Consider the following 68,474-nt stretch of genomic DNA (forward strand, 5'->3'; position numbering starts at 1 on the left):
TACCTTGTCTGTCCCTGGGGGGGCCCTGGCTGTCTTCCTAGGTGTCCCTGGGGGGCCCTGGCTGGCCCCTAGGGGTCCCTGGGGGTACCCTGGCTGTCCCCTAGGTGTCCCTGGGGGTACCCTGGCTGTCCCCTATGTGTCCCTGGAGGTGCCCTGGCTGTCCCCTTGGTGTCCCTGGGGGTGCCCTTGCTGTCCCATAGGTGTCCCTGGAGGTGCCCTGGCTGTCCCCTTGGTGTCCCTGGGGGTGCCCTGGGTGTCCCTGGGGTGCTCTGGCTGTCCCCTAGGTGTCCCTGGGGGTGCCCTAGCTGTCCCTTAGATGTCCCTGGGGGTGACCTGGCTCTCCTTGGGGTGCCCTGGCTGTCCCTTTTGTGTCCCTGGGGGTGCCCAGGGTGTCCCTGGGGTGCCTTGCTGTCCCCTAGGTGTCCCTGGGGGTGCCCTGCCTGTCCCCTGGGTGTCCCTTGGGGTGTCCTGGCTGTCCCCTAGGTGTGCCTGGGGGTGCCCTGGCTGTCCCTGGGGTACCCAGGCTTTCCTTTAGGTGTCCGTAGGGGTGCCCTGGCTTTCCCGTAGTTGTCCCTGGGGTGCCCTGGCTGTCCCTTTGGTGTCCCTGGAGGTGCCCTTGCTGTCCCTTGGGGGGCCCTGGCTGTCCCTGAGGGGGCCCTGGCTGTCCCCTAGGTGTCCCTGGGGTTCCCTGGCTGTCCCTGGGGTGCCCAGGCTTTCCTATAGGTGTCCCTGGGGGTGCCCTGGCTGTTCCTTAGGCGTCCCTGGGGGTGCCCTGGCTGTCCCTTAGGTGTCCCCGGGGGTACCCTGGCTGTCCCCTAGGTGTCCCTGCCTCGCTCGTATCCTCGACTCCGCCTCCGGCGCCATGGTGACACCCCTCCCAGTCTGGACCAGTGTGGCCACACCCCCTCCCCTGGGGCCATTAGACCCATCCCAGTATAGACCAGTAAGGCACCGTGTGCCCACCACGGACCCCCACACGCCTGCCAGTTCGTCCCAGTCCACTCCCCGTCCATCCCAGTTCTCTCTGATCACCCTCCCAGTGCTCCCAGTCCATCCCAGTCCCGCAGGTGCTGGTGCTTGTGGCTTGATCATCTGGTGCCTGTCCGCAACGTGGAGCGGGTCAAATGAGGCCTCAGGGGGAGGGGGGGGGCGGATTTTGGGGGGTCCTGGGGGTCCCGAGTTGTCCTGGAGGGGTTTGGGGGGTCTGCGGGGAGTCTCAAGGGGCTGCTGTGGGTGTTTTTGGGGGGGCTTCGGGAGGTTTGGGCGGCCCATTTGCGGCATCAAAGGAACCTGAGGAGGGTTTTGCGGGCTCCTGGAGGTCGGGGGGGGCCCTGGGGGTGGTTTGGGGGGCACTGGGGGGTTCCAGCCCGTGACCCCCCCCCCGTTTTTGACCCCCCCCCCCCGAGCTGTTTCGGTCTCATCGACGCCCTCCTGAAGCCCAAGGGGGGGTGGGCGCTGGGCCCCCCCTGCTGCCCCCTCCCCCTGCCACCCCCACGACGCCCTGCAGGTGAGGGACCCCCAAAAACCCCTCCCCATGAACCCCAAATCCACCCCTGGGACCCCCCAAAACCTCCCCAGGACCCCAGATCCACCCCGGGACCCCCAAATCCATCCCTTGGACCCCCAAAAAACCCCCAAATCCATCCCTGGGACCCCCCAAAACCTCCCTCCAAACCCCAAATTCACCCCTCGGACCTCCAGAATCCCTCCACAGAACCCCTCAGGGGTGGTTCCCCACGAAAAAGGGCGGGAAACGTGAGGGGAGAAAAAGGGCGGGATCAAGTGGAGGGGATCAATGGAATTTTGGGGGGGGTCAGCGACGCTGAGGAAGGATCAATGGAATATTGGGGGGGCATCAATGACATTGGGGGGGTCAGTGACACTCGGGTGGGGATCAATGATGCTGTGGGGGGGGTCGATATCAGCTCGGGGGGCGGCCATGGGTTTTTGGGGGGCCGCAACGCAGGCGGCCGTGCTGGGTTTGGAGCGGGGGGGCCCCAACAACCCCTGGGGGTGCCCTGGCTGTCCCCTAGGTGTCCCTGGGGTGCCCTGGCTTTCCCTGGGGTGCCCTGGCTGTCCCCTAGGTGTCCCTGGGGTGCCCTGGCTGTCCCTGGGGGTCCCTGGCTGTCCCCTAGGTGTCCTTGGGGTACCTTGCTGTCCCCAAGGCGTCCCTGGGGTGCCCTGGCTGTCCCCTAGGTGTCCCTGGGGGTGCCCTGGCTGTCCCTGGGGGTCCCTGGCTGTCCCAGAGGTGTCCCTAGGGGTGCCTTGTCTGTCCCTGAGGGGGCCCTGGGGGGGCCCTGGCTGTCCCCTAAGTGTCCCTGGGGGTGCTCTGGTGTCCCTGGGGATGCCCTGGCTGTCCCTTAGGTCTCCCTGGGGGTGCCCTGGCTGTCCCTTGGGGTGCCCTGGCTGTCCCCTAGGCGTCCCTGGGGTGCCGTGGCTGTCCCCTTGGTGTCCCTGGAGGTGACCTGCCTGTCCCCTAGGTGTCCCTGGAGGTGCCCTGGCTGTCCCCTTGGTGTCCCTGGGGGTGCCCTGGCTGTCCCATAGGTGTCCCTGGACGTGCCCTGGCTGTCCTCTTGGTGTCCCTGGGGGTGCCCTGGGTGTCCCTGGGGTGCCCTTGCTGTCCCCTAGGTGTCCCCGGGGATGCCCTGGCTATCCCTGGGGGGGCCCTGGCTGTCCCTGGGGTGCCCTAGCTGTCCCTTAGATGTCCCTGGGGGTGCCCTGGCTCTCCTTGAGGTGCCCTGGCTGTCCCTTATGTGTCCCTGGGGGTGCCCTGCCTGTCCCCTAGGTGTCCCTGGGGTTGCCTTGGCTGTCCCCTAGGTGTCCCTGGGTGTGCCCTGGTGTCCCTGGGGTGCCCTGCCTGTCCCCGAGGTGTCCCTGGGGGTGCCCTGGCTGTCCCCTAGGTGTCCCTGGGGGTTCCCTGGCTGTCCTCTAGTTGTCCCTGGGGGAGCCCTGGCTGTCCCTAGGGTGCCCTGCCTGTCCCCTAGGTGTCCCTGGGAGTGCCCTGGCTGTCCCCTAGGTGTCCCTGGGGGTCCCTGGCTGTCCCCTAGTTGTCCCTGGGGGAGCCCTGGCTGTCCCAAGGTTGCCCTGCCTGTCCCCTAGGTGTCCCTGGGAGTGCCCTGGCTGTCCCCTAGGTGTCCCTGGGGTCCCCTGGGTGTCCCCGGGGGTGCCCTGGCTGTTCCTGGGGTGCCCTGGCTGTCCTTTAGGTGTCCCTGGGGTGCCCTGGCTGTCCCCTAGGTGTCCCTGGTGGTGCCCTGGCTGTCCCTGGGGATCCCTGGCTGTCCCCTAGGCGTGCCTGCGGGTGACCTGGCTGTCCCCTAGGTGTCCCTGGGGTGCCCTGCCTTTCCCTGGGGTGCCCTGGCTGTCCCCTAGGTGTCCTTGGGGATGCCCTGGTGTCCCTGAGGGTGCCCTGGGTGTCCCTGTCAGGGCCCTGGCTGTCCCTTATGTGTCCCTAGGGGTACCTTGTCTGTCCCTGTGGGGGCCCTGGCTGTCCCGTAGTTGTCCCTGGGGTGCCCTGGCTGTCCCTTAGGTGTCCCTGGAGGTGCCCTTGCTGTCCATTGGGGGGCCCTGGCTGTCCCTGTGGGGCCCTGGCTGTCCCTTAGGTGTCCCTGGGGGTGCCCTGGCTATCTGTGGGGTGCCGTGGCTGCCTCTGGGGTGCCCTTGATGTCCCCTAGGTGTCCCTGGGGTGCCCTGGGTGTCCCTGTGGGTGCCCTGGCTGTCCCCTAGGTGTCCCTGGGGTGCCCTGGCTGTCCCTTAAGTGTCCCTGGAGGTGCCCTTGCTGTCCATTGGGGGGCCCTGGCTGTCCCTGTGGGGCCCTGGCTGTCCCTTAGGTGTCCCTGGGGGTGCCCTGGCTATCTGTGGGGTGCCGTGGCTGCCTCTGGGGTGCCCTTGATGTCCCCTAGGTGTCCCTGGGGTGCCCTGGGTGTCCCTGTGGGTGCCCTGGTTGTCCCCTAGGTGTCCCTGGGGTGCCCTGGCTGTCCCTGGGGTGCCCTGGCTGTTCCTTAGGTGTCCCTGGGGGTGCCCTGGCTATCTGTGGGGTGCCGTGGCTGCCTCTGGGGTGCCCTTGATGTCCCCTAGGTGTCCCTGGGGTGCCCTGGCTGTCCATTAGGTGTCCCCGGGGGTACCCTGGCTGTCCCCTAGGTGTCCCTGCCTCGCTCGTATCCTCGACTCCGCCTCCGGCGCCATGGTGACACCCCTCCCAGTCTGGACCAGTGTGGCCACACCCCCTCCCCTGGGGCCATTAGACCCATCCCAGTACAGACCAGTTAGGCACCGTGTGCCCACCACGGACCCCCACACGCCTGCCAGTTCGTCCCAGTCCACTCCCCGTCCATCCCAGTTCCCTCTGATCACCCTCCCAGTGCTCCCAGTCCATCCCAGTCCCGCAGGTGCTGGTGCTTGTGGCTTGATCAGCTGGTGCCTGTCCGCAACATGGAGCGGGTCAAATGAGGCCTCAGGGGGAGGGGGGGGCGGATTTTGGGGGGTCCTGGGGGTCCCGAGTTGTCCTGGAGGGGTTTGGGGGGTTTTGGGGGGTCTGCGGGGAGTCTCAAGGGGCTGCTGTGGGTGTTTTTGGGGGGGCTTCGGGAGGTTTGGGCGGCCCATTTGAGGCATCAAAGGAACCTGAGGAGGGTTTTGCGGGCTCCTGGAGGTCGGGGGGGCCCTGGGGGTGGTTTGGGGGGCACTGGGGGGTTCCAGCCCGTGACCCCCCCCGTTTTTGACCCCCCCCCCCCCCCCCGAGCTGTTTCGGTCTCATCGACGCCCTCCTGAAGCCCAAGGGGGGGTGGGCGCTGGGCCCCCCCCGCTGCCCCCTCCCCCTGCCACCCCCGCGACGCCCTGCAGGTGAGGGACCCCCAAAAACCCCTCCCCGGTCCCCAAATTCACCCCTGGGACCCCAAAAAAACCCCCAAAACCTCTCCCCGGACCCCAAATTCACCCCTGAGGCGCCATAAAACCCCCAAACCCCTCCCCATGAACCCCAAATCCATCCCTGGGACCCCCCAAAACCTCCCTAGGACCCCAGATCTACCCCGGGACCCTCGAATCCATCCCTTGGACCCCCAAAAACCCCCAAATCCATCCCTGGGACCCCCCAAAACCTCCCTCCAAACCCCAAATTCACCCCTCGGACCTCCAGAATCCTTCCACAGGACCCCTCAGGGGTCGTTCCCCACGAAAAAGGGCGGGAAACGTGAGGGGAGAAAAAGGGCGGGATCAAGTGGAGGGGATCAATGGAATTTTGGGGGGGGTCAGCGACGCTGAGGAAGGATCAATGGAATATTGGGGGGGCATCAATGACATTGGGGGGGTCAGTGACACTCGGGTGGGGATCAATGATGCTGTGGGGGGGTCGATATCAGCTCGGGGGGAGGCCATGGGTTTTTGGGGGGCCGCAACGCAGGCGGCCGTGCTGGGTTTGGAGCGGGGGGGCCCCTTCAACCTCTGGAGGGGCCCTGGCTGTCCCTGGGGGTCCCTGGCTGTCCCCTAGGTGTCCTTGGGGTGCCTTGCTGTCCCCAAGGCGTCCCTGGGGTGCCCTGGCTGTCCCCTAGGTGTCCCTGGGGGTGCCCTGGCTGTCCCTGGGGGTCCCTGGCTGTCCCATAGGTGTCCCTAGGGGTGCCTTGTCTGTCCCTGGGAGGGCCCTGGGGGTGCTCTGGTGTCCCTGGGGATGCCCTGGCTGTCCCTTAGGTCTCCCTGGGGGTGCCCTGCCTTTCCCTTGGGGGGCCCTGGCTGTCCCAGGGACACCCTGGCTGTCCCCTAGGTGTCCCTGGGTGTGCCTTGTCTGTCCTTGGGGGTGCCTTGTCTGTCCCTGGGGGGGCCGTGGCTGTCCCCTAGGTGACCCTGGGGGTTCCCTGGGTGTCCCTGTGGGGGCCCTGACTGTCCCTGGGGTGCCTTGCTGTCCCCTAGGTATCCCTAGGGTGCCCTGGCTGTCCCCTAGGTGTCCCTGGGGGTACTCTGGCTGTCCCCTAGGTGTCCCTGGGGGTGCCCTGGCTGTCCCTGAGGGGGCCGAGGCTGTCCCCTAGTTGTCCCTGGGGGTTCCCTGGGTGTCCCTGTGGGGGCTCTGGCTGTCCCTGGGGTACCCTGGCTGTTCCATAGGTGTCACTGGGGGTGCTCTGGAGTCACTGGGGTGCCCTGGCTGTCCCTTAGGTCTCCCTGGGGGTGCCCTGGCTGTCCCTTGGGGGGCCCTGGCTGTCCCTGGGGGGCCCTGGCTATACCCTAGGTGTCCCTGGGGGTGCCCTGGCTGTCCCTTAGGTGTCCGTAGGGGTGCCTTGTCTGTCCCTGGGGGTGCCCTGGCTGTACCCTACGTGTCTCTGGGGGTGCCTTGTCTGTCCCTGGGGGTGCCCTGGCTGTACCCTACGTGTCTCTGGGGGTGCCTTGTCTGTCCCTTGGGGGGCCCTGGCTGTCCCTGGGGGTGCTCTGGCTGTCCTTTAGGTGTCCCTGGGGGTACCCTGGCTGTCCCCTAGGTGTCCCTGGGGGTGCCCTGGGTGTCCCTGTCGGGGCCCTGGCTGTCCCCTAGGTGTCCCTGGGGGTGCCCTGGCTGTCCCTGGGGGGGCCGTGGCTGTCCCCTCGGTGTCCCTGGGGGTTCCCTGGGTGTCCCATCGGGGGCCCTGGCTGTCCCCTAGGTGTCCCTGTGGGGGCCCTGGCTGACCCTGGGGTGCCCTGGCTGTCCCTTAGGTCTCCCTGGGGGTGCCCTGGCTGTCCCTTGGGGGGCCCTGGCTGTCCCCTAGGTGTCCCAGGGCTGCCCTGGCTGTCCCTTAGGTGTCCCTGGGGGTGCCCTGGCTGTCCCCTAGGTGTCCCTGGGGGTGTGCTGGCTGTCCCTTGGGGCGCCGTAGCTGTCCACTTGGTGTCCCTGGGGGTGCCCTGGCTGTACCCTACGTGTCCCTGGGGGTGCCTTGTTTGTCCCTTGGGGGGCCCTGGCTGTCCCTGGGGGTGCCCTGGCTGTCCTTTAGGTGTCCCTGGGGGTGCCCTGGCTGTCCCCTAGGTGTCCCTGGGGGTGCCCTGGGTGTCCCCTAGGTGTCCCTGGGGGTGCCCTGGGTGTCCCTGTTGGGGCCCTGGCTGTCCCCTCGGTGTCCCTGGGGGTTCCCTGGCTGTCCCTGGGGGGGCCGTGGCTGTCCCCTCGGTGTCCCTGGGGGTTCCCTGGGTGTCCCATCGGGGGCCCTGGCTGTCCCCTAGGTGTCCCTGTGGGGGCCCTGGCTGACCCTGGGGTGCCCTGGCTGTCCCTTAGGTCTCCCTGGGGGTGCCCTGGCTGTCCCTTGGGGGGCCCTGGCTGTCCCCTAGGTGTCCCAGGGCTGCCCTGACTGTCCCCTAGGTGTTCCTCGGGGTGCCCTGGCTGTCCCTGGGGTGCCCTTGCTGTCCCCTAAGTGTCTTTGGGGCTGCCCTGGCTGTCCCCTACGTGTCCCTGGGGGTCCCCTGGCTGTCCCATAGGTGTCCCTGGGGATGCCCTGGCTGACCCCTAGGTGTCACTGGGGGTGCCATGGCTGTCCCTTAGGTGTCCCTGGGGGTGCCCTGGCTGTCCCTTAGGTGTCTCTGGGGTCCCCTGGCTGTCCCATAGGTGTCCCTGGGGGTGCTCTGGTGTCACTGGGATGCCCTGGCTGTCCTCTGGGGGGCCCTGGCTGTATCTGGGGGTGCCCTGGCTGTCCCCTAGGTGTCCGTGGGGGTGCCCTGGGTGTTTCTGGGGGTCCCCTGGCTGTCCCATAGGTGTCCCTGGGGATGCCCTGGCTGACCCCTAGGTGTCACTGGGGGTGCCATGGCTGTCCCTTAGGTGTCCCTGGGGGTGCCCTGGCTGTCCCTTAGGTGTCTCTGGGGTCCCCTGGCTGTCCCATAGGTGTCCCTGGGGATGCCCTGGCTGACCCCTAGGTGTCACTGGGGGTGCCATGGCTGTCCCTTAGGTGTCCCTGGGGGTGCCCTGGCTGTCCCTTAGGTGTCTCTGGGGTGCCCTGGCTGTCCCCTAGGTGTCCCTGCCTCGCCCGGATCCTCGACTCCGCCTCTGGCGCCATGGTGACACCCCTCCCAGTCTGGACCAGTGTGGCCACACCCCCTCCCCTGGGGCCAATAGACCCATCCCAGTATAGACCAGTAAGGCACCTTGTGCCCACCATCGACCCCCACACACCTGCCAGTTCATCCCAGTCCACTCCCCGTCCATCCCAGTTCTCTCTGATCACCCTCCCAGTGCTCCCAGTCCATCCCAGTCCCGCAGGTGCTGGTGCTTGTGGCTTGATCAGCTGGTGCCTGTCTGCAACGTGGAGCGGGTCAAATGAGGCCTCAGGGGGAGGGGGGGGGCGGATTTTGGGGGGATCCTGGGGGTCCCGAGTTGTCCTGGAGGGGTTTGGGGGGTTTTGGGGGGCCTGGGGGGAGTCCTGGGGGCTGCTTTGGGTGTTTTTGGGGGATCTTCGGGAGGTTTGGGCGGCCCATTTGAGGCATCAAAGGAACCTGAGGAGGGTTTTGCGGGCTCCTGGAGGTCGGGGGGGGCCCTGGGGGTGGTTTGGGGGGCACTGGGGGGTTCCAGCCCGTGACCCCCCCCGGTTTTTGACCCCCCCCCCCGAGCTGTTTCGGTCTCATCGACGCCCTCCTGAAGCCCAAGGGGGGGTGGGCGCTGGGCCCCCCCCGCTGCCCCCTCCCCCTGCCACCCCTGCGACGCCCTGCAGGTGAGGGACCCCCAAAAATCCCTCCCCAGACCCCAAATTCACCCCTGGGTCCCCAAAAAACCCCCAAAACCTCTCCCCGGACCCCAAATTCACCCCTGAGGCCCCAAAAAACCCCCAAACCCCTCCCCATGAACCCCAAATCCACCCCTGGGACCCCCCAAAACCTCCCCAGGACCCCAGATCCACCCCGGGACCCCCAAATCCATCCCTTGGACCCCCAAAAACCCCCAAATCCATCCCTGGGACCCCCCAAAACCTCCCTCCAAACCCCAAATTCACCCCTCGGACCTCCAGAATCCTTCCACAGGACCCCTCAGGGGTGGTTCCCCACGAAAAAGGGCGGGAAAGGTGAGGGGAGAAAAAGGGCGGGATCAAGTGGGGGGGATCACTGGAATTTTGGGGGGGTCAGCGACGCTGAGGGAAGATCAGTGGAATATTGGGGGGGCATCAATGACATTGGGGGGGGTCAGTGACACTCGGGTGGGGATCAATGATGCTGTGGGGGGTCGATATCAGAGGTTATCAGAGGAAATCGCCGCCGCCGTCCTCCCGTGCCCAGAGCCCCGCCAGGACTCCAGCGCAGCTCCGGCTGCAGGCGGAGCAGGAGCGGCTCCTGCCGCCCGCAGCGATCCCGGTCCCGATCCCGACCGCAACGCCAGCCCGGTCCTCAGGCCCCGAGACCCAGAGCCCGCCCGCCGAGGGGGGCCGCACCGCTCGGGAGCCGCAGCCGACACTGACAGGACCCGAACCAGAACGGCCGGTCCCATTCCCGGCCCCGCCTGGCTCCGCGCAGGGCCGCGAGCAACCTCGGCTCGGCTCAGCTGTGAGGGGCGGGGCGGGGCCGCGGGCGATGGTCCCGCCCTCATCCCGGGCAGCGCGGGGCGCCGGGGCGGGCTCGGGGCGGAGGCGGGGTGGGCTCGGGGCGGAGCCGGGGTGGAGCCGGGGCGGGCTCGGGGCGGAGCCGGGGCGGGCTCGGGACAGAGCCGGGGCGGGCTTTGGGCGGAGCCGGGGCGGAGCCGGGGCGGGCTTTGGGCGGAGCCGGGGCGGGCTCGGGGCGGAGCCGGGGCGGGCTCGGGGCGGAGCCGGGGCGGGCTCGGGGCGGAGCAGGGGCGGAGCCGGGGCGGGCTCTGGGCGGAGCCGGGGCGGGCTCGGGGCGGAGCCGGGGCGGGCTCGGGGTGGAGCAGGGGCGGGGTCGGGGCGGAGCCGGGGCGGAGCCGGGGCTCTGTGAGGGGGGGCCCGGAGGCAGCCGGGGCCGGGCAGTACCGGGGGCGCGGCTTCAGGGGCGCGGGGCGGGTCCCAAGTGCACGGCGCCGGGACCCCACCGGGGCGTTCCACACCGAGCCCATAGAGCAGCAGCTACTTCCGCCACCCTTTTGAATCCCCGCGATTGGCGGGCTCGCTGAGGCATCGGCAGTGCTGATTGGACAGCGGGCCGTGGGAACCGCCCCCGCCCCCCGGCCCGCGCTGAGGGCCCGGGGCCTCCGCCCTCAGACCGGCTCCGGCTCCAACCCGGCCCGGGCTCTGCTCCGGTCCCCCCGGCCCGCCCTGAGGGCCCGGGGGCTCTGCCCCGAGACCGGCCTCGCCCCTCCCCGCCTCGCCTCGTAGTAGATTTCTGTTTGGTTTGTGGGAAGAAACAGTTGTGAGAAGTGAGATTTGTGCTGGAGAGCTGCTGCTGGGAAGAAAGGATGGAGTAAATCTGCTCCGAGGATGTGTGATGAAGAATTCAGGGTAAGGGTTGGGCAATATTTATAAACTGTCTCCATATTTCCCTGTATCTCTGGGTGTTTGGATTTAGCCTGGGATTGTCAGCTAAGTTATAAACAAACCAACCCGGCTACTGAACTCCCAATGAACGTTTGGAACCCTTGCACAGAAAGACAAGTTAGCAACGATTCCAAAGGAAAAATTGTAAATGGAGGGTAACGATTGCGGGGGGATTTCCTTGGGGATTATGACCCTCACACATACGGAATTTAGGAGGTGGAATCCCAGTTTCAGCCTTGGGCACGTGCAGGAGAAGAGGGGTCGTTATCCCTATCAAGGAAAGCCCGGTGCCCCAGCGCGTCAGGTGCGGACAACGAATTCTCCGGGGATGAGCACAAGTCCCCTCTTCCCCTGCCCCGACACTCGGACTGGCAGCAGCTGCAGGTGAGAGCTGTCACAGGATGGTGAGGGGACAGAGCAGCCCCAGGTGTGACCGTCAGGATGAGGAGGGCAGCAGAGCCGCCACAAGTGTGAGCTGTAAAGGATAATGAGGGGCCGGTTCTAGCCGGGGGCGGTTTAATAGAGGAGCCCGAGTTCACTTTGGCATCGGGCCGTGAGGAGCTCAGCGTGGTTTCTGCGGTGGTGGGAAAGCTTCTTACAGCGCCTGCAGGAGCACGTGGGTGTGGGGGGTTTCTTTGTGCCGGACAGCAGTAGCAGGTAAGCCAGCATGGGTTTGTAGGGGAGATTTTTTTTTTCTTTGCAGCTTTGTCTTACTAATTTCTCTGTGGTGCTCCCAGGAAATAAAAGGAGTTATGGAGAGAAAAGGAGTTCAAATTCAGTGAAGAAACTCTTCTTCTGTGGTTGTCAGTATTCAAACTGAAGAAAACTTTCCACCTGGATTTTTAATGAGTTGTGGTATTTCTATGTGGTTTTTATTAAGTATTATGCTCTTGGGTGGCGTGTAGTGTTTTGTCTGATTTTTGATGTTATGTGTAATTTGGTTTTTGAGTGAGGATAACTTTGTTGGAGGGGTTGTTTGTATTTGAGGTAGAATTAATTTAAGTAGCTTTTTTTGCTAGACTTCTGATACGTGGTATTGGGGTTTTGTGTGTGATATGTAGGGATTCAAGTTGGGTAGGGCTATTTTTTCTGTTTAGTGGCTTTGAATGATTTATTGTGTAGCTTTATCTTGTTTGTAGATGGTGTATGGTGAGAGATATGGTTTCTTTTTCGTGTTAGGTTTTGTAGTTTACATGTCGGTCAGAGTATTTTTGAACTGAGTTTTGTTGAATTGTTTTTGGTGAGATATAGTGTTTTTTGAGGGTGTGTTTTCTAAGGTTTACAATGGTGTAATTGGCTGTAGTGTGAGATGTAAAGGAGGTTTTTATTTATTTGGTGGTGGTTTTTATTATGGTGAGTGTGTAGTATTTGTTTTGATGGGTTTGGGGTAGTGTGATGTAGCTAATTTATTAGGGTTTTCTAATATTTATAATTCAATTATTGTTTATTGTATTACAGGGATTTATTTATTTAGCTTGTTTGGTTTTAGTGTGTGTTCTATAATTATGGAAAATTTGGGAGATGCTGTTTATAGTTGAATGGATCTTTTAGTTTTAGGATTGAGGGGGTTGCAGGTATATATTTTGAAGGTTTTTTGAGGGGATTGGACATGGGGGTTATTTTTATTATATTTGGTAGTTGGACTTATAGTAATAAGAGTTGGCTTTTTTTGCTGCATTATTTTTTGTTTTTTCTTTTCTAGTATTCATGTATTTGTGTGGTCAGGGTAGTGGTGTTTCTGGTGCAGCTGTAAGCCTCCATTACTGATTGTGTGTTTTAGGTGGTCCACTGGTATTACAGGGAGACCCCCTCACTGACCGGCCAACAGATCTGCTGAGATTGTACATCAGCATTTGGTTTTCTCTATGGTACCTGACTAAGAGACAGCAGTCTGGTGACAGCAAGGAATTCCCAGAGGTGGAGCTGGATCTCAGCAGTCAAGCTGACGTGGGCAAGGTGAGCAGTGACTGGTGGACAGAAGCAGTTGCTATTGTTCAAGTCTCACTTGCTGGTGCAACTCTAAGCATTCACTGTTCTTTTTTTTTTTTACTTTAGGTTGTCCCCTTGCCAGATGTGCTGGCCCCAGAGGCCAGATGGGTGCAGCATTAAGGTATACTTGTGGCATGCTTCAGTCAGACTGGGGAGGTTGCTGTTTGACAGTAACTCAGCATGATTTTTTGCTTCTTTTGTTTCTTTGCAGGTGCCACTGCTGTCCCAGGCGTGCTAAGGAATAGAGAGAGCCGGTGAGTTGCCCTTTAGGCAGGGTGACCCATAGGTGAGCGATGTGCTCAGCATTTACTTTTTCCTTTTGCTGGGTCCACTCCTGTCAGCCTCTGGAGCGGAGTGAAGATCTGAGGGGGAGCTGGGGCAGCGGTGCAGAGGAGCCCTGGGGATTACTCTTCTGGAGGGGGATAGTCACATTTCCTGTTTTGTGATCCTAGGTAGCGTGAGGAGGTGCGGAGACAAAGTCTGGATATGGCAGCCCCAAAGCGGATGCTGAGAACACGTCGACGTCTGCGGTGCCGACATGTTCATTTCTGTCGAGGACGGACGTTCCACTCGTGTTCCAAAAGCTAAGTGTTGGGGCTGGTGGTCAGGAGAAGGGAAAAAACCTTTTCAGTCCCGGGAGGTGATTTAAAGTTACCTTAGAAGAGAAGGCCCTAGTGGGGTGGTCCCTTCAAAAGTAAAGGGTGAGGGTTTCTCCTCAGCATCACCAGAGCCTTTGCTGGGCGGGGCAGTTCTGACCCATCTCCATGTTCTAGGGAGCTTCACATTATTGGCCTTCTTTTAGAGTCCACAGGGTTAGGCTGCAGCAGGGGATTCCTGGCCCAGGAGTGTCCTGATTAGGAGCAATGCCAGTTGCAAGGCGTAGGGTTAGTAGGGTTCAGCAGGGGGAGTTTACAGTGGCACACAGAGGCTGAAGGAGGGCTTGAGAAGTAAAGGACTCGAGGTCTAGAGAACACACAGTGAAAATCGGGGGTACAGCCTAGGATACAAGTCAGAGTACAGGTATACCAGCCCTCACAGCGCTGCTGCCAACACTGTTTCCCTGAGAGCAGGTGCCGGCAGCAATCCTAACGCAAGACAAGGCCAGAAGTCCTGAGAGGTGCAGGCAGTAACCCTAAGCTAGGGCCAGGCAGGAAGTGACAGTGGTGGGGCAGAGTCCACAGGGTTGAGGTTCACCGGGGATGTCCACCCTGCGTTCCTGTCCTGCTCTAACCGGGGATGCTCACAGCCCTAATGGAGGCCACGGTGGGTGGGCTCGGTGCCAGTAACGCCTCTAAGGCTTTGGCGCTGCGAGCGTCGGCCTCCGAGCTCAGCTGAAGCACGCACGGGGCCCGAGGACCCGGTGCTGCTTAAGAGACGGTGAGTAGCAGAGCTGCTGGGTTTTGGCTGATGTGCAGCTAAGATTATGCTTTGATATTTGGTTTTCTTTATTGTAGCTGACTAGGAGACAGCAGCCCAGTGACAGGAGGAATTTCCCTGAAGGAGAGGCAGCCTTCTTTGGCACCCGGCGTGGATTCACCTCCCCAGACATTTGAGAGATAAGTGGAGGGCTTGGAGCCACAGAGGGGATGAAAGCGGGGTACCAGGGCAGGGGTCAGCGGGAGGGATTTTTTTGAGTCGGGTTTGGAGATGGGGATGTCCCAGATGTGACCCCTTAGGCTACATGAAGGGAAAGTCTCATTTTTCATGTCGGTGCTGAGGTGTGCAGGGCAGAGCAGTCCTGGTGTGTGTTGTGTCACTTGTCTGTTGTGCACTCTGTCTGTTTGGTGTCTTGTCTTTTCCTTTAGTCCTTTCAGGGGCCTATCAAAACCCCTGGCATCAGTCTTAGCATTTCTGATCTCTGTGCTCCTCAGCCAGGTGCCTTTGTCTCAGCTGCTCGGACACTCATCAGAATCCATCTCTCTTCACAAGCATCCAGTCCGATGCCTTTTCAGGTCTTGTTCTGAGCTGTACTGACAGCCGTGCACCGCCCTGATCCATTCCGGCGGGTTAGGTCTTGTGAGAATGCAAAGACAGGTGGAGGATTCTGACCGTAGGATTCTCGGGCATCCATCTCTGCGTCTCTTGGGATAAGTCATCCCGATGGCATCTTGTTCCTGCAGGGTTCTCTGAGCCTGGCCAGCTCACCTTCCGTCTCACCTCGGTCATCTCATTCCGAGTTCTCTGGACCCTCAGGGTCATTCTTCTTGCCAGAGTTTTCTGTCCCTGTTGTGTCCCCTCGTTTGTCCTGTGCTGTGTCACGGGTGTTGGTGTGTGTTTGGCCCGGAGCTGCTCTGCCTTGCTGCTCAGTCTGGGTGTAGGGGTACGAGGGTAATAGTGCCGGGGGCTTGAAATTTGTGATGTGGGGTGTAGTAGGCCTGTAGAGGGTATTCCTAGATTGCCACAAGATGTCTGGAGCTGTCAAGGTATCCTGCAGCACTCTGACTTTTGTCCGAACTTTCTTTCAGATGCAGAGAGATGAAATCTGTGGCAGAGCCCCCCATCCTGGGTGAGGGGCTCCCCTGAGAAGGTCAGTCCCTGTTTCTGTTTGCAGGGGAGGTGTAAATGATGGCTGTGTTACAGCTCTGTTCTTTGTCTTTATTTTTAGGTGGTGAAGCCGGATCTCAGCAGTCAAGCTGACGTGGGCGAGGTGAGCAGTGACGGGTGGACAGAAGCCGTTGCTATTGTTCAAGCCTCACTAGCTGGTGCAACTCTAAGCCTCCGTCATTGTGCGTTTTAGGGAGTCCACTCGTAGGAGGCTGAGCTCCCCTCTCACCAACGGGACGACAGACCCGCGTCACCTCACCCGTGAGCCCTCCGGGAGCATTCCAGGAGTCTGTGATGGAGCCTTGATCTTCTCCTTGTGAAGGCCCCATCCAGGTAGGCTTGGATAACGGCCGAGGAGTTGAGGTGAGTCAGGGAGGAGAAGGAGGGAGGGTCCCCTCAAGTTCCAGCGCTGCCACGTCACCTTGTCTGCTCTTTACCCAGGCAGACCCTGCGACGCCGGCGTTGGCCTCTGAGCGCAGCTGAAGCGCGGGGCCGAGGACACAGGCAAGCTTAGGAGACAGTGAGTAGCAGAATTGTCGGGTTTTGGGTGATGGGCTGCTAAGATCACGCATTCATGTTTGGTTTTTTTTGTTGTAGCTGACTAAGAGACAACAGCCCGGCGACAGCAGGAATTTTCCTGAGGCAGAGGCGGCCTTCTTTGGACCTGGCAGGGATTTGCCTCCCTGGATGCCTGAGAGATAAGTGGAGGGCTGTGGCTCACAGAGGGGATGAAAGCAGGATGCCAGGGCAGGGATCACCGGGAGGGGTTTTTTAAGTCAGATTTGGAGTTGGGGGCACCAAGATGTGACCCCTTAGGCTACATGAAGGGAAAGTCTCATTTTTCATGTCAGTGCTGAGGTGTGCAGGGCAGAGCAGTCCTGGTGTGTGTTGTGTCACTTGTCTGTTGTGCACTCTGTCTGTTTGGTGCCTTGTCTTTTCCTTTAGTCCTTTCAGGGGCCTGTCAAAACCCCTGGCATCAGTCTTAGCATTTCTGATCTCTGTGCTCCTCAGCCGGGTGCCTTTGCCTCAGCTGCTCGGACACTCATCAGAATCCATCTCTCTTCACAAGCATCCAGTCCAATGCCTTTTCAGGTCTTGTTCTGAGCTGTACTGACAGCCGTGCACCGCCCTGATCCATTCCGGCGGGTTAGGTCTTGTGAGAATGCAAAGACAGGTCAAGGATTCTGACCGTAGGATTCTCAGGCATCCATCTCTGTGTTTCTTGGGATAAGTCATCCCGATGGCATCTTGTTCCTGCAGGGTTCTCTGAGCCTGGCCAGCTCACCTTCCGTCTCACCTCGGTCATCTCATTCCAAGTTCTCTGGACCCTCAGGGTCATTCTTCTTGCCCAGAGTTTTCTGTCCCTGTTGCGTCCCCTCGTTTGTCCTGTGCTGTGTCACGGGTGTTGGTGTGTGTTTGGCCCGGAGCTGCTCTGCCTTGCTGCTCAGTCTGGGTGTAGGGGTACGAGGGTAATAGTGCCGGGGGCTTGAAATTTGTGATGTGGGGTGTGGTTAGACTGTAGAGGGTATTCCTAGATTGCCACAAGGTGTGTGGAGCTGTCAAGGTATCCTGCAGCACTCTGACTGTTGTCCTGACTTTGTTTCAGATGCAGAGGGATGAAATCCGTGGCAGAGCCCCCCATCCTGGGTGAGGGGCTCCCCTGAGAAGATCGATCGCTATTCAAGGTGAGAGTCACACATTTCACATTTATTGGCACTCCAGTGCAGGCCACCTGCGTTTACAGCTTCAAACAGGTGAGTCCCTTGGTAACCCCCCTGGGCAGCAGCTGGAGCCTGCTCCGGGCTGGGCTGAGGGAGCAAACACTTGTGGCTGACACAGCTCCACACTGAGGGTACTTGGGAAAACACCTGCCTTGTCCTGGATTTTTTTTTTTTTTTTTGAGCTTTTGACAAGGTTTTAATCATCACCTTGGTAAAAATAAATGGTAAGGACTGAAAACATGAGAGGCTGGCAGGTTATGCTCATGAATGAGAACTTTTTTTTTGAATAACTGTGCGGCCTATATCCTATTTTTGAGACTCTCTTTTTTGGCTGACTTTACTGTAAGAAATCTAATTTCAATTTAGCTGCCTCAATAATGAATTTATGGTACAAATATGTTCTAGCGGCAGGAGCTTAAAGTAGTAACACCAACATGCCACCTCTGGAATAAAGTCCTGTGTCTCCTCAGACCTACTGGTTTGCAGTAGAGTTTGTACACCTTTCGCTGCAGCTGTGGTTCTTAATAACTGGAAGTCCAGGGATTCTGGGCGATTCCCATAAGTTCTCCTGTTTTGTAGGAGCTGCACGGTGAGGTCAGCATTCTGAGGGAGGCCCTGGCACAGCTGCCAAGGGCAAGGAACGTGGAGCATCCCGGGGCTTCTCCCACCCGAGTTTCTCCCGGAGCGTGCTGCGTGTCATGCCGGATGTTTAACCCGGGTTTGGGGTGTTCTCCTGCAGTCCCAGCTCTAACTGCTGCCCCCGAGCCCTGGCCTTGCTCTGTCCCAGCACTGAACCTGGCAGGTGGGTGTGCTTTTCCAGCCCTTGAATCCCACGGGCAATCCCAGATTCCCGGAGCTCCCCGAGGCACAGCCTGGCCTCCCTCCCTGGGAGCTGCATTTCAGTCTGCCTGGACCAAGGCCATCCTGTTTGAGACTTTATTCCTGTTGTTTTTCCTCTTGCAGGTTGTGGGCAAAAAGGAGAGAGCCAGTAGGAAGTGAAGCCACTGGAAGGCCTTATCCCAGTCCAAGGTTCCCACTTTTCTTTCTGACTCCTGGATAATTGCCTGGCCATAACTGGACAGAGACTGTCAGTTTGATTTCCTGCCTTTTCCAATAAATCCTTGCTTTCAGCTGGAGTGTATTCCTGGTGTCATCCCCCTCCTCGTCCGTGGATGTGTAAATAAAATTCCTGACTTGCCGAGTCCAATTTTGTTATTGCAGGAAATGTGGTGCTTTTGTTCCACTGAAACTTCCCAACTCTGCTGAGAGTTTCCTATGTCAAATACAAGTAAGATTCGAGTTTCTTTGCATTGTTACTCCCACAAAACACAGATCATTCTTGGATAGGAGTAGCTGGACCTGTTGAATTTCCACTTCCCTTTAAACTTAGAGCAGAGGAAGCAGATTTAAATTTGTTGTTCCATGAACTTCCACCAACTTGATGACTGTTCCAAAAGTTTGCAGTATTAGAAATGCCTAAGCTTGTTTTCCAGGCAAGCTGGGATTTAGATGTTATTTCTTCCTTTTATTTGATGTTTTTTCTCTCTCTGATTCTAGTAAGAGAATATATTTTTTTTTCCAGTTTTCCATCCTAATTGGAGTTTTTGTACATTGTAGGGCACATTTCCAAGGAAATTTTCCAAATTCATGTTGGTAAAGCAGGAGCTATTCAGCACCATGCTGCCACTTTTTTCCTTTCAACCCCTTAACAGGTCTCATTCTACCCATACACAGTATTACCAGCAATAACTTGGTGTCGAGTTGTATTTCAGAGGTAGCAATAAAACAAAGTTGACATTTTATTTTGTGCCTCTCTGAACCTCTTTGTTTATTAACAAAGAACTCCAAAACAAAGCAAACAGAAAAACAAAAACCAAAACAAAAGCCCCTACAAACACTGCCCCCCAAGAAAAAACAATGACAGAGAAAACATACCAACATTATTAAATAAAAATTAAATCTTTACCCCTTAGAAAACGAGGCTAATTTAATTTTAATTCATTGTGGTTCTGATGTGTTAGGTAAATGAATTCATATAGTTTAAAAAATAAACAAGTCAACACAAATTAAATAAATACAAAAATAGAAAAATATAAGTAACAAAAATAGAAATATAAAATACAGTTTTAAGGGGTGAGAAAATCTCTAGAAAAGCTAAAGCTTTTACAGTATCCCCTAAATAGGTGGTACTCTCTTAACTGCTGCAGAGCGTTGAAACAAGCCTAGAGAAGCTTCAGTGTGCACCAAAAGCAGCTGCTGCTATAGGAAACCGGTGTTGTTTTAAGACCTCCCCCTCCCAAGTTCCTTGCACTTTGTGTTCACAGAGAAGTCACACGAGTCCTGATATATTTTTCCTTTCTTCAAGGATGATGACAACAAGAAAAGTCAACTCTTTAATTTTTGCTTATCCCTAGCAAGCAAAGCCCGGTGCCCCACTGTGTCGGTGCAAACAGTGAAATGTCTGCAGCAAGTTCCCTCTGCCCCGCCCTCACCCTCGGGCTGGCAGCAGCTGCAGGCGTGAGCTGTTAGGATAACGAGGGGACAGAGCAGCCGCAGGCGTGAGCTGTAAAGGATAATGAGGGGCAGGTGGCTCCTGCCCGAGCTGCTTACGCGGGGAGCCTCAGCTCACTCTAGCGTGGAGCTGCCGGAGGGAGCAGCTTCTGCGAGGCTCTCTGGAGTGTCTTACGGGATGATGGCGAGCTCGTCTTACAGAGTTTGGGGGAACCCTCGGATATGGAGTATTGCTTCAGGAGATGCCGAGGGACAAACCTTTGTGCCGGGCAGCAGGAGCAGGTGAGCCGGTGTGGATTTGTAGGGGGGACTTTTCTCCTTTTCCCTTTCAATTTTGTCTTCCCAATCCTTCCCTGGCGTCCCTAGAAAAAAAAAAAGGGGGTTTTGAGGACAAAAGAGTTTAAATTGAGGAAAGAAACTCCTTTTATTGTCTGTGTTCAAACTGGGGGAATCCCCCTTCACCTGGGATTTTAATAAATAGTGGTACTTCTATGCGGTGCTTTTATTACTTTATTACTTATATGGTGCTTTTATTCAATATTGCATTCTTTGGTGGTACATAGTGTTTCATGTTATTTTTTGGTATTATTTATTGCCTGTAATTTGGTTTTTGAGGGAAGGTAACTGTATGGATGGGTTTGTTTGTATTTGAGGTAGAATTAATTTAAGTAGCTTTTTTTTTTTTTTTTTTTTTTAAAATAGGCTTCTGATACGTGCGATTGGGGTTTTGTTTTTGTTTATTGTATGTAGGGATTCAGATTACCTAGGGCCAGCCTGGCCGGTGGAGGTTTTGTTAGATGCAATTTTAATATTTTTAAAAGTTTTTTTCTGTTTAGTTGTTTTAAGGTGGTTTTCAATAATTTTTTGTGTAGTTTTATTTTGTTTGTAGATGGTGTATGCTAAGGGATACGGTCTATTTATTTCATGGTAGGTTTCTTAGTTTACATGTCGATCAGATTGTTTTAGAACTGAGTTTTATTGTTGAAATATTTTTTTTTGGTGAGATATTGTATTTTTAAAGGAAATGTTTTCTAAGGTTTACAATGGTGGAAGTGGCTGTAGTGTGAGGTATAGGGGAGGTTATTTATTTAGCGGTGGCTTTTATCATGGTGAGTATGTAGTGTTTGTTTTGGTGGGTTGAGGTAGTGGAATGTAGGTAATTTTTTTGTGTTTCCTAATATTTGTAATTGGACTATTGTTTATTATAGTATAGGGGTTAATTTATTTGGCTTGTTTGATTGCAGTATATGTTTTATACTTATGGATCATTTGAAAGGTATTGTTTATAGTTACATTGATTTTTTTGGTTTTGTGTGTATTTATAAGTGGTATTTTTGTTTTGATGGTTTGAGGTTTATGGGTTTCTTGAGTTAGGAATTATTTGTTTTGGTGTTTTTAATTGAAGTTTATTTGTGACTTCTTTGTTGTGTAGTTTGATTTGTTTGTTGCTGTCGAGGTTTAGGGTAAATTTGGGAGGAAACCTTTGAATGGGGTTCTTCTGGAAAGTAAACCTAAACAGTCTCTTTCTTTTAAACTGCTTTTGCAAAGAATTTCTTTGGAGAAAAGTGGGAAAACCTATTTGTTTAACAAACAAAGTGGTCGCAAGCATAAAGAATGAATAATATGAAATAATAAAACTTTTTGTTATTTTGAAGCGAGATGGTAACTTCAGAAAGTCTTTGCTGTGGGCTGTAGCTGAGCTCTTTTGGTCTCTTATCAGCTGTTCTGGTGTTGATAAAATGCTCAGGTGCAGGCCCCGTGGGCTGCAGGTGCCAGCTCTCGGCGCTGCTCTGGGTTTTTCAGTCTGCAGCAGGTTTAAACAGTCCTAAGAAAAAGGAAAACAAATAGCGAGGGAACTTCTCTGCCCTAACTAGCTGAAACTAAGAGCAAAGCACATCTTTGTGCTGCAGTCTGTCTGTGCTTGAGCTGAATATACGAGAGAGGGTATTCAGAGGAGTGAAAGTCGTTTTCTTAAAACAAACTGCAACCATTTTCTTTCCTTGCTTAGCTCTCAAAATCAGTCTTAAAGGTCCAGAACAAGCGACTGGGGATACAAGCGGCATAAAGTCACCCTAGGGCATTCTATGTCTTATCCCCATATCATAAACTTATCAAAACAAATTGAATTCTAACTCTAGGAACACATATATTCCACACACTTATGTCTTTATAGAAGCAACATACAGCTGTATACAGACAATGGTAGCGATAGTTAATAAACAGTGATGCTTACAGATGGTTCTTACTTAACAGTTAGATTTTCTGGACGTTCACATCCGTGTTGTTTCTTTTTTCTGTGCTGTTCACTATGTGCAACTCGGTTGCAGTCATTTGGCAGTCTAAGGGGAGCCAAGGTTGCAGCTACTGACAGCTTGGACCTGGGAGTAAAGTGCAGCAGTGTTCAGAATTGCAAGTGGCAGAAGCCCACTCCCGGGCACAGAGTTCTGTGCAGGAACGGTGGGTGTCTTCTGTGGGAAGCTAAACTCACCGACTAAGTTCCTGATGTCAGTTTGCAGAAGGTGTTTGGCAGTCTAAGGGCAGCTAGGGTTTCAGCTTCTGGCAGCTTGGTTCTGGGAGTAATGTGCACTGTTCAGAATTCTAAGTGGCAGAAGCCCACTCCCGAACACAGAGCTCTGTGCAGGAACAGTGGGTCTTTTCTGTGGGAACCTAAACTAACCCCAGCAGGCTCCTGATGTCAGTTTATGGGATGGATTTGGCACTCCAAGGACAGTTAGGGTTCCAGGATCTGGGAGCTTGGATCTGGCAGATGTCCTGTGCTGAACTTAATTTTATCAGGTAGCAGCCCACTCCAGGGCAGAGAGCTCTGTGTAGGAACAATGGGTCTCTTCTGTGGGAAGCTAAACTCACCCCCTAAGTTCCTAATGTCAGGTCGTAGGAGACATTTGGCACTCCAAGGACAGTTAGGGTTCCAGCCTCTGGGAGCTTGGATATGGGAGAAGTGCAGCAGTGTTCCGAATTGAAAGTGGCAGAAGCCCACTCCGGGGCACAGAGCTCTGTGCAGGAACGGTGGCCGCTTTTCTGGGGAAAGTAAATATACCTCTCTGGTTCAGATTGTCAGTTTTAAGGAGCCATTTGGCAGTCCAAGGGGAGCCAGGCTTCCAGCTTCTGGGAGCTTGGTTCTGGGAGTAATGTGCACTGTTCAGAATTCTAAGTGGCAGAAGCCCACTCCCGAACACAGAGCTCTGTGCAGGAACAGTGGCTCTCTTCTGTGGGAAGCTAAACTCACCCCCCGAAGTTCCTAATGTCAGGTTGTAGGAGACATTGGGCACTCCAAGGACAGTTAGGGTTCCAGCTTCTGACAGCTTGGTTCTGGGAGTAATGTGCACTGTTCAGAATTCTAAGTGGCAGAAACCCACTCCCGGGCACAGAGCTCTGTGCAGGAGCTGTGGGTCTCTTCTGTGGGAAGCTAAACTCACCCCCCGAAGTTCCTAATGTCAGGTTGTAGGAGACGTTTGGCACTCGCAGGACAGTTAGGGTTCCAGCTTCTGACAGCTTGGATATGGGAGAAGTGCAGCAGTGTTCAGAATTCTAAGTGGCAGAAGCCCACTCCCAGGCACAGAGCTCTGTGCAGGAACAGTGGCTCTCTTCTGTGGGAAGCTAAACTCACCGACTAAGTTCCTAATGTCAGGTTGTAGGAGACATTGGGCACTCCAAGGACAGTTAGGGTTCCAGCTTCTGGGAGCTTGGATATGGGAGAAGTGCAGCAGTGTTCAGAATTCTAAGTGGCAGAAGCCCACTCCGTGGCCGAGAGTTCTGTGTAGGAACGGTGGGTCTTTTCTGTGGGAAGCTAAACTCACCCCAGCAGGTTCCTGATGTCAGTTTGCAGGGGGTGTTTGGCAGTCTAAGGGCAGCTAGCGTTTCAGCTTCATGGCAGCTTGGTTGTGGGAGTAAGTACACTGTTCAGAATTCTAAGTGGCAGAAGCCCACTCCTGGACACAGAGCTCTGTGCAGGAACAGTGGCTCTCTTCTGTGGGAAGCTATACTCACCGACTAAGTTCCTAATGTCAGGTTGTAGGAGACATTGGGCACTCCAAGGACAGTTAGGGTTCCAGCTTCTGACCGCTTGGTTGTGGGAGTAATGTGCACTGTTCAGAATTCTAAGTGGCAGAAGCCCACTCCCGGGCACAGAGCTCTGTGCAGGAACAGTGCCTCTCTTCTGTGGGAAGCTAAACTCACCCCCTAAGTTCCTGATGTCAGGTTGTAGGAGACATTGGGCACTCCAGGGACAGTTAGGGTTCCAGCTTCTGGATGCTTGGATCTGGCAGAAGTCCTGTGCTGAACTTATTTTTATCAGTTCGCAGCCCACTCTGTGGCCGAGAGTTCTGTGCAGGAACGGTGGGTCTTTTCTGTGGAAAGCTAAACTCACCCCTCCACGTTCCTGATGTCAGTTTGCAGGGGGTGTTTGGCAGTCTAAGGGCAGCTAGGGTTTCAGCTTCATGGCAGCTTGGTTGTGGGAGTAAGTACACTGTTCAGAATTCTAAGTGGCAGAAGCCCACTCCTGGACACAGAGCTCTGTGCAGGAACTGTGGCTCTCTTCTGTGGGAAGCTATTCTCACCGACTAAGTTCCTAATGTCAGGTTGTAGGAGACATTGGGCACTCGCAGGACACTTAGCGTTCCAGCTTCTGGGAGCTTGGATATGGGAGAAGTGCAGCAGTGTTCAGAATTCTAAGTGGCAGAAGCCCACTCCCGGGCACAGAGCTCTGTGCAGGAACAGTGGCTCTCTTCTGTGGGAAGCTATACTCACCCCCTAAGTTCCTAATGGCAGGTTGTAGGAGACATTGGGCACTCCAGGGACAGTTAGGGTTCCAGCTTCTGACAGCTTGGTTCTGGGAGTAATGTGCACTGTTCAGAATTCTAAGTGGCAGAAGCCCACTCCCGGGCACAGAGCTCTGTGCAGGAACGGTGGGTCTTTTCTGTGGGAAACTAAACTCACCCCTCCAAGTTCCTGATGTCAGTTTGCATGGGGTGCTTGGCAGTCTAAGGGCAGCTAGGGTTTCAGCTTCATGGCAGCTTGGTTGTGGCAGTAAGTACACTGTTCAGAATTCTAAGTGGCAGAAGCCCACTCCCGGGTACAGAGCTCTGTGCAGGAACAGTGGCTCTCTTCTGTGGGAAGCTAAACTCACCCCCCTAAGTTCCTCATGTCAGGTCGTAGGAGACATTGGGCACTCGCAGGACAGTTAGGGTTCCAGCTTCTGGGAGCTTGGCTATGGGAGAAGTGCAGCAGTGTTCAGAATTCTAAGTGGCAGAAGCCCACTCCGGGGCACAGAGCTCTGTGCAGGAACAGCGGCTCTCTTCTGTGGGAAGCTATACTCACCGACTAAGTTCCTGATGTCAGGTTGTAGGAGACATTGGGCACTCCAAGGACAGTTAGGGTTCCAGCTTCTGACAGCTTGGTTCTGGGAGTAATGTGCACTGTTCAGAATTCTAAGTGGCAGAAGCCCACTTTGGGACACAGAGCTCTGTGCAGGAACTGTGGGTCTTTTCTGTGGGAAACTAAACTCCCCCCAGCAGGTTCCTGATGTCAGGCTGTAGGAGACATTTGGCGCTCCAAGGCTAGTAAGGGTTCCAGCTTCTGGATGCTTGGATCTGGCAGAAGTCCTGTGCTGAACTTATTTTTATCAGTTAGCAGCCCACTCCGTGGCCGAGAGTTCTATGCAGGAACGGTGGGTCTTTTCTGTGGGAAGCTATACTCACCGACTAAGTTCCTAATGTCAGGTTGTAGGAGACATTTGGCGCTCCAAGGCCAGTTAGGGTTCCAGCTTCTGGATGCTTGGATCTGGCAGAAGTCCTGTGCTGAACTTATTTTTATCAGTTAGCAGCGCACTCCGTGGCTGAGAGTTCTGTGCAGGAACGGTGGGTCTTTTCTGTGGAAAGCTAAACTCACCCCTCCAAGTTCCTGATGTCAGTTTGCAGGGGGTGTTTGGCAGTCTAAGGGCAGCTAGGGTTTCAGCTTCATGGCAGCTTGGTTGTGGGAGTGAGTACACTGTTCAGAATTCTAAGTGGCAGAAGCCCACTCCCGGGTACAGAGCTCTGTGCAGGAACAGTGGCTCTCTTCTGTGGGAAGCTATGCTCACCGACTAAGTTCCTAATGTCAGGTTGTAGGAGACATTGGGCACTCCAAGGACAGTTAGGGTTCCAGCTCCTGGATGCTTGGATTTGGCAGAAGTCCTGTGCTGAACTTATTTTTATCAGTTAGCAGCCCACTCCGTGGCCGAGAGTTCTGTGCAGGAACGGTGGGTCTTTTCTGTGGGAAGCTATACTTACCGACTAAGTTCCTAATGTCAGGTTGTAGGAGACATTGGGCACTCCAAGGACAGTTAGCGTTCCAACTTCTTACAGCTTGGTTCTGGGAGTAATGTGCACTGTTCAGAATTCTAAGTGGCAGAAGCCCACTCCCGGGCACAGAGCTCTGTGCAGGAACTGTGGGTCTCTTCTGTGGGAAACTAAACTCCCCCCAGCAGGTTCTTGATGTCAGGCTGTAGGAGACATTTGGCGCTCCAAGGCCAGTAAGGGTTCCAGCTTCTGGATGCTTGGATCTAGGAGAAGTCCTGTGCTGAACTTATTTTTATCAGTTAGCAGCGCACTCCGTGGCCGAGAGTTCTGTGCAGGAACGGTGGGTCTTTTCTGTGGAAAGCTAAACTCACCCCTCCAAGTTCCTGATGTCAGTTTGCAGGGGGTGTTTGGCAGTCTAAGGGCAGCTAGGGTTTCAGCTTCATGGCAGCTTGGTTGTGGGAGTAAGTACACTGTTCAGAATTCTAAGTGGCAGAAGCCCACTCCCGGGCACAGAGCTCTGTGCAGGAACGGTGGATCTCTTCTGTGGGAAGTTAAAGTCACTCCTCCAAGTTCCTGATGTCGGTTTGCAGGAGGTGTTTGGCAGTCTAAGGGCAGCTAGGGTTTCAGCTTCATGGCAGCTTGGTTGTGGCAGTAAGTACACTGTTCAGAATTCTAAGTGGCAGAAGCCCAGTCCCGGGCACAGAGCTCTGTGCAGGAACAGTGGCTCTCTTCTGTGGGAAGCTATACTCACCGACTAAGTTCCTAATGTCAGGCTGTAGGAGACATTGGGCACTCCAAGGACAGTTAGGGTTCCAGCTTCTGGATGCTTGGATCTGGCAGAAGTCCTGTGCTGAACTTATTTTTATCAGTTAGCAGCCCACTCCGTGGCCGAGAGTTCTGTGCAGGAACGGTGGGTCTTTTCTGTGGAAAGCTATACTCACCGACTACATTCCTAATGTCAGGTTGTAGGAGACATTGGGCACTCGCAGGACAGTTAGGGTTCCAGCTTCTGACAGCTTGGTTCTGGGAGTAATGTGCACTGTTCAGAATTCTAAGTGGCAGAAGCCCACTCCGGGACACAGAGCTCTGTGCAGGAACTGTGGGTCTTTTCTGTGGGAAACTAAACTCACCCCAGCAGGTTCCTGATGTCAGGCTGTAGGAGACATTTGGCACTCCAAGGCCAGTAAGGGTTCCAGCTTCTGGATGCTTGGATCTGGCAGAAGTCCTGTGCTGAACTTATTTTTATCAGTTAGCAGCGCACTCCGTGGCTGAGAGTTCTGTGCAGGAACGGTGGGTCTTTTCTGTGGAAAGCTAAACTCACCCCTCCAAGTTCCTGATGTCAGTTTGCAGGGGGTGTTTGGCAGTCTAAGGGCAGGTAGGGTTTCAGCTTCATGGCAGCTTGGTTGTGGGAGTGAGTACACTGTTCAGAATTCTAAGTGGCAGAAGCCCACTCCCGGGTACAGAGCTCTGTGCAGGAACTGTGGCTCTCTTCTGTGGGAAGCTATGCTCACCGACTAAGTTCCTAATGTCAGGTTGTAGGAGACATTGGGCACTCGCAGGACAGTTAGGGTTCCAGCTCCTGGATGCTTGGATTTGGCAGAAGTCCTGTGCTGAACTTATTTTTATCAGTTAGCAGCCCACTCCGTGGCCGAGAGTTCTGTGCAGGAACAGTGGTTCTCTTCTGTGGGAAGCTATACTCACCCCCTAAGTTCCTAATGTCAGGTTGTAGGAGACATTGGGCACTCCAAGGACAGTTAGCGTTCCAACTTCTGACAGCTTGGTTCTGGGAGTAATGTGCACTGTTCAGAATTCTAAGTGGCAGAAGCCCACTCCCGGGCACAGAGCTCTGTGCAGGAACTGTGGGTCTTTTCTGTGGGAAACAAAACTCACCCCAGCAGGTTCCTGATGTCAGGCTGTAGGAGACATTTGGCACTCCAAGGCCAGTAAGGGTTCCAGCTTCTGGATGCTTGGATCTGGCAGAAGTCCTGTGCTGAACTTATTTTTATCAGTTAGCAGCGCACTCCGTGGCCGAGAGTTCTGTGCAGGAACGGTGGGTCTTTTCTGTGGAAAGCCAAACTCACCCCTCCAAGTTCCTGATGTCAGTTTGCAGGGGGTGTTTGGCAGTCTAAGGGCAGCTAGGGTTTCAGCTTCATGGCAGCTTGGTTGTGGGAGTAAGTACACTGTTCAGAATTCTAAGTGGCAGAAGCCCACTCCGGGACACAGAGCTCTGTGCAGGAACTGTGGGTCTTTTCTGTGGGAAACTAAACTCACCCCAGCAGGTTCCTGATGTCAGGCTGTAGGAGACATTTGGCACTCCAAGGACAGTAAGGGTTCCAGCTTTTGGATGCTTGGATCTGGCAGAAGTCCTGTGCTGAACTTATTTTTATCAGTTCGCAGCCCACTCCGTGGCCGAGAGTTCTATGCAGGAACGGTGGGTCTTTTCTGTGGAAAGCTAAACTCACCCCTCCAAGTTCCTGATGTCAGTTTGCAGGGGATGTTTGGCAGTCTAAGGGCAGCTAGGGTTTCAGCTTCATGGCAGCTTGGTTGTGGGAGTAAGTACACTGTTCAGAATTCTAAGTGGCAGAAGCCCACTCCCGGGCACAGAGCTCTGTGCAGGAACAGCGGCTCTCTTCTGTGGGAAGCTATACTCACCGACTAAGTTCCTAATGTCAGGTTGTAGGAGACATTGGGCACGCCAAGGACAGTAAGGGTTCCCGCTTCTGGGAGCTTGGATATGGGAGAAGTGCAGCAGTGTTCAGAATTCTAAGTGGCAGAAGCCCACTTCCGGGCACAGAGCTCTGTTCAGGAACAGTGGCTCTCTTCTGTGGGAAGCTAAACTCACCCCCTAAGTTCCTGATGTCAGGTTGTAGGAGACATTGGGCACTCCAGGGACAGTTAGGGTTCCAGCTTCTGGATGCTTGGATCTGGCAGAAGTCCTGTGCTGAACTTATTTTTATCAGTTCGCAGCCCACTCTGTGGCCGAGAGTTCTGTGCAGGAACGGTGGGTCTTTTCTGTGGAAAGCTAAACTCACCCCTCCACGTTCCTGATGTCAGTTTGCAGGGGGTGTTTGGCAGTCTAAGGGCAGCTAGGGTTTCAGCTTCATGGCAGCTTGGTTGTGGGAGTAAGTACACTGTTCAGAATTCTAAGTGGCAGAAGCCCACTCCTGGACACAGAGCTCTGTGCAGGAACAGCGGCTCTCTTCTGTGGGAAGCTATTCTCACCGACTAAGTTCCTAATGTCAGGTTGTAGGAGACATTGGGCACTCGCAGGACACTTAGCGTTCCAGCTTCTGGGAGCTTGGATATGGGAGAAGTGCAGCAGTGTTCAGAATTGTAAGTGGCAGAAGCCCACTCCCGGGCACAGAGCTCTGTGCAGGAACAGTGGCTCTCTTCTGTGGGAAGCTATACTCACCGACTAAGTTCCTAATGTCAGGTTGTAGGAGACATTGGGCACTCCAGGGACAGTTAGGGTTCCAGCTTCTGACAGCTTGGTTCTGGGAGTTATGTGCACTGTTCAGAATTCTAAGTGGCAGAAGCCCACTCCCGGGCACAGAGCTCTGTGCAGGAACGGTGGGTCTTTTCTGTGGGAAACTAAACTCACCCCTCCAAGGTTCTGATGTCAGTTTGCATGGGGTGCTTGGCAGTCTAAGGGCAGCTAGGGTTTCAGCTTCATGGCAGCTTGGTTGTGGGTGTAAGTACACTGTTCAGAATTCTAAGTGGCAGAAGCCCACTCCTGGGCACAGAGGTCTGTGCAGGAACATTGGCTCTCTTCTGTGGGAAGCTATACTCACCGACTAAGTTCCTAATGTCAGGTTGTAGGAGACATTTGGCGCTCCAAGGCCAGTTAGGGTTCCAGCTTCTGGATGATTGGATCTGGCAGAAGTCCTGTGCTGAACTTATTTTTATCAGTTAGCAGCCCACTCCGTGGCCGAGAGTTCTATGCAGGAACGGTGGGTCTTTTCTGTGGGAAGCTATACTCACCGACTAAGTTCCTAATGTCAGGTTGTAGGAGACATTTGGCGCTCCAAGGCCAGTTAGGGTTCCAGCTTCTGGATGATTGGATCTGGCAGAAGTCCTGTGCTGAACTTATTATTATCAGTTAGCAGCCCACTCCGTTGCCGAGAGTTCTGTGCAGGAACTGTGGGTCTCTTCTGTGGGTAGCTAAACTCACCCCCTGAAGTTCCTAATGTCAGGTTGTAGGAGACATTGGGCACTCGCAGGACAGTTAGGGTTCCAGCTTCTGGGAGCTTGGTTCTGGGAGTAATGTGCACTGTTCAGAATTCTAAGTGGCAGAAGCCCACTCCGGGACACAGAGCTCTGTGCAGGAACTGTGGGTCTTTTCTGTGGGAAACTAAACTCACCCCAGCAGGTTCCTGATGTCAGGCTGTAGAAGACATTTGGCACTCCAAGGCCAGTAAGCGTTCCAGCTTCTGGATGCTTGGATCTGGCAGAAGTCCTGTGCTGAACTTATTTTTATCAGTTAGCAGCGCACTCCGTGGCTGAGAGTTCTGTGCAGGAACGGTGGGTCTTTTCTGTGGAAAGCTAAACTCACCCCTCCAAGTTCCTGATGTCAGTTTGCAGGGGATGTTTGGCAGTCTAAGGGCAGCTAGGGTTTCAGCTTCATGGCAGCTTGGTTGTGGGAGTAAGTACACTGTTCAGAATCCTAAGTGGCAGAAGCCCACTCCCGGGCACAGAGCTCTGTGCAGGAACAGCGGCTCTCTTCTGTGGGAAGCTATACTCACCGACTAAGTTCCTAATGTCAGGTTGTAGGAGACATTGGGCACGCCAAGGACAGTAAGGGTTCCCGCTTCTGGGAGCTTGGATATGGGAGAAGTGCAGCAGTGTTCAGAATTCTAAGTGGCAGAAGCCCACTCCCGGGCACAGAGCTCTGTGCAGGAACAGTGCCTCTCTTCTGTGGGAAGCTAAACTCACCCCCTAAGTTCCTGATGTCAGGTTGTAGGAGACATTGGGCACTCCAGGGACAGTTAGGGTTCCAGCTTCTGGATGCTTGGATCTGGCAGAAGTCCTGTGCTGAACTTATTTTTATCAGTTCGCAGCCCACTCTGTGGCCGAGAGTTCTGTGCAGGAACGGTGGGTCTTTTCTGTGGAAAGCTAAACTCACCCCTCCACGTTCCTGATGTCAGTTTGCAGGGGGTGTTTGGCAGTCTAAGGGCAGCTAGGGTTTCAGCTTCATGGCAGCTTGGTTGTGGGAGTAAGTACACTGTTCAGAATTCTAAGTGGCAGAAGCCCACTCCTGGACACAGAGCTCTGTGCAGGAACTGTGGCTCTCTTCTGTGGGAAGCTATTCTCACCGACTAAGTTCCTAATGTCAGGTTGTAGGAGACATTGGGCACGCCAAGGACAGTAAGGGTTCCCGCTTCTGGGAGCTTGGATATGGGAGAAGTGCAGCAGTGTTCAGAATTGTAAGTGGCAGAAGCCCACTCCCGGGCACAGAGCTCTGTGCAGGAACAGTGGCTCTCTTCTGTGGGAAGCTATACTCACCCCCTAAGTTCCTAATGTCAGGTTGTAGGAGACATTGGGCACTCCAGGGACAGTTAGGGTTCCAGCTTCTGACAGCTTGGTTCTGGGAGTAATGTGCACTGTTCAGAATTCTAAGTGGCAGAAGCCCACTCCCGGGCACAGAGCTCTGTGCAGGAACGGTGGGTCTTTTCTGTGGGAAACTAAACTCCCCCCAGCAGGTTCCTGATGTCAGGCTGTAAGAGACATTTGGCGCTCCAAGGCTAGTAAGGGTTCCAGCTTCTGGATGCTTGGATCTGGCAGAAGTCCTGTGCTGAACTTATTTTTATCAGTTAGCAGCCCACTCCGTGGCCGAGAGTTCTGTGCAGGAACGGTGGGTCTTTTCTGTGGGAAGCTATACTCACCGACTAAGTTCCTAATGTCAGGCTGTAGGAGACATTTGGCGCTCCAAGGCCAGTTAGGGTTCCAGCTTCTGGATGATTGGATCTGGCAGAAGTCCTGTGCTGAACTTATTATTATCAGTTAGCAGCCCACTCCGTTTCCGAGAGTTCTGTGCAGGAACTGTGGGTCTCTTCTGTGGGTAGCTAAACTCACCCCCTGAAGTTCCTAATGTCAGGTTGTAGGAGACATTGGGCACTCGCAGGACAGTTAGGGTTCCAGCTTTTTGGAGCTTGGCTATGGGCGAAGTGCAGCAGTGTTCAGAATTCTAAGTGGCAGAAGCCCACTTCCGGGCAAAGAACTCTGTGCAGGAACAGTGGTTCTCTTCTGTTGGAAGCTATACTCACCCCCTAAGTTCCTAATGGCAGGTTTTAGGAGACATTGGGCACTCCAAGGACAGTTAGGGTTCCAGCTTCTGACAGCTTGGTTCTGGGAGTAATGTGCACTGTTCAGAATTCTAAGTGGCAGAAGCCCACTCCGGGACACAGAGCTCTGTGCAGGAACTGTGGGTCTTTTCTGTGGGAAACTAAACTCACCCCAGCAGGTTCCTGATGTCAGGCTGTAGGAGACATTTGGCACTCCAAGGCCAGTAAGGGTTCCAGCTTCTGGATGCTTGGATCTGGCAGAAGTCCTGTGCTGAACTTATTTTTATCAGTTAGCAGCGCACTCCGTGGCTGAGAGTTCTGTGCAGGAACGGTGGGTCTTTTCTGTGGAAAGCTAAACTCACCCCTCCAAGTTCCTGATGTCAGTTTGCAGGGGGTGTTTGGCAGTCTAAGGGCAGGTAGGGTTTCAGCTTCATGGCAGCTTGGTTGTGGGAGTGAGTACACTGTTCAGAATTCTAAGTGGCAGAAGCCCACTCCCGGGTACAGAGCTCTGTGCAGGAACTGTGGCTCTCTTCTGTGGGAAGCTATGCTCACCGACTAAGTTCCTAATGTCAGGTTGTAGGAGACATTGGGCACTCGCAGGACAGTTAGGGTTCCAGCTTTTGGATGCTTGGATCTGGCAGAAGTCCTGTGCAGAACTTATTTTTTTCAGTTCGCAGCCCACTCCGTGGCCGAGAGTTTTGTGCAGGAACGGTGGGTCTTTTCTGTGGAAAGCTAAACTCACCCCTCCAAGTTCATGATGTCAGTTTGCAGGGGGTGTTTGGCAGTCTAAGGGCAGCTAGGGTTTCAGCTTCATGGCAGCTTGGTTGTGGGAGTAAGTACACTGTTCAGAATTCTAAGTGGCAGAAGCCCACTCCGGGACACAGAGCTCTGTGCAGGAGCTGTGGGTCTCTTCTGTGGGAAGCTAAACTCACCCCCTGAAGTTCCTAATGTCAGGTTGTAGGAGACATTGGGCACTCGCAGGACAGTTAGGGTTCCAGCTTCTGGGAGCTTGGCTATGGGGGAAGTGCAGCAGTGTTCAGAATTCTAAGTGGCAGAAGCCCACTTCCGGGCACAGAACTCTGTGCAGGAACAGTGGCTCTCTTCTGTGGGAAGCTATACTCACCGACTAAGTTCCTAATGTCAGGTTTTAGGAGACATTGGGCACTCCAAGGACAGTTAGGGTTCCAGCTCCTGGATGCTTGGATTTGGCAGAAGTCCTGTGCTGAACTTATTTTTATCAGTTAGCAGCCCACTCCGTGGCCGAGAGTTCTGTGCAGAAACGGTGGGTCTTTTCTGTGGGAAGCTATACTTACCGACTAAGTTCCTAATGTCAGGTTGTAGGAGACATTGGGCACTCCAAGGACAGTTAGCGTTCCAACTTCTTACAGCTTGGTTCTGGGAGTAATGTGCACTGTTCAGAATTCTAAGTGGCAGAAGCCCACTCCCGGGCACAGAGCTCTGTGCAGGAACGGTGGATCACTTCTGTGGGAAGTTAAAGTCACTCCTCCAAGTTCCTGATGTCGGTTTGCAGGAGGTGTTTGGCAGTCTAAGGGCAGCTAGGGTTTCAGCTTCATGGCAGCTTGGTTGTGGGAGTAAGTACACTGTTCACAATTCTAAGTGGCAGAAGCCCAGTCCCGGGCACAGAGCTCTGTGCAGGAACAGTGGCTCTCTTCTGTGGGAAGCTATACTTACCGACTAAGTTCCTAATGTCAGGCTGTAGGAGACATTGGGCACGCCAAGGACAGTTAGGGTTCCAGCTTCTGACAGCTTGGTTCTGGGAGTAATGTGCACTGTTCAGAATTCTAAGTGGCAGAAGCCCACTCCCGGGCACAGAGCTCTGTGCAGGAACTGTGGGTCTCTTCTGTGGGAAACTAAACTCCCCCCAGCAGGTTCCTGATGTCAGGCTGTAGGAGACATTTGGCACTCCAAGGCCAGTAAGGGTTCCAGCTTCTGGATGCTTGGATCTGGCAGAAGTCCTGTGCAGAACTTATTTTTATCAGTTAGCAGCCCACTCCGTGGCCGAGAGTTCTGTGCAGGAACTGTGGGTCTTTTCTGTGGGAAGCAAAACTCACCCCTCCAAGTTCATGATGTCAGTTTGCAGGGGGTGTTTGGCAGTCTAAGGGCAGCTAGGGTTTCAGCTTCATGGCGGCTTGGTTGTGGGAGTAAGTACACTGTTCAGAATTCTAAGTGGCAGAAGCCCACTCCCGGGCACAGAGCTCTGTGCAGGAACAGTGGCTCTCTTCTGTGGGAAGTTAAAGTCACTCCTCCAAGTTCCTGATGTCGGTTTGCAGGAGGTGTTTGGCAGTCTAAGGGCAGCTAGGGTTTCAGCTTCATGGCAGCTTGGTTGTGGGAGTAAGTACACTGTTCAGAATCCTAAGTGGCAGAAGCCCACTCCCGGGCACAGAGCTCTGTGCAGGAACAGCGGCTCTCTTCTGTGGGAAGCTATACTCACCGACTAAGTTCCTAATGTCAGGTTGTAGGAGACATTGGGCACGCCAAGGACAGTAAGGGTTCCCGCTTCTGGGAGCTTGGATATGGGAGAAGTGCAGCAGTGTTCAGAATTCTAAGTGGCAGAAGCCCACTCCCGGGCACAGAGCTCTGTGCAGGAACAGTGCCTCTCTTCTGTGGGAAGCTAAACTCACCCCCTAAGTTCCTGATGTCAGGCTGTAGGAGACATTGGGCACTCCAGGGACAGTTAGGGTTCCAGCTTCTGGATGCTTGGATCTGGCAGAAGTCCTGTGCTGAACTTATTTTTATCAGTTCGCAGCCCACTCTGTGGCCGAGAGTTCTGTGAAGGAACGGTGGGTCTTTTCTGTGGGAAGCTATACTCACCGACTACGTTCCTAATGTCAGGTTGTAGGAGACATTGGGCACTCCAAGGACAGTTAGGGTTCCAGCTTCTGACAGCTTGGTTCTGGGAGTAATGTGCACTGTTCAGAATTCTAAGTCGCAGAAGCCCACTCCGGGACACCGAGCTCTGTGCAGGAACTGTGGGTCTTTTCTCTGGGAAACTAAACTCACCCCAGCAGGTTCCTGATGTCAGGCTGTAGGAGACATTTGGCACTCCAAGGCCAGTAAGGGTTCCAGCTTCTGGATGCTTGGATCTGGCAGAAGTCCTGTGCTGAACTTATTTTTATCAGTTAGCAGCGCACTCCGTGGCCGAGAGTTCTGTGCAGGAACGGTGGGTCTTTTCTGTGGAAAGCTAAACTCACCCCTCCAAGTTCCTGATGTCAGTTTGCAGGGGGTGTTTGGCAGTCTAAGGGCAGCTAGGGTTTCAGCTTCATGGCAGCTTGGTTGTGGGAGTGAGTACACTGTTCAGAATTCTAAGTGGCAGAAGCCCACTCCCGGGTACAGAGCTCTGTGCAGGAACAGTGGCTCTCTTCTGTGGGAAGCTATACTCACCGACTAAGTTCCTAATGTCAGGTTGTAGGAGACATTGGGCACTCGCAGGACAGTTAGGGTTCCAGCTTTTGGATGCTTGGATCTGGTAGAAGTCCTGTGCAGAACTTATTTTTTTCAGTTCGCAGCCCACTCCGTGGCCGAGAGTTCTGTGCAGGAACGGTGGGTCTTTTCTGTGGAAAGCTAAATTCACCCCTCCAAGTTCATGATGTCAGTTTGCAGGGGGTGTTTGGCAGTCTAAGGGCAGCTAGGGTTTCAGCTTCATGGCAGCTTGGTTGTGGGAGTAAGTACACTGTTCAGAATTCTAAGTGGCAGAAGCCCACTCCGGGACACAGAGCTCTGTGCAGGAACTGTGGGTCTCTTCTGTGGGAAGCTAAACTCACCCCCTGAAGTTCCTAATGTCAGGTTGTAGGAGACATTGGGCACTCGCAGGACAGTTAGGGTTCCAGCTTCTGGGAGCTTGGCTATGGGAGAAGTGCAGCAGTGTTCAGAATTCTAAGTGGCAGAAGCCCACTTCCGGGCACAGAACTCTGTGCAGGAACAGTGGCTCTCTTCTGTGGGAAGCTATACTCACCCCCTAAGTTCCTAATGTCAGGTTTTAGGAGACATTGGGCACTCCAAGGACAGTTAGGGTTCCAGCTTCTGACAGCTTTGTTGTGGGAGTAATGTGCACTGTTCAGAATTCTAAGTGGCAGAAGCCCACTCCGGGGCACAGAGCTCTGTGTAGGAACGGTGGGTCTTTTCTGTGGGATACTAAACTCACCCCAGCAGGTTCCTGATGTCAGGCTGTAGGAGCCATTTGGCGCTTCAAGGCCAGTAAGGGTTCCAGCTTCTGGATGCTTGGATCTGGCAGAAGTCCTGTGCTGAACTTATTTTTATCAGTTAGCAGCGCACTCCGTGGCCGAGAGTTCTGTGCAGGAACTGTGGGTCTTTTCTGTGGAAAGCTAAACTCACCCCTCCAAGTTCCTGATGTCAGTTTGCAGGGGGTGTTTTGCAGTCTAAGGGCAGCTAGGGTTTCAGCTTCATGGCAGCTTGGTTGTGGGAGTAAGTACACTGTTCAGAATTCTAAGTGGCAGAAGCCCACTCCGGGGCACAGATCTCTGTGCAGGAACAGTGGCTCTCTTCTGTGGGAAGCTATACTCACCGACTAAGTTCCTAATGTCAGGTTGTAGGAGACACTGGGCACTCGCCGGACAGTTAGGGTTGAAGCTTTTGGATGCTTGCATCTGGCAGAAGTCCTGTGCAGAACTTATTTTTTTCAGTTCACAGCCCACTCCGTGGCCGAGAGTTCTGTGCAGGAACGGTGGGTCTTTTCTGTGGAAAGCTAAACTCACCCCTCCAAATTCCTGATGTCAGTTTGCAGGGGGTGTTTGGCAGTCTAAGGGCAGCTAGGGTTTCAGCTTCATGGCAGCTTGGTTGTGGGAGTAAGTACACTGTTCACAATTCTAAGTGGCAGAAGCCCAGTCCCGGGCACAGAGCTCTGTGCAGGAACAGTGGCTCTCTTCTGTGGGAAGCTATACTCACCGACTAAGTTCCTAATGTCAGGTTGTTGGAGACATTGGGCACTCCAAGGACAGTTAGGGTTCCAGCTTCTGACAGCTTGGTTCTGGGAGTAATGTGCACTGTTCAGAATTCTAAGTGGCAGAAGCCCACTCCCGGGCACAGAGCTCTGTGCAGGAACTGTGGGTCTCTTCTGTGGGAAACTAAACTCCCCCCAGCAGGTTCCTGATGTCAGGCTGTAGGAGACATTTGGCACTCCAAAGCCAGTAAGGGTTCCAGCTTCTGGATGCTTGGATCTGGCAGAAGTCCTGTGCTGAACTTATTTTTATCAGTTAGCAGCCCACTCCGTGGCCGAGAGTTCTGTGCAGGAACGGTGGGTCTTTTCTGTGGGAAGCAAAACTCACCCCTCCAAGTTCCTGATGTCAGTTTGCAGGGGGTGTTTGGCAGTCTAAGGGCAGCTAGGGTTTCAGCTTCATGGCAGCTTGGTTGTGGGAGTAAGTACACTGTTCAGAATTCTAAGTGGCAGAAGCCCACTCCCGGGCACAGAGCTCTGTGCAGGAACAGTGGCTCTCTTCTGTGGGAAGCTAAACTCACCGACTAAGTTCGTGATGTCAGGCTGTAGGAGACATTTGGCGCTCCAAGGCCAGTTAGGGTTCCAGCTTCTGGATGCTTGAATCTGGCAGAAGTCCTGTGCTGAACTTATTTTTATCAGTTAGCAGCGCACTCCGTGGCCGAGAGTTCTGTGCAGGAACATTGGCTCTCTTCTGTGGGAAGCTAAACTCACCCCCCGAAGTTCCTGATGTCAGGTTGTAGGAGACATTGGGCACTCGCAGGACAGTTAGGGTTCCAGCTTCTGGGAGCTTGGCTATGGGAGAAGTGCAGCAGTGTTCAGAATTCTAAGTGGCAGAAGCCCACTCCCGGGCACAGAGCTCTGTGCAGCAACAGTGGCTCTCTTCTGTGGGAAGCTATACTCACCCCAGCAGGTTCCTGATGTCAGGCTGTAGGAGACATTGGGCACTCCAAGGACAGTTAGGGTTCCAGCTTCTGACAGCTTGGTTCTGGGAGTAATGTGCAGTGTTCAGAATTCTAAGTGGCAGAAGCCCACTCTGGGGCACAGGGCTCTGTGCAGGAACTGTGGGTCTTTTCTGTGGGAAACTAAACTCACCCCAGCAGGTTCCTGATGTCAGGCTGTAGGAGACATTTGGCGCTCCAAGGCCAGTAAGGGTTCCAGCTTCTGGATGCTTGGATCTGGCAGAAGTCCTGTGCTGAACTTATTTTTATCAGTTAGCAGCGCACTCCGTGGCCGAGAGTTCTGTGCAGGAACGGTGGGTCTTTTCTGTGGAAAGCTAAACTCACCCCTCCAAGTTCCTGATGTCAGTTTGCAGGGGGTGTTTGGCAGTCTAAGGGCAGCTAGGGTTTCAGCTTCATGGCAGCTTGGTTGTGGGAGTGAGTACACTGTTCAGAATTCTAAGTGGCAGAAGCCCACTCCCGGGCACAGAGCTCTGTGCAGGAACAGTGGCTCTCTTCTGTGGGAAGCTAAACTCACCCCCTGAAGTTCCTAATGTCAGGTTGTAGGAGACATTGGGCACTCGCAGGACAGTTAGGGTTCCAGCTTCTGGGAGCTTGGCTATGGGGGAAGTGCAGCAGTGTTCAGAATTCTAAGTGGCAGAAGCCCACTTCCGGGCACAGAACTCTGTGCAGGAACAGTGGCTCTCTTCTGTGGGAAGCTATACTCACCGACTAAGTTCCTAATGTCAGGTTGTAGGAGACATTGGGCACTCCAAGGACAGTTAGCGTTCCAACTTCTTACAGCTTGGTTCTGGGAGTAATGTGCACTGTTCAGAATTCTAAGTGGCAGAAGCCCACTCCCGGGCACAGAGCTCTGTGCAGGAACGGTGGATCTCTTCTGTGGGAAGTTAAAGTCACTCCTCCAAGTTCCTGATGTCGGTTTGCAGGAGGTGTTTGGCAGTCTAAGGGCAGCTAGGGTTTCAGCTTCATGGCAGCTTGGTTGTGGCAGTAAGTACACTGTTCAGAATTCTAAGTGGCAGAAGCCCAGTCCCGGGCACAGAGCTCTGTGCAGGAACAGTGGCTCTCTTCTGTGAGAAGCTATACTTACCGACTAAGTTCCTAATGTCAGGCTGTAGGAGACATTGGGCACTCCAAGGACAGTTAGGGTTCCAGCTTCTGACAGCTTGGTTCTGGGAGTAATGTGCACTGTTCAGAATTCTAAGTGGCAGAAGCCCACTCCCGGGCACAGAGCTCTGTGCAGGAACTGTGGGTCTCTTCTGTGGGAAACTAAACTCCCCCCAGCAGGTTCCTGATGTCAGGCTGTAGGAGACATTTGGCACTCCAAGGCCAGTAAGGGTTCCAGCTTCTGGATGCTTGGATCTGGCAGAAGTCCTGTGCAGAACTTATTTTTATCAGTTAGCAGCCCACTCCGTGGCCGAGAGGTCTGTGCAGGAACTGTGGGTCTTTTCTGTGGGAAGCAAAACTCACCTCTCCAAGTTCATGATGTCAGTTTGCAGGGGGTGTTTGGCAGTCTAAGGGCAGCTAGGGTTTCAGCTTCATGGCAGCTTGGTTGTGGGAGTAAGTACACTGTTCAGAATTCTAAGTGGCAGAAGCCCACTCCCGGGCACAGAGCTCTGTGCAGGAACATTGGCTCTCTTCTGTGGGAAGCTAAACTCACCCCTCCAAGTTCCTGATGTCAGTTTGCAGGGGGTGTTTGGCAGTCTAAGGGCAGCTAGGGTTTCAGCTTCATGGCAGCTTGGTTCTGGGAGTAAGTACACTGTTCAGAATTCTAAGTGGCAGAAGCCCACTTCGGGGCACAGAGCTCTGTGGAGGAACGGTGGATCTCTTCTGTGGGAAGTTAAAGTCACTCCTCCAAGTTCCTGATGTCGGTTTGCAGGAGGTGTTTGGCAGTCTAAGGGCAGCTAGGGTTTCAGCTTCATGGCAGCTTGGTTGTGGCAGTAAGTACACTGTTCAGAATTCTAAGTGGCAGAAGCCCAGTCCCGGGCACAGAGCTCTGTGCAGGAACAGTGGCTCTCTTCTGTGGGAAGCTATACTCACCGACTAAGTTCGTGATGTCAGGCTGTAGGAGACATTTGGCGCTCCAAGGCCAGTTAGGGTTCCAGCTTCTGGATGCTTGGATCTGGCAGAAGTCCTGTGCAGAACTTATTTTTTTCAGTTCGCAGCCCACTCCGTGGCCGAGAGTTCTGTGCAGGAACGGTGGGTCTTTTCTGTGGAAAGCTAAACTCACCCCTCCAAGTTCCTGATGTCAGTTTGCAGGGGGTGTTTGGCAGTCTAAGGGCAGCTAGGGTTTCAGCTTCATGGCAGCTTGGTTGTGGGAGTAAGTACACTGTTCAGAATTCTAAGTGGCAGAAGCCCACTCCGGGGCACAGATCTCTGTGCAGGAACAGTGGCTCTCTTCTGTGGGAAGCTATACTCACCGACTAAGTTCCTAATGTCAGGTTTTAGGAGACACTGGGCACTCGCCGGACAGTTAGGGTTCCAGCTTTTGGATGCTTGCATCTGGCAGAAGTCCTGTGCAGAACTTATTTTTTTCAGTTCACAGCCCACTCCGTGGCCGAGAGTTCTGTGCAGGAACGGTGGGTCTTTTCTGTGGAAAGCTAAACTCACCCCTCCAAATTCCTGATGTCAGTTTGCAGGGGGTGTTTGGCAGTCTAAGGGCAGCTAGGGTTTCAGCTTCACGGCAGCTTGGTTGTGGGAGTAAGTACACTGTTCAGAATTCTAAGTGGCAGAAGCCCACTCCCGGGCACAGAGCTCTGTGCAGGAACAGTGGCTCTCTTCTGTGGGAAGCTATACTCACCGACTAAGTTCCTAATGTCAGGTTGTAGGAGACATTGGGCACTCCAAGGACAGTTAGGGTTCCAGCTTCTGTCAGTTTGGTTCTGGGAGTAATGTGCACTGTTCAGAATTCTAAGTGGCAGAAGCCCACTCCCGGGCACAGAGCTCTGTGCAGGAACTGTGGGTCTCTTCTGTGGGAAACTAAACTCCCCCCAGCAGGTTCCTGATGTCAGGCTGTAGGAGACATTTGGCGCTCCAAAGCCAGTAAGGGTTCTAGCTTCTGGATGCTTGGATCTGGCAGAAGTCCTGTGCTGAACTTATTTTTATCAGTTAGCAGCCCACTCCGTGGCCGAGAGTTCTGTGCAGGAACTGTGCGTCTTTTCTGTGGGAAGCAAAACTCACCCCTCCAAGTTCATGATGTCAGTTTGCAGGGGGTGTTTGGCAGTCTAAGGGCAGCTAGGGTTTCAGCTTCATGGCAGCTTGGTTGTGGGAGTAAGTACACTGTTCAGAATTCTAAGTGGCAGAAGCCCACTCCCGGGTACAGAGCTCTGTGCAGGAACAGTGGCTCTCTTCTGTGGGAAGCTAAACTCACCCCCCTAAGTTCCTAATGTCAGGTTGTAGGAGACATTGGGCACTCGCAGGACAGTTAGGGTTCCAGCTTCTGGGAGCTTGGCTATGGGAGAAGTGCAGCAGTGTTCAGAATTCTAAGTGGCAGAAGCCCACTTCCGGGCACAGAACTCTGTGCAGGAACAGTGGCTCTCTTCTGTGGGAAGCTATACTCACCGACTAAGTTCGTGATGTCAGGCTGTAGGAGACATTTGGCGCTCCAAGGCCAGTTAGGGTTCCAGCTTCTGGATGCTTGGATCTGGCAGAAGTCCTGTGCTGAACTTATTTTTATCAGTTAGCAGCCCACTCCGTGGCCGAGAGTTCTGTGCAGGAACGGTGGGTCTTTTCTGTGGGAAGCTATACTCACCGACTAAGTTCCTAATGTCAGGTTGTAGGAGACATTGGGCACTCCAAGGACAGTTAGGGTTCCAGCTTCATGGCAGCTTGGTTGTGGGAGTAAGTACACTGTTCAGAATTCTAAGTGGCAGAAGCCCACTCCTGGACACAGAGCTCTGTGCAGGAACTGTGGCTCTCTTCTGTGGGAAGCTATTCTCACCGACTAAGTTCCTAATGTCAGGTTGTAGGAGACATTGGGCAGTCGCAGGACAGTTAGGGTTCCAGCTTTTGGATGCTTGCATCTGGCAGAAGTCCTGTGCAGAACTTATTTTTTTCAGTTCACAGCCCACTCCGTGGCCGAGAGTTCTGTGCAGTAACGGTGGGTCTTTTCTGTGGAAAGCTAAACTCACCCCTCCAAATTCCTGATGTCAGTTTGCAGGGGGTGTTTGGCAGTCTAAGGGCAGCTAGGGTTTCAGCTTCATGGCAGCTTGGTTGTGGGAGTAAGTACACTGTTCACAATTCTAAGTGGCAGAAGCCCACTCCCGGGCACAGAGCTCTGTGCAGGAACAGTGGCTCTCTTCTGTGGGAAGGTATACTCACCGACTAAGTTCCTAATGTCAGGTTGTAGGAGACATTGGGCACTCCAAGTACAGTTCGGGTTCCAGCTTCTGGATGCTTGGATCTGGCAGAAGTCCTGTGCTGAACTTATTTTTATCAGATAGCAGCCCACTCCGTGGCCGAGAGTTCTGTGCAGGAACGGTGGGTCTTTTCTGTGGAAAGCTATACTCACCGACTACATTCCTAATGTCAGGTTGTAGGAGACATTGGGCACTCGCAGGACAGTTAGGGTTCCAGCTTCTGACAGCTTGGTTCTGGGAGTAATGTGCACTGTTCAGAATTCTAAGTGGCAGAAGCCCACTCCCGGGCACAGAGCTCTGTGCAGGAACTGTGGGTCTTTTCTGTGGGAAACTAAACTCCCCCCAGCAGGTTCCTGATGTCAGGCTGTAGGAGACATTTGGCACTCCAAGGCCAGTAAGGGTTCCAGCTTCTGGATGCTTGGATCTGGCAGAAGTCCTGTGCTGAACTTATTTTTATCAGTTAGCAGCGCACTCCGTGGCCGAGAGTTCTGTGCAGGAACGGTGGGTCTTTTCTGTGGGAAGCTATACTCACCGACTAAGTTCCTAATGTCAGGTTGTAGGAGACATTGGGCACTCCAAGGACAGTTAGGGTTCCAGCTTCTGACAGCTTTCTTGTGGGAGTAATGTGCACTGTTCAGAATCCTAAGTGGCAGAAGCCCACTCCGGGGCACAGAGCTCTGTGTAGGAACGGTGGGTCTTTTCTGTGGGAAACTAAACTCACCCCAGCAGGTTCCTGATGTCAGGCTGTCGGAGCCATTTGGCACTTCAAGGCCAGTAAGGGTTCCAGCTTCTGGATGCTTGGATCTGGCAGAAGTCCTGTGCTGAACTTATTTTTATCAGTTAGCAGCGCACTCCGTGGCCGAGAGTTCTGTGCAGGAACGGTGGGTCTTTTCTGTGGAAAGCTAAACTCACCCCTCCAAATTCCTGATGTCAGTTTGCAGGGGGTGTTTGGCAGTCTAAGGGCAGCTAGGGTTTCAGCTTCATGGCAGCTTGGTTGTGGGAGTAAGTACACTGTTCACAATTCTAAGTGGCAGAAGCCCACTCCCGGGCACAGAGCTCTGTGCAGGAACAGTGGCTCTCTTCTGTGGGAAGCTATACTCACCGACTAAGTTCCTAATGTCAGGTTGTAGGAGACATTGGGCACTCCAAGGACAGTTAGGGTTCCAGCTTCTGACAGCTTGGTTCTGGGAGTAATGTGCACTGTTCAGAATTCTAAGTGGCAGAAGCCCAGTCCCGGGCACAGAGCTCTGTGCAGGAACTATGGGTCTTTTCTGTGGGAAACAAAACTCACCCCAGCAGGTTCCTGATGTCAGGCTGTAGGAGACATTTGGCGCTCCAAGGCCAGTAAGGGTTCCAGCTTCTGGATGCTTGGATCTGGCAGAAGTCCTGTGCTGAACTTATTTTTATCAGTTAGCAGCGCACTCCGTGGCCGAGAGTTCTGTGCAGGAACGGTGGGTCTTTTCTGTGGGAAGCTATTCTCACCGACTAAGTTCCTAATGTCAGGTTGTAGGAGACATTGGGCACTCGCAGGACACTTAGCGTTCCAGCTTCTGGGAGCTTGGATATGGGAGAAGTGCAGCAGTGTTCAGAATTCTAAGTGGCAGAAGCCCACTCCCGGGCACAGAGCTCTGTGCAGGAACAGTGGCTCTCTTCTGTGGGAAGCTATACTCACCCCCTAAGTTCCTAATGGCAGGTTGTAGGAGACATTGGGCACTCCAGGGACAGTTAGGGTTCCAGCTTCTGACAGCTTGGTTCTGGGAGTAATGTGCACTGTTCAGAATTCTAAGTGGCAGAAGCCCACTCCCGGGCACAGAGCTCTGTGCAGGAACGGTGGGTCTTTTCTGTGGGAAACTAAACTCACCCCTCCAAGTTCCTGATGTCAGTTTGCATGGGGTGCTTAGCAGTCTAAGGGCAGCTAGGGTTTCAGCTTCATGGCAGCTTGGTTGTGGCAGTAAGTACACTGTTCAGAATTCTAAGTGGCAGAAGCCCACTCCCGGGTACAGAGCTCTGTGCAGGAACAGTGGCTCTCTTCTGTGGGAAGCTAAACTCACCCCCCTAAGTTCCTCATGTCAGGTCGTAGGAGACATTGGGCACTCGCAGGACAGTTAGGGTTCCAGCTTCTGGGAGCTTGGCTATGGGAGAAGTGCAGCAGTGTTCAGAATTCTAAGTGGCAGAAGCCCACTCCGGGGCACAGAGCTCTGTGCAGGAACAGCGGCTCTCTTCTGTGGGAAGCTATACTCACCGACTAAGTTCCTGATGTCAGGTTGTAGGAGACATTGGGCACTCCAAGGACAGTTAGGGTTCCAGCTTCTGACAGCTTGGTTCTGGGAGTAATGTGCACTGTTCAGAATTCTAAGTGGCAGAAGCCCACTTTGGGACACAGAGCTCTGTGCAGGAACTGTGGGTCTTTTCTGTGGGAAACTAAACCCCCCCAGCAGGTTCCTGATGTCAGGCTGTAGGAGACATTTGGCGCTCCAAGGCTAGTAAGGGTTCCAGCTTCTGGATGCTTGGATGTGGCAGAAGTCCTGTGCTGAACTTATTTTTATCAGTTAGCAGCCCACTCCGTGGCCGAGAGTTCTATGCAGGAACGGTGGGTCTTTTCTGTGGGAAGCTATACTCACCGACTAAGTTCCTAATGTCAGGTTGTAGGAGACATTTGGCGCTCCAAGGCCAGTTAGGGTTCCAGCTTCTGGATGCTTGGATCTGGCAGAAGTCCTGTGCTGAACTTATTTTTATCAGTTAGCAGCGCACTCCGTGGCTGAGAGTTCTGTGCAGGAACGGTGGGTCTTTTCTGTGGAAAGCTAAACTCACCCCTCCAAGTTCCTGATGTCAGTTTGCAGGGGGTGTTTGGCAGTCTAAGGGCAGCTAGGGTTTCAGCTTCATGGCAGCTTGGTTGTGGGAGTGAGTACACTGTTCAGAATTCTAAGTGGCAGAAGCCCACTCCCGGGTACAGAGCTCTGTGCAGGAACAGTGGCTCTCTTCTGTGGGAAGCTATGCTCACCGACTAAGTTCCTAATGTCAGGTTGTAGGAGACATTGGGCACTCCAAGGACAGTTAGGGTTCCAGCTCCTGGATGCTTGGATTTGGCAGAAGTCCTGTGCTGAACTTATTTTTATCAGTTAGCAGCCCACTCCGTGGCCGAGAGTTCTGTGCAGGAACGGTGGGTCTTTTCTGTGGGAAGCTATACTTACCGACTAAGTTCCTAATGTCAGGTTGTAGGAGACATTGGGCACTCCAAGGACAGTTAGCGTTCCAACTTCTTACAGCTTGGTTCTGGGAGTAATGTGCACTGTTCAGAATTCTAAGTGGCAGAAGCCCACTCCCGGGCACAGAGCTCTGTGCAGGAACTGTGGGTCTCTTCTGTGGGAAACTAAACTCCCCCCAGCAGGTTCTTGATGTCAGGCTGTAGGAGACATTTGGCGCTCCAAGGCCAGTAAGGGTTCCAGCTTCTGGATGCTTGGATCTAGGAGAAGTCCTGTGCTGAACTTATTTTTATCAGTTAGCAGCGCACTCCGTGGCCGAGAGTTCTGTGCAGGAACGGTGGGTCTTTTCTGTGGAAAGCTAAACTCACCCCTCCAAGTTCCTGATGTCAGTTTGCAGGGGGTGTTTGGCAGTCTAAGGGCAGCTAGGGTTTCAGCTTCATGGCAGCTTGGTTGTGGGAGTAAGTACACTGTTCAGAATTCTAAGTGGCAGAAGCCCACTCCCGGGCACAGAGCTCTGTGCAGGAACGGTGGATCTCTTCTGTGGGAAGTTAAAGTCACTCCTCCAAGTTCCTGATGTCGGTTTGCAGGAGGTGTTTGGCAGTCTAAGGGCAGCTAGGGTTTCAGCTTCATGGCAGCTTGGTTGTGGCAGTAAGTACACTGTTCAGAATTCTAAGTGGCAGAAGCCCACTCCCGGGCACAGAGCTCTGTGCAGGAACAGTGGCTCTCTTCTGTGGGAAGCTATACTCACCGACTAAGTTCCTAATGTCAGGCTGTAGGAGACATTGGGCACTCCAAGGACAGTTAGGGTTCCAGCTTCTGGATGCTTGGATCTGGCAGAAGTCCTGTGCTGAACTTATTTTTATCAGTTAGCAGCCCACTCCGTGGCCGAGAGTTCTGTGCAGGAACGGTGGGTCTTTTCTGTGGAAAGCTATACTCACCGACTACATTCCTAATGTCAGGTTGTAGGAGACATTGGGCACTCGCAGGACAGTTAGGGTTCCAGCTTCTGACAGCTTGGTTCTGGGAGTAATGTGCACTGTTCAGAATTCTAAGTGGCAGAAGCCCACTCCGGGACACAGAGCTCCGTGCAGGAACTGTGGGTCTTTTCTGTGGGAAACTAAACTCACCCCAGCAGGTTCCTGATGTCAGGCTGTAGGAGACATTTGGCACTCCAAGGCCAGTAAGGGTTCCAGCTTCTGGATGCTTGGATCTGGCAGAAGTCCTGTGCTGAACTTATTTTTATCAGTTAGCAGCGCACTCCGTGGCTGAGAGTTCTGTGCAGGAACGGTGGGTCTTTTCTGTGGAAAGCTAAACTCACCCCTCCAAGTTCCTGATGTCAGTTTGCAGGGGGTGTTTGGCAGTCTAAGGGCAGCTAGGGTTTCAGCTTCATGGCAGCTTGGTTGTGGGAGTGAGTACACTGTTCAGAATTCTAAGTGGCAGAAGCCCACTCCCGGGTACAGAGCTCTGTGCAGGAACTGTGGCTCTCTTCTGTGGGAAGCTATACTCACCGACTAAGTTCCTAATGTCAGGTTGTAGGAGACATTGGGCACTCGCAGGACAGTTAGGGTTCCAGCTTTTGGATGCTTGGATCTGGCAGAAGTCCTGTGCAGAACTTATTTTTTTCAGTTCGCAGCCCACTCCGTGGCCGAGAGTTCTGTGCAGGAACGGTGGGTCTTTTCTGTGGAAAGCTAAACTCACCCCTCCAAGTTCATGATGTCAGTTTGCAGGGGGTGTTTTGCAGTCTAAGGGCAGCTAGGGTTTCAGCTTCATGGCAGCTTGGTTGTGGGAGTAAGTACACTGTTCAGAATTCTAAGTGGCAGAAGCCCACTCCGGGACACAGAGCTCTGTGCAGGAGCTGTGGGTCTCTTCTGTGGGAAGCTAAACTCACCCCCTGAAGTTCCTAATGTCAGGTTGTAGGAGACATTGGGCACTCGCAGGACAGTTAGGGTTCCAGCTTCTGGGAGCTTGGCTATGGGGTAAGTGCAGCAGTGTTCAGAATTCTAAGTGGCAGAAGCCCACTTCCGGGCACAGAACTCTGTGCAGGAACAGTGGCTCTCTTCTGTGGGAAGCTATACTCACCGACTAAGTTCCTAATGTCAGGTTTTAGGAGACATTGGGCACTCCAAGGACAGTTAGGGTTCCAGCTCCTGGATGCTTGGATTTGGCAGAAGTCCTGTGCTGAACTTATTTTTATCAGTTAGCAGCCCACTCCGTGGCCGAGAGTTCTGTGCAGGAACGGTGGGTCTTTTCTGTGGGAAGCTATACTTACCGACTAAGTTCCTAATGTCAGGTTGTAGGAGACATTGGGCACTCCAAGGACAGTTAGCGTTCCAACTTCTGACAGCTTGGTTCTGGGAGTAATGTGCACTGTTCAGAATTCTAAGTGGCAGAAGCCCACTCCCGGGCACAGAGCTCTGTGCAGGAACTGTGGGTCTTTTCTGTGGGAAACAAAACTCACCCCAGCAGGTTCCTGATGTCAGGCTGTAGGAGACATTTGGCACTCCAAGGCCAGTAAGGGTTCCAGCTTCTGGATGCTTGGATCTGGCAGAAGTCCTGTGCTGAACTTATTTTTATCAGTTAGCAGCGCACTCCGTGGCCGAGAGTTCTGTGCAGGAACGGTGGGTCTTTTCTGTGGAAAGCCAAACTCACCCCTCCAAGTTCCTGATGTCAGTTTGCAGGGGGTGTTTGGCAGTCTAAGGGCAGCTAGGGTTTCAGCTTCATGGCAGCTTGGTTGTGGGAGTAAGTACACTGTTCAGAATTCTAAGTGGCAGAAGCCCACTCCCGGGCACAGAGCTCTGTGCAGGAACATTGGCTCTCTTCTGTGGGAAGCTAAACTCACCGACTAAGTTCCTAATGTCAGGTTGTAGGAGACATTGGGCACTCCAAGGACAGTTAGGGTTCCAGCTTCTGGGAGCTTGGATATGGGAGAAGTGCAGCAGTGTTCAGAATTCTAAGTGGCAGAAGCCCACTCCGGGGCACAGAGCTCTGTGTAGGAACGGTGGGTCTTTTCTGTGGGAAGCTAAACTCACCCCAGCAGGTTCCTGATGTCAGTTTGCAGGGGGTGTTTGGCAGTATAAGGGCAGCTAGCGTTTCAGCTTCATGGCAGCTTGGTTGTGGGAGTAAGTACACTGTTCAGAATTCTAAGTGGCAGAAGCCCACTCCGGGACACAGAGCTCTGTGCAGGAACTGTGGGTCTTTTCTGTGGGAAACTAAACTCACCCCAGCAGGTTCCTGATGTCAGGCTGTAGGAGACATTTGGCACTCCAAGGACAGTAAGGGTTCCAGCTTTTGGATGCTTGGATCTGGCAGAAGTCCTGTGCTGAACTTATTTTTAGCAGTTCGCAGCCCACTCCGTGGCCGAGAGTTCTATGCAGGAACGGTGGGTCTTTTCTGTGGAAAGCTAAACTCACCCCTCCAAGTTCCTGATGTCAGTTTGCAGGGGATGTTTGGCAGTCTAAGGGCAGCTAGGGTTTCAGCTTCATGGCAGCTTGGTTGTGGGAGTAAGTACACTGTTCAGAATTCTAAGTGGCAGAAGCCCACTCCCGGGCACAGAGCTCTGTGCAGGAACAGCGGCTCTTTTCTGTGGGAAGCTATACTCACCGACTAAGTTCCTAATGTCAGGTTGTAGGAGACATTGGGCACGCCAAGGACAGTAAGGGTTCCCGCTTCTGGGAGCTTGGATATGGGAGAAGTGCAGCAGTGTTCAGAATTCTAAGTGGCAGAAGCCCACTTCCGGGCACAGAGCTCTGTTCAGGAACAGTGCCTCTCTTCTGTGGGAAGCTAAACTCACCCCCTAAGTTCCTGATGTCAGGTTGTAGGAGACATTGGGCACTCCAGGGACAGTTAGGGTTCCAGCTTCTGGATGCTTGGATCTGGCAGAAGTCCTGTGCTGAACTTATTTTTATCAGTTCGCAGCCCACTCTGTGGCCGAGAGTTCTGTGCAGGAACGGTGGGTCTTTTCTGTGGAAAGCTAAACTCACCCCTCCACGTTCCTGATGTCAGTTTGCAGGGGGTGTTTGGCAGTCTAAGGGCAGCTAGGGTTTCAGCTTCATGGCAGCTTGGTTGTGGGAGTAAGTACACTGTTCAGAATTCTAAGTGGCAGAAGCCCACTCCTGGACACAGAGCTCTGTGCAGGAACAGCGGCTCTCTTCTGTGGGAAGCTATTCTCACCGACTAAGTTCCTAATGTCAGGTTGTAGGAGACATTGGGCACTCCAGGGACAGTTAGGGTTCCAGCTTCTGACAGCTTGGTTCTGGGAGTTATGTGCACTGTTCAGAATTCTAAGTGGCAGAAGCCCACTCCCGGGCACAGAGCTCTGTGCAGGAACGGTGGGTCTTTTCTGTGGGAAACTAAACTCACCCCTCCAAGTTCCTGATGTCAGTTTGCATGGGGTGCTTGGCAGTCTAAGGGCAGCTAGGGTTTCAGCTTCATGGCAGCTTGGTTGTGGGTGTAAGTACACTGTTCAGAATTCTAAGTGGCAGAAGCCCACTCCTGGGCACAGAGGTCTGTGCAGGAACATTGGCTCTCTTCTGTGGGAAGCTATACTCACCGACTAAGTTCCTAATGTCAGGCTGTAGGAGACATTGGGCACTCCAAGGACAGTTAGGGTTCCAGCTTCATGGCAGCTTGGTTCTGGGAGTAATGTGCACTGTTCAGAATTCTAAGTGGCAGAAGCCCACTCCGGGACACAGAGCTCTGTGCAGGAACTGTGGGTCTCTTCTGTGGGAAGCTAAACTCACCCCAGCAGGTTCCTGATGTCAGGCTGTAGGAGACATTTGGCGCTCCAAGGACAGTAAGGGTTCCAGCTTTTGGATGCTTGGATCTGGCAGAAGTCCTGTGCTGAACTTATTTTTATCAGTTAGCAGCCCACTCCGTGGCCGAGAGTTCTATGCAGGAACGGTGGGTCTTTTCTGTGGGAAGCTATACTCACCGACTAAGTTCCTAATGTCAGGTTGTAGGAGACATTTGGCGCTCCAAGGCCAGTTAGGGTTCCAGCTTCTGGATGATTGGATCTGGCAGAAGTCCTGTGCTGAACTTATTATTATCAGTTAGCAGCCCACTCCGTTGCCGAGAGTTCTGTGCAGGAACTGTGGGTCTCTTCTGTGGGTAGCTAAACTCACCCCCTGAAGTTCCTAATGTCAGGTTGTAGGAGACATTGGGCACTCGCAGGACAGTTAGGGTTCCAGCTTCTGGGAGCTTGGTTCTGGGAGTAATGTGCACTGTTCAGAATTCTAAGTGGCAGAAGCCCACTCCGGGACACAGAGCTCTGTGCAGGAACTGTGGGTCTTTTCTGTGGGAAACTAAACTCACCCCAGCAGGTTCCTGATGTCAGGCTGTAGAAGACATTTGGCACTCCAAGGCCAGTAAGCGTTCCAGCTTCTGGATGCTTGGATCTGGCAGAAGTCCTGTGCTGAACTTATTTTTATCAGTTAGCAGCGCACTCCGTGGCTGAGAGTTCTGTGCAGGAACGGTGGGTCTTTTCTGTGGAAAGCTAAACTCACCCCTCCAAGTTCCTGATGTCAGTTTGCAGGGGATGTTTGGCAGTCTAAGGGCAGCTAGGGTTTCAGCTTCATGGCAGCTTGGTTGTGGGAGTAAGTACACTGTTCAGAATCCTAAGTGGCAGAAGCCCACTCCCGGGCACAGAGCTCTGTGCAGGAACAGCGGCTCTCTTCTGTGGGAAGCTATACTCACCGACTAAGTTCCTAATGTCAGGTTGTAGGAGACATTGGGCACGCCAAGGACAGTAAGGGTTCCCGCTTCTGGGAGCTTGGATATGGGAGAAGTGCAGCAGTGTTCAGAATTCTAAGTGGCAGAAGCCCACTCCCGGGCACAGAGCTCTGTGCAGGAACAGTGCCTCTCTTCTGTGGGAAGCTAAACTCACCCCCTAAGTTCCTGATGTCAGGTTGTAGGAGACATTGGGCACTCCAGGGACAGTTAGGGTTCCAGCTTCTGGATGCTTGGATCTGGCAGAAGTCCTGTGCTGAACTTATTTTTATCAGTTCGCAGCCCACTCTGTGGCCGAGAGTTCTGTGCAGGAACGGTGGGTCTTTTCTGTGGAAAGCTAAACTCACCCCTCCACGTTCCTGATGTCAGTTTGCAGGGGGTGTTTGGCAGTCTAAGGGCAGCTAGGGTTTCAGCTTCATGGCAGCTTGGTTGTGGGAGTAAGTACACTGTTCAGAATTCTAAGTGGCAGAAGCCCACTCCTGGACACAGAGCTCTGTGCAGGAACTGTGGCTCTCTTCTGTGGGAAGCTATTCTCACCGACTAAGTTCCTAATGTCAGGTTGTAGGAGACATTGGGCACTCGCAGGACACTTAGCGTTCCAGCTTCTGGGAGCTTGGATATGGGAGAAGTGCAGCAGTGTTCAGAATTGTAAGTGGCAGAAGCCCACTCCCGGGCACAGAGCTCTGTGCAGGAACAGTGGCTCTCTTCTGTGGGAAGCTATACTCACCCCCTAAGTTCCTAATGTCAGGTTGTAGGAGACATTGGGCACTCCAGGGACAGTTAGGGTTCCAGCTTCTGACAGCTTGGTTCTGGGAGTAATGTGCACTGTTCAGAATTCTAAGTGGCAGAAGCCCACTCCCGGGCACAGAGCTCTGTGCAGGAACGGTGGGTCTTTTCTGTGGGAAACTAAACTCCCCCCAGCAGGTTCCTGATGTCAGGCTGTAAGAGACATTTGGCGCTCCAAGGCTAGTAAGGGTTCCAGCTTCTGGATGCTTGGATCTGGCAGAAGTCCTGTGCTGAACTTATTTTTATCAGTTAGCAGCCCACTCCGTGGCCGAGAGTTCTGTGCAGGAACGGTGGGTCTTTTCTGTGGGAAGCTATACTCACCGACTAAGTTCCTAATGTCAGGCTGTAGGAGACATTTGGCGCTCCAAGGCCAGTTAGGGTTCCAGCTTCTGGATGATTGGATCTGGCAGAAGTCCTGTGCTGAACTTATTATTATCAGTTAGCAGCCCACTCCGTTGCCGAGAGTTCTGTGCAGGAACTGTGGGTCTCTTCTGTGGGTAGCTAAACTCACCCCCTGAAGTTCCTAATGTCAGGTTGTAGGAGACATTGGGCACTCGCAGGACAGTTAGGGTTCCAGCTTCTGGGAGCTTGGCTATGGGCGAAGTGCAGCAGTGTTCAGAATTCTAAGTGGCAGAAGCCCACTTCCGGGCAAAGAACTCTGTGCAGGAACAGTGGTTCTCTTCTGTGGGAAGCTATACTCACCCCCTAAGTTCCTAATGGCAGGTTTTAGGAGACATTGGGCACTCCAAGGACAGTTAGGGTTCCAGCTTCTGACAGCTTGGTTCTGGGAGTAATGTGCACTGTTCAGAATTCTAAGTGGCAGAAGCCCACTCCGGGACACAGAGCTCTGTGCAGGAACTGTGGGTCTTTTCTGTGGGAAACTAAACTCACCCCAGCAGGTTCCTGATGTCAGGCTGTAGGAGACATTTGGCACTCCAAGGCCAGTAAGGGTTCCAGCTTCTGGATGCTTGGATCTGGCAGAAGTCCTGTGCTGAACTTATTTTTATCAGTTAGCAGCGCACTCCGTGGCTGAGAGTTCTGTGCAGGAACGGTGGGTCTTTTCTGTGGAAAGCTAAACTCACCCCTCCAAGTTCCTGATGTCAGTTTGCAGGGGGTGTTTGGCAGTCTAAGGGCAGCTAGGGTTTCAGCTTCATGGCAGCTTGGTTGTGGGAGTGAGTACACTGTTCAGAATTCTAAGTGGCAGAAGCCCACTCCCGGGTACAGAGCTCTGTGCAGGAACAGTGGCTCTCTTCTGTGGGAAGCTATGCTCACCGACTAAGTTCCTAATGTCAGGTTGTAGGAGACATTGGGCACTCGCAGGACAGTTAGGGTTCCAGCTTTTGGATGCTTGGATCTGGCAGAAGTCCTGTGCAGAACTTATTTTTTTCAGTTCGCAGCCCACTCCGTGGCCGAGAGTTCTGTGCAGGAACGGTGGGTCTTTTCTGTGGAAAGCTAAACTCACCCCTCCAAGTTCATGATGTCAGTTTGCAGGGGGTGTTTGGCAGTCTAAGGGCAGCTAGGGTTTCAGCTTCATGGCAGCTTGGTTGTGGGAGTAAGTACACTGTTCAGAATTCTAAGTGGCAGAAGCCCACTCCGGGACACAGAGCTCTGTGCAGGAGCTGTGGGTCTCTTCTGTGGGAAGCTAAACTCACCCCCTGAAGTTCCTAATGTCAGGTTGTAGGAGACATTGGGCACTCGCAGGACAGTTAGGGTTCCAGCTTCTGGGAGCTTGGCTATGGGGGAAGTGCAGCAGTGTTCAGAATTCTAAGTGGCAGAAGCCCACTTCCGGGCACAGAACTCTGTGCAGGAACAGTGGCTCTCTTCTGTGGGAAGCTATACTCACCGACTAAGTTCCTAATGTCAGGTTTTAGGAGACATTGGGCACTCCAAGGACAGTTAGGGTTCCAGCTCCTGGATGCTTGGATTTGGCAGAAGTCCTGTGCTGAACTTATTTTTATCAGTTAGCAGCCCACTCCGTGGCCGAGAGTTCTGTGCAGGAACGGTGGGTCTTTTCTGTGGGAAGCTATACTTACCGACTAAGTTCCTAATGTCAGGTTGTAGGAGACATTGGGCACTCCAAGGACAGTTAGCGTTCCAACTTCTTACAGCTTGGTTCTGGGAGTAATGTGCACTGTTCAGAATTCTAAGTGGCAGAAGCCCACTCCCGGGCACAGAGCTCTGTGCAGGAACGGTGGATCACTTCTGTGGGAAGTTAAAGTCACTCCTCCAAGTTCCTGATGTCGGTTTGCAGGAGGTGTTTGGCAGTCTAAGGGCAGCTAGGGTTTCAGCTTCATGGCAGCTTGGTTGTGGGAGTAAGTACACTGTTCACAATTCTAAGTGGCAGAAGCCCAGTCCCGGGCACAGAGCTCTGTGCAGGAACAGTGGCTCTCTTCTGTGGGAAGCTATACTTACCGACTAAGTTCCTAATGTCAGGCTGTAGGAGACATTGGGCACTCCAAGGACAGTTAGGGTTCCAGCTTCTGACAGCTTGGTTCTGGGAGTAATGTGCACTGTTCAGAATTCTAAGTGGCAGAAGCCCACTCCCGGGCACAGAGCTCTGTGCAGGAACTGTGGGTCTCTTCTGTGGGAAACTAAACTCCCCCCAGCAGGTTCCTGATGTCAGGCTGTAGGAGACATTTGGCACTCCAAGGCCAGTAAGGGTTCCAGCTTCTGGATGCTTGGATCTGGCAGAAGTCCTGTGCAGAACTTATTTTTATCAGTTAGCAGCCCACTCCGTGGCCGAGAGTTCTGTGCAGGAACGGTGGGTCTTTTCTGTGGGAAGCAAAACTCACCCCTCCAAGTTCATGATGTCAGTTTGCAGGGGGTGTTTGGCAGTCTAAGGGCAGCTAGGGTTTCAGCTTCATGGCGGCTTGGTTGTGGGAGTAAGTACACTGTTCAGAATTCTAAGTGGCAGAAGCCCACTCCCGGGCACAGAGCTCTGTGCAGGAACAGTGGCTCTCTTCTGTGGGAAGTTAAAGTCACTCCTCCAAGTTCCTGATGTCGGTTTGCAGGAGGTGTTTGGCAGTCTAAGGGCAGCTAGGGTTTCAGCTTCATGGCAGCTTGGTTGTGGGAGTAAGTACACTGTTCAGAATCCTAAGTGGCAGAAGCCCACTCCCGGGCACAGAGCTCTGTGCAGGAACAGCGGCTCTCTTCTGTGGGAAGCTATACTCACCGACTAAGTTCCTAATGTCAGGTTGTAGGAGACATTGGGCACGCCAAGGACAGTAAGGGTTCCCGCTTCTGGGAGCTTGGATATGGGAGAAGTGCAGCAGTGTTCAGAATTCTAAGTGGCAGAAGCCCACTCCCGGGCACAGAGCTCTGTGCAGGAACAGTGCCTCTCTTCTGTGGGAAGCTAAACTCACCCCCTAAGTTCCTGATGTCAGGTTGTAGGAGACATTGGGCACTCCAGGGACAGTTAGGGTTCCAGCTTCTGGATGCTTGGATCTGGCAGAAGTCCTGTGCTGAACTTATTTTTATCAGTTCGCAGCCCACTCTGTGGCCGAGAGTTCTGTGCAGGAACGGTGGGTCTTTTCTGTGGAAAGCTAAACTCACCCCTCCACGTTCCTGATGTCAGTTTGCAGGGGGTGTTTGGCAGTCTAAGGGCAGCTAGGGTTTCAGCTTCATGGCAGCTTGGTTGTGGGAGTAAGTACACTGTTCAGAATTCTAAGTGGCAGAAGCCCACTCCTGGACACAGAGCTCTGTGCAGGAACTGTGGCTCTCTTCTGTGGGAAGCTATTCTCACCGACTAAGTTCCTAATGTCAGGTTGTAGGAGACATTGGGCACTCGCAGGACACTTAGCGTTCCAGCTTCTGGGAGCTTGGATATGGGAGAAGTGCAGCAGTGTTCAGAATTGTAAGTGGCAGAAGCCCACTCCCGGGCACAGAGCTCTGTGCAGGAACAGTGGCTCTCTTCTGTGGGAAGCTATACTCACCCCCTAAGTTCCTAATGTCAGGTTGTAGGAGACATTGGGCACTCCAGGGACAGTTAGGGTTCCAGCTTCTGACAGCTTGGTTCTGGGAGTAATGTGCACTGTTCAGAATTCTAAGTGGCAGAAGCCCACTCCCGGGCACAGAGCTCTGTGCAGGAACGGTGGGTCTTTTCTGTGGGAAACTAAACTCCCCCCAGCAGGTTCTTGATGTCAGGCTGTAAGAGACATTTGGCGCTCCAAGGCTAGTAAGGGTTCCAGCTTCTGGATGCTTGGATCTGGCAGAAGTCCTGTGCTGAACTTATTTTTATCAGTTAGCAGCCCACTCCGTGGCCGAGAGTTCTATGCAGGAACGGTGGGTCTTTTCTGTGGGAAGCTATACTCACCGACTAAGTTCCTAATGTCAGGTTGTAGGAGACATTTGGCGCTCCAAGGCCAGTTAGGGTTCCAGCTTCTGGATGATTGGATCTGGCAGAAGTCCTGTGCTGAACTTATTATTATCAGTTAGCAGCCCACTCCGTTGCCGAGAGTTCTGTGCAGGAACTGTGGGTCTCTTCTGTGGGTAGCTAAACTCACCCCCTGAAGTTCCTAATGTCAGGTTGTAGGAGACATTGGGCACTCGCAGGACAGTTAGGGTTCCAGCTTCTGGGAGCTTGGCTATGGGCGAAGTGCAGCAGTGTTCAGAATTCTAAGTGGCAGAAGCCCACTTCCGGGCAAAGAACTCTGTGCAGGAACAGTGGTTCTCTTCTGTGGGAAGCTATACTCACCCCCTAAGTTCCTAATGGCAGGTTTTAGGAGACATTGGGCACTCCAAGGACAGTTAGGGTTCCAGCTTCTGACAGCTTGGTTCTGGGAGTAATGTGCACTGTTCAGAATTCTAAGTGGCAGAAGCCCACTCCGGGACACAGAGCTCTGTGCAGGAACTGTGGGTCTTTTCTGTGGGAAACTAAACTCACCCCAGCAGGTTCCTGATGTCAGGCTGTAGGAGACATTTGGCACTCCAAGGCCAGTAAGGGTTCCAGCTTCTGGATGCTTGGATCTGGCAGAAGTCCTGTGCTGAACTTATTTTTATCAGTTAGCAGCGCACTCCGTGGCTGAGAGTTCTGTGCAGGAACGGTGGGTCTTTTCTGTGGAAAGCTAAACTCACCCCTCCAAGTTCCTGATGTCAGTTTGCAGGGGGTGTTTGGCAGTCTAAGGGCAGGTAGGGTTTCAGCTTCATGGCAGCTTGGTTGTGGGAGTGAGTACACTGTTCAGAATTCTAAGTGGCAGAAGCCCACTCCCGGGTACAGAGCTCTGTGCAGGAACTGTGGCTCTCTTCTGTGGGAAGCTATGCTCACCGTCTAAGTTCCTAATGTCAGGTTGTAGGAGACATTGGGCACTCGCAGGACAGTTAGGGTTCCAGCTTTTGGATGCTTGGATCTGGCAGAAGTCCTGTGCAGAACTTATTTTTTTCAGTTCGCAGCCCACTCCGTGGCCGAGAGTTCTGTGCAGGAACGGTGGGTCTTTTCTGTGGAAAGCTAAACTCACCCCTCCAAGTTCATGATGTCAGTTTGCAGGGGGTGTTTGGCAGTCTAAGGGCAGCTAGGGTTTCAGCTTCATGGCAGCTTGGTTGTGGGAGTAAGTACACTGTTCAGAATTCTAAGTGGCAGAAGCCCACTCCGGGACACAGAGCTCTGTGCAGGAGCTGTGGGTCTCTTCTGTGGGAAGCTAAACTCACCCCCTGAAGTTCCTAATGTCAGGTTGTAGGAGACATTGGGCACTCGCAGGACAGTTAGGGTTCCAGCTTCTGGGAGCTTGGCTATGGGGGAAGTGCAGCAGTGTTCAGAATTCTAAGTGGCAGAAGCCCACTTCCGGGCACAGAACTCTGTGCAGGAACAGTGGCTCTCTTCTGTGGGAAGCTATACTCACCGACTAAGTTCCTAATGTCAGGTTTTAGGAGACATTGGGCACTCCAAGGACAGTTAGGGTTCCAGCTCCTGGATGCTTGGATTTGGCAGAAGTCCTGTGCTGAACTTATTTTTATCAGTTAGCAGCCCACTCCGTGGCCGAGAGTTCTGTGCAGGAACGGTGGGTCTTTTCTGTGGGAAGCTATACTTACCGACTAAGTTCCTAATGTCAGGTTGTAGGAGACATTGGGCACTCCAAGGACAGTTAGCGTTCCAACTTCTTACAGCTTGGTTCTGGGAGTAATGTGCACTGTTCAGAATTCTAAGTGGCAGAAGCCCACTCCCGGGCACAGAGCTCTGTGCAGGAACGGTGGATCACTTCTGTGGGAAGTTAAAGTCACTCCTCCAAGTTCCTGATGTCGGTTTGCAGGAGGTGTTTGGCAGTCTAAGGGCAGCTAGGGTTTCAGCTTCATGGCAGCTTGGTTGTGGGAGTAAGTACACTGTTCAGAATTCTAAGTGGCAGAAGCCCACTCCCGGGCACAGAGCTCTGTGCAGGAACAGTGGCTCTCTTCTGTGGGAAGCTATACTTACCGACTAAGTTCCTAATGTCAGGCTGTAGGAGACATTGGGCACTCCAAGGACAGTTAGGGTTCCAGCTTCTGACAGCTTGGTTCTGGGAGTAATGTGCACTGTTCAGAATTCTAAGTGGCAGAAGCCCACTCCCGGGCACAGAGCTCTGTGCAGGAACTGTGGGTCTCTTCTGTGGGAAACTAAACTCCCCCCAGCAGGTTCCTGATGTCAGGCTGTAGGAGACATTTGGCACTCCAAGGCCAGTAAGGGTTCCAGCTTCTGGATGCTTGGATCTGGCAGAAGTCCTGTGCAGAACTTATTTTTATCAGTTAGCAGCCCACTCCGTGGCCGAGAGTTCTGTGCAGGAACTGTGGGTCTTTTCTGTGGGAAGCAAAACTCACCCCTCCAAGTTCATGATGTCAGTTTGCAGGGGGTGTTTGGCAGTCTAAGGGCAGCTAGGGTTTCAGCTTCATGGCAGCTTGGTTGTGGGAGTAAGTACACTGTTCAGAATTCTAAGTGGCAGAAGCCCACTCCCGGGCACAGAGCTCTGTGCAGGAACAGTGGCTCTCTTCTGTGGGAAGTTAAAGTCACTCCTCCAAGTTCCTGATGTCGGTTTGCAGGAGGTGTTTGGCAGTCTAAGGGCAGCTAGGGTTTCAGCTTCATGGCAGCTTGGTTGTGGCAGTAAGTACACTGTTCAGAATTCTAAGTGGCAGAAGCCCAGTCCCGGGCACAGAGCTCTGTGCAGGAACAGTGGCTCTCTTCTGTGGGAAGCTATACTCACCGACTAAGTTCCTAATGTCAGGCTGTAGGAGACATTGGGCACTCCAAGGACAGTTAGGGTTCCAGCTTCTTGATGCTTGGATCTGGCAGAAGTCCTGTGCTGAACTTATTTTTATCAGTTAGCAGCCCAGTCCGTGGCCGAGAGTTCTGTGCAGGAACGGTGGGTCTTTTCTGTGGAAAGCTAAACTCACCCCTCCAAGTTCCTGATGTCAGTTTGCAGGGGGTGTTTGGCAGTCTAAGGGCAGCTAGGGTTTCAGCTTCATGGCAGCTTGGTTGTGGGAGTAAGTACACTGTTCAGAATTCTAAGTGGCAGAAGCCCACTCCCGGGCACAGAGCCCTGTGCAGGAACAGTGGCTCTCTTCTGTGGGAAGCTAAACTCATCCCCCGAAGTTCCTAATGTCAGGTCGTAGAAGACATTGGGCACTCGCAGGACAGTTAGGGTTCCAGCTTCTGGGAGCTTGGCTATGGGAGAAGTGCAGCAGTGTTCAGAATTCTAAGTGGCAGAAGCCCAGTCCCGGGCACAGAGCTCTGTGCAGGAACAGTGGCTCTCTTCTGTGGGAAGCTATACTCACCGACTAAGTTCGTGATGTCAGGCTGTAGGAGACATTTGGCGCTCCAAGGCCAGTTAGGGTTCCAGCTTCTGGATGCTTGGATCTGGCAGAAGTCCTGTGCAGAACTTATTTTTTTCAGTTCGCAGCCCACTCCGTGGCCGAGAGTTCTGTGCAGGAACGGTGGGTCTTTTCTGTGGAAAGCTAAACTCACCCCTCCAAGTTCCTGATGTCAGTTTGCAGGGGGTGTTTGGCAGTCTAAGGGTAGCTAGGGTTTCAGCTTCATGGCAGCTTGGTTGTGGGAGTAAGTACACTGTTCAGAATTCTAAGTGGCAGAAGCCCACTCCCGGGCACAGAGCCCTGTGCAGGAACAGTGGCTGTCTTCTGTGGGAAGCTATACTCACCGACTAAGTTCCTAATGTCAGGTTGTAGGAGACATTGGGCACTCGCAGGACAGTTAGGGTTCCAGCTTTTGGATGCTTGGATCTGGCAGAAGTCCTGTGCAGAACTTATTTTTTTCAGTTCATAGCCCACTCCGTGGCCGAGAGTTCTGTGCAGGAACGGTGGGTCTTTTCTGTGGAAAGCTAAACTCACCCCTCCAAATTCCTGATGTCAGTTTGCAGGGGGTGTTTGGCAGTCTAAGGGCAGCTAGGGTTTCAGCTTCATGGCAGCTTGGTTGTGGGAGTAAGTACACTGTTCAGAATTCTAAGTGGCAGAAGCCCACTCCCGGGCACAGAGCTCTGTGCAGGAACAGTGGCTCTCTTCTGTGGGAAGCTATACTCACCGACTAAGTTCGTGATGTCAGGCTGTAGGAGACATTTGGCGCTCCAAGGCCAGTTAGGGTTCCAGCTTCTGGATGCTTGGATCTGGCAGAAGTCCTGTGCTGAACTTATTTTTATCAGGTAGCAGCCCACTCCGTGGCCGAGAGTTCTGTGAAGGAACGGTGGGTCTTTTCTGTGGGAAGCTATACTCACCGACTACGTTCCTAATGTCAGGTTGTAGGAGACATTGGGCACTCCAAGGACAGTTAGGGTTCCAGCTTCTGACAGCTTGGTTCTGGGAGTAATGTGCACTGTTCAGAATTCTAAGTCGCAGAAGCCCACTCCGGGACACCGAGCTCTGTGCAGGAACTGTGGGTCTTTTCTCTGGGAAACTAAACTCACCCCAGCAGGTTCCTGATGTCAGGCTGTAGGAGACATTTGGCACTCCAAGGCCAGTAAGGGTTCCAGCTTCTGGATGCTTGGATCTGGCAGAAGTCCTGTGCTGAACTTATTTTTATCAGTTAGCAGCGCACTCCGTGGCCGAGAGTTCTGTGCAGGAACGGTGGGTCTTTTCTGTGGAAAGCTAAACTCACCCCTCCAAGTTCCTGATGTCAGTTTGCAGGGGGTGTTTGGCAGTCTAAGGGCAGCTAGGGTTTCAGCTTCATGGCAGCTTGGTTGTGGGAGTGAGTACACTGTTCAGAATTCTAAGTGGCAGAAGCCCACTCCCGGGTACAGAGCTCTGTGCAGGAACAGTGGCTCTCTTCTGTGGGAAGCTATACTCACCGACTAAGTTCCTAATGTCAGGTTGTAGGAGACATTGGGCACTCGCAGGACAGTTAGGGTTCCAGCTTTTGGATGCTTGGATCTGGTAGAAGTCCTGTGCAGAACTTATTTTTTTCAGTTCATAGCCCACTCCGTGGCCGAGAGTTCTGTGCAGGAACGGTGGGTCTTTTCTGTGGAAAGCTAAATTCACCCCTCCAAGTTCATGATGTCAGTTTGCAGGGGGTGTTTGGCAGTCTAAGGGCAGCTAGGGTTTCAGCTTCATGGCAGCTTGGTTGTGGGAGTAAGTACACTGTTCAGAATTCTAAGTGGCAGAAGCCCACTCCGGGACACAGAGCTCTGTGCAGGAACTGTGGGTCTCTTCTGTGGGAAGCTAAACTCACCCCCTGAAGTTCCTAATGTCAGGTTGTAGGAGACATTGGGCACTCGCAGGACAGTTAGGGTTCCAGCTTCTGGGAGCTTGGCTATGGGAGAAGTGCAGCAGTGTTCAGAATTCTAAGTGGCAGAAGCCCACTTCCGGGCACAGAACTCTGTGCAGGAACAGTGGCTCTCTTCTGTGGGAAGCTATACTCACCCCCTAAGTTCCTAATGTCAGGTTTTAGGAGACATTGGGCACTCCAAGGACAGTTAGGGTTCCAGCTTCTGACAGCTTTGTTGTGGGAGTAATGTGCACTGTTCAGAATTCTAAGTGGCAGAAGCCCACTCCGGGGCACAGAGCTCTGTGTAGGAACGGTGGGTCTTTTCTGTGGGATACTAAACTCACCCCAGCAGGTTCCTGATGTCAGGCTGTAGGAGCCATTTGGCGCTTCAAGGCCAGTAAGGGTTCCAGCTTCTGGATGCTTGGATCTGGCAGAAGTCCTGTGCTGAACTTATTTTTATCAGTTAGCAGCGCACTCCGTGGCCGAGAGTTCTGTGCAGGAACTGTGGGTCTTTTCTGTGGAAAGCTAAACTCACCCCTCCAAGTTCCTGATGTCAGTTTGCAGGGGGTGTTTTGCAGTCTAAGGGCAGCTAGGGTTTCAGCTTCATGGCAGCTTGGTTGTGGGAGTAAGTACACTGTTCAGAATTCTAAGTGGCAGAAGCCCACTCCGGGGCACAGATCTCTGTGCAGGAACAGTGGCTCTCTTCTGTGGGAAGCTATACTCACCCCAGCAGGTTCCTGATGTCAGGCTGTAGGAGACATTGGGCACTCCAAGGACAGTTAGGGTTCCAGCTTCTGACAGCTTGGTTCTGGGAGTAATGTGCAGTGTTCAGAATTCTAAGTGGCAGAAGCCCACTCTGGGGCACAGGGCTCTGTGCAGGAACTGTGGGTCTTTTCTGTGGGAAACTAAACTCACCCCAGCAGGTTCCTGATGTCAGGCTGTAGGAGACATTTGGCGCTCCAAGGCCAGTAAGGGTTCCAGCTTCTGGATGCTTGGATCTGGCAGAAGTCCTGTGCTGAACTTATTTTTATCAGTTAGCAGCGCACTCCGTGGCCGAGAGTTCTGTGCAGGAACGGTGGGTCTTTTCTGTGGAAAGCTAAACTCACCCCTCCAAGTTCCTGATGTCAGTTTGCAGGGGGTGTTTGGCAGTCTAAGGGCAGCTAGGGTTTCAGCTTCATGGCAGCTTGGTTGTGGGAGTGAGTACACTGTTCAGAATTCTAAGTGGCAGAAGCCCACTCCCGGGTACAGAGCTCTGTGCAGGAACAGTGGCTCTCTTCTGTGGGAAGCTAAACTCACCCCCTGAAGTTCCTAATGTCAGGTTGTAGGAGACATTGGGCACTCGCAGGACAGTTAGGGTTCCAGCTTCTGGGAGCTTGGCTATGGGGGAAGTGCAGCAGTGTTCAGAATTCTAAGTGGCAGAAGCCCACTTCCGGGCACAGAACTCTGTGCAGGAACAGTGGCTCTCTTCTGTGGGAAGCTATACTCACCGACTAAGTTCCTAATGTCAGGTTGTAGGAGACATTGGGCACTCCAAGGACAGTTAGCGTTCCAACTTCTTACAGCTTGGTTCTGGGAGTAATGTGCACTGTTCAGAATTCTAAGTGGCAGAAGCCCACTCCCGGGCACAGAGCTCTGTGCAGGAACGGTGGATCTCTTCTGTGGGAAGTTAAAGTCACTCCTCCAAGTTCCTGATGTCGGTTTGCAGGAGGTGTTTGGCAGTCTAAGGGCAGCTAGGGTTTCAGCTTCATGGCAGCTTGGTTGTGGCAGTAAGTACACTGTTCAGAATTCTAAGTGGCAGAAGCCCAGTCCCGGGCACAGAGCTCTGTGCAGGAACAGTGGCTCTCTTCTGTGGGAAGCTATACTTACCGACTAAGTTCCTAATGTCAGGCTGTAGGAGACATTGGGCACTCCAAGGACAGTTAGGGTTCCAGCTTCTGACAGCTTGGTTCTGGGAGTAATGTGCACTGTTCAGAATTCTAAGTGGCAGAAGCCCACTCCCGGGCACAGAGCTCTGTGCAGGAACTGTGGGTCTCTTCTGTGGGAAACTAAACTCCCCCCAGCAGGTTCCTGATGTCAGGCTGTAGGAGACATTTGGCACTCCAAGGCCAGTAAGGGTTCCAGCTTCTGGATGCTTGGATCTGGCAGAAGTCCTGTGCAGAACTTATTTTTATCAGTTAGCAGCCCACTCCGTGGCCGAGAGGTCTGTGCAGGAACTGTGGGTCTTTTCTGTGGGAAGCAAAACTCACCCCTCCAAGTTCATGATGTCAGTTTGCAGGGGGTGTTTGGCAGTCTAAGGGCAGCTAGGGTTTCAGCTTCATGGCAGCTTGGTTGTGGGAGTAAGTACACTGTTCAGAATTCTAAGTGGCAGAAGCCCACTCCCGGGCACAGAGCTCTGTGCAGGAACAGTGGCTCTCTTCTGTGGGAAGCTAAACTCACCGACTAAGTTCGTGATGTCAGGCTGTAGGAGACATTTGGCGCTCCAAGGCCAGTTAGGGTTCCAGCTTCTGGATGCTTGCATCTGGCAGAAGTCCTGTGCTGAACTTATTTTTATCAGTTAGCAGCGCACTCCGTGGCCGAGAGTTCTGTGCAGGAACATTGGCTCTCTTCTGTGGGAAGCTAAACTCACCCCTCCAAGTTCCTGATGTCAGTTTGCAGGGGGTGTTTGGCAGTCTAAGGGCAGCTAGGGTTTCAGCTTCATGGCAGCTTGGTTGTGGGAGTAAGTACACTGTTCAGAATTCTAAGTGGCAGAAGCCCACTTCGGGGCACAGAGCTCTGTGCAGGAACGGTGGATCTCTTCTGTGGGAAGTTAAAGTCACTCCTCCAAGTTCCTGATGTCGGTTTGCAGGAGGTGTTTGGCAGTCTAAGGGCAGCTAGGGTTTCAGCTTCATGGCAGCTTGGTTGTGGCAGTAAGTACGCTGTTCAGAATTCTAAGTGGCAGAAGCCCAGTCCCGGGCACAGAGCTCTGTGCAGGAACAGTGGCTCTCTTCTGTGGGAAGCTATACTCACCGACTAAGTTCGTGATGTCAGGCTGTAGGAGACATTTGGCGCTCCAAGGCCAGTTAGGGTTCCAGCTTCTGGATGCTTGGATCTGGCAGAAGTCCTGTGCAGAACTTATTTTTTTCAGTTCGCAGCCCACTCCGTGGCCGAGAGTTCTGTGCAGGAACGGTGGGTCTTTTCTGTGGAAAGCTAAACTCACCCCTCCAAGTTCCTGATGTCAGTTTGCAGGGGGTGTTTTGCAGTCTAAGGGCAGCTAGGGTTTCAGCTTCATGGCAGCTTGGTTGTGGGAGTAAGTACACTGTTCAGAATTCCAAGTGGCAGAAGCCCACTCCGGGGCACAGATCTCTGTGCAGGAACAGTGGCTCTCTTCTGTGGGAAGCTATACTCACCGACTAAGTTCCTAATGTCAGGTTTTAGGAGACACTGGGCACTCGCCGGACAGTTAGGGTTCCAGCTTTTGGATGCTTGCATCTGGCAGAAGTCCTGTGCAGAACTTATTTTTTTCAGTTCACAGCCCACTCCGTGGCCGAGAGTTCTGTGCAGGAACGGTGGGTCTTTTCTGTGGAAAGCTAAACTCACCCCTCCAAATTCCTGATGTCAGTTTGCAGGGGGTGTTTGGCAGTCTAAGGGCAGCTAGGGTTTCAGCTTCACGGCAGCTTGGTTGTGGGAGTAAGTACACTGTTCAGAATTCTAAGTGGCAGAAGCCCACTCCCGGGCACAGAGCTCTGTGCAGGAACAGTGGCTCTCTTCTGTGGGAAGCTATACTCACCGACTAAGTTCCTAATGTCAGGTTGTAGGAGACATTGGGCACTCGCAGGACAGTTAGGGTTCCAGCTTCTGGGAGCTTGGCTATGGGAGAAGTGCAGCAGTGTTCAGAATTCTAAGTGGCAGAAGCCCACTTCCGGGCACAGAACTCTGTGCAGGAACAGTGGCTCTCTTCTGTGGGAAGCTATACTCACTGACTAAGTTCGTGATGTCAGGCTGTAGGAGACATTTGGCGCTCCAAGGCCAGTTAGGGTTCCAGCTTCTGGATGCTTGGATCTGGCAGAAGTCCTGTGCTGAACTTATTTTTATCAGTTAGCAGCCCACTCCGTGGCCGAGAGTTCTGTGCAGGAACGGTGGGTCTTTTCTGTGGGAAGCTATACTCACCGACTAAGTTCCTAATGTCAGGTTGTAGGAGACATTGGGCACTCCAAGGACAGTTAGGGTTCCAGCTTCTGACAGCTTTGTTGTGGGAGTAAGTACACTGTTCAGAATTCTAAGTGGCAGAAGCCCACTCCGGGGCACAGATCTCTGTGCAGGAACAGTGGCTCTCTTCTGTGGGAAGCTATACTCACCGACTAAGTTCCTAATGTCAGGTTGTAGGAGACATTGGGCAGTCGCAGGACAGTTAGGGTTCCAGCTTTTGGATGCTTGCATCTGGCAGAAGTCCTGTGCAGAACTTATTTTTTTCAGGTCACAGCCCACTCCGTGGCCGAGAGTTCTGTGCAGTAACGGTGGGTCTTTTCTGTGGAAAGCTAAACTCACCCCTCCAAATTCCTGATGTCAGTTTGCAGGGGGTGTTTGGCAGTCTAAGGGCAGCTAGGGTTTCAGCTTCATGGCAGCTTGGTTGTGGGAGTAAGTACACTGTTCACAATTCTAAGTGGCAGAAGCCCACTCCCGGGCACAGAGCTCTGTGCAGGAACAGTGGCTCTCTTCTGTGGGAAGGTATACTCACCGACTAAGTTCCTAATGTCAGGTTGTAGGAGACATTGGGCACTCCAAGTACAGTTCGGGTTCCAGCTTCTGGATGCTTGGATCTGGCAGAAGTCCTGTGCTGAACTTATTTTTATCAGATAGCAGCCCACTCCGTGGCCGAGAGTTCTGTGCAGGAACGGTGGGTCTTTTCTGTGGAAAGCTATACTCACCGACTACATTCCTAATGTCAGGTTGTAGGAGACATTGGGCACTCGCAGGACAGTTAGGGTTCCAGCTTCTGACAGCTTGGTTCTGGGAGTAATGTGCACTGTTCAGAATTCTAAGTGGCAGAAGCCCACTCCCGGGCACAGAGCTCTGTGCAGGAACTGTGGGTCTTTTCTGTGGGAAACTAAACTCCCCCCAGCAGGTTCCTGATGTCAGGCTGTAGGAGACATTTGGCACTCCAAGGCCAGTAAGGGTTCCAGCTTCTGGATGCTTGGATCTGGCAGAAGTCCTGTGCTGAACTTATTTTTATCAGTTAGCAGCGCACTCCGTGGCTGAGAGTTCTGTGCAGGAACGGTGGGTCTTTTCTGTGGAAAGCTAAACTCACCCCTCCAAGTTCCTGATGTCAGTTTGCAGGGGGTGTTTGGCAGTCTAAGGGCAGCTAGGGTTTCAGCTTCATGGCAGCTTGGTTGTGGGAGTAAGTACACTGTTCAGAATTCTAAGTGGCAGAAGCCCACTCCGGGGCACAGAGCTCTGTGGAGGAACTGTGGGTCTCTTCTGTGGGAAGCTATACTCACCGACTAAGTTCCTAATGTCAGGTCGTAGGAGACATTGGGCACTCGCAGGACAGTTAGGGTTCCAGCTTCTGGGAGCTTGGCTATGGGAGAAGTGCAGCAGTGTTCAGAATTCTAAGTGGCAGAAGCCCACTTCCGGGCACAGAACTCTGTGCAGGAACAGTGGCTCTCTTCTGTGGGAAGCTATACTCACCCCCGAAGTTCCTAATGGCAGGTTTTAGGAGACATTGGGCACTCCAAGGACAGTTAGGGTTCCAGCTTCTTAGAGCTTGGTTCTGGGAGTAATGTGCACTGTTCAGAATTCTAAGTGGCAGAAGCCCACTCCCGGGCACAGAGCTCTGTGCAGGAACTGTGGGTCTTTTCTGTGGGAAACAAAACTCACCCCAGCAGGTTCCTGATGTCAGGCTGTAGGAGACATTTGGCGCTCCAAGGCCAGTAAGGGTTCCAGCTTCTGGATGCTTGGATCTGGCAGAAGTCCTGTGCTGAACTTATTTTTATCAGTTAGCAGCGCACTCCGTGGCCGAGAGTTCTGTGCAGGAACGGTGGGTCTTTTCTGTGGGAAGCTATACTCACCGACTAAGTTCCTAATGTCAGGTTGTAGGAGACATTGGGCACTCCAAGGACAGTTAGGGTTCCAGCTTCTGACAGCTTTCTTGTGGGAGTAATGTGCACTGTTCAGAATCCTAAGTGGCAGAAGCCCACTCCGGGGCACAGAGCTCTGTGTAGGAACGGTGGGTCTTTTCTGTGGGAAACTAAACTCACCCCAGCAGGTTCCTGATGTCAGGCTGTCGGAGCCATTTGGCACTTCAAGGCCAGTAAGGGTTCCAGCTTCTGGATGCTTGGATCTGGCAGAAGTCCTGTGCTGAACTTATTTTTATCAGTTAGCAGCGCACTCCGTGGCCGAGAGTTCTGTGCAGGAACGGTGGGTCTTTTCTGTGGAAAGCTAAACTCACCCCTCCAAATTCCTGATGTCAGTTTGCAGGGGGTGTTTGGCAGTCTAAGGGCAGCTAGGGTTTCAGCTTCATGGCAGCTTGGTTGTGGGAGTAAGTACACTGTTCAGAATTCTAAGTGGCAGAAGCCCACTCCCGGGCACAGAGCTCTGTGCAGGAACAGTGGCTCTCTTCTGTGGGAAGGTATACTCACCGACTAAGTTCCTAATGTCAGGTTGTAGGAGACATTGGGCACTCCAAGGACAGTTAGGGTTCCAGCTTCTGACAGCTTGGTTCTGGGAGTAATGTGCACTGTTCAGAATTCTAAGTGGCAGAAGCCCACTCCCGGGCACAGAGCTCTGTGCAGGAACTATGGGTCTTTTCTGTGGGAAACAAAACTCACCCCAGCAGGTTCCTGATGTCAGGCTGTAGGAGACATTTGGCGCTCCAAGGCCAGTAAGGGTTCCAGCTTCTGGATGCTTGGATCTGGCAGAAGTCCTGTGCTGAACTTATTTTTATCAGTTAGCAGCGCACTCCGTGGCCGAGAGTTCTGTGCAGGAACGGTGGGTCTTTTCTGTGGGAAGCTATACTCACCGACTACGTTCCTAATGTCAGGTTGTAGGAGACATTGGGCACTCCAAGGACAGTTAGGGTTCCAGCTTA

General features: G+C 53.4%; 2 long non-coding RNA genes across 6 annotated transcripts; both read left to right on the plus strand.

Annotated features, from left to right (window-relative positions):
• Window positions 1–10,102: 10,102 nt before the first annotated feature.
• Window positions 10,103–13,959, plus strand: LOC136305079 (uncharacterized). Of its 5 annotated transcripts, XR_010725009.1 has the most exons (7): window positions 10,103–10,367; window positions 10,617–10,787; window positions 11,141–11,258; window positions 12,184–12,359; window positions 12,459–12,513; window positions 12,604–12,646; window positions 12,845–13,959. It is a non-coding gene; the product is annotated as an uncharacterized lncRNA (long non-coding RNA). The 5 variants fall into 5 exon arrangements; XR_010725008.1 differs by lacking the exon at window positions 10,103–10,367 and having other exon boundaries at window positions 10,417–10,787; window positions 12,845–13,957; XR_010725010.1 differs by lacking the exon at window positions 10,103–10,367 and having other exon boundaries at window positions 10,420–10,787; window positions 11,141–11,206; window positions 12,845–13,957.
• Window positions 13,960–14,620: 661 nt separating this feature from the next.
• LOC136305080 (uncharacterized) lies at window positions 14,621–17,864 on the plus strand. Its single transcript, XR_010725012.1, has 7 exons — window positions 14,621–14,919; window positions 14,998–15,039; window positions 15,130–15,299; window positions 15,378–15,456; window positions 15,534–16,621; window positions 17,237–17,459; window positions 17,621–17,864. It is a non-coding gene; the product is annotated as an uncharacterized lncRNA (long non-coding RNA).
• The last annotated feature ends 50,610 nt before the right edge of the window (window positions 17,865–68,474 follow it).

This window comes from Chamaea fasciata, unplaced genomic scaffold (assembly GCF_029207755.1).
Source record: "Chamaea fasciata isolate MVZ Bird 193981 ecotype frontalis unplaced genomic scaffold, bChaFas1.0.hap1 SCAF_266, whole genome shotgun sequence".
Lineage (NCBI taxonomy): Eukaryota > Metazoa > Chordata > Aves > Passeriformes > Sylviidae > Chamaea > Chamaea fasciata.